General features: G+C 33.1%; 1 protein-coding gene across 2 annotated transcripts; it reads left to right on the top strand.

The window, feature by feature from the left end:
- Nucleotides 1-23881: 23881 nt before the first annotated feature.
- LOC110998564 (runt-related transcription factor 3) lies at nucleotides 23882-45133 on the top strand. 2 transcript variants are annotated; one of them, XM_045634381.1, is made up of 5 exons: nucleotides 23882-24814; nucleotides 34501-34614; nucleotides 40532-40633; nucleotides 41750-41932; nucleotides 43481-45133. In XM_045634381.1, the coding sequence occupies exons 1-5, from the start codon at nucleotides 24397-24399 to the stop codon at nucleotides 44080-44082; spliced, it is 1419 nt and encodes a 472-aa protein (XP_045490337.1). In that variant the 5' UTR covers nucleotides 23882-24396; the 3' UTR covers nucleotides 44083-45133. The 2 variants fall into 2 exon arrangements, with proteins under 2 accessions (XP_045490337.1, XP_022122960.2); XM_022267268.2 differs by having other exon boundaries at nucleotides 40517-40633.
- The last annotated feature ends 26956 nt before the right edge of the window (nucleotides 45134-72089 follow it).

The following is a 72089-nucleotide window of genomic DNA, read 5'->3' as shown; positions in this document are numbered from 1 at the left end:
AAACGAAATTATTTTAAGTGATTTTTTTAAATTATTTAAAAGTCAAGCGAATCTTCTTTGAAAGCTTATCTGATATGTGAAGTTCAACAGACTGGGATATATAACGGAACGTCGTTTAAACTTAAATAAAAAAAACTTTAATAACTTTTTATCTTTTTCAGACTGAAACACAAAACAAACGCCTACGTGCTATGATCATTTGCTCAAACTAACGCAATTTGATACAATAAAACTTTAAACGAATAGAAAGAGATACTATATTTATAGAGTTATTATCTTTTTCAGACTGAAAAACAAAAGAATGTCTACGAGCAAGGATCAGTTATCTGTGCCGATAAAACTTTGTCCCGTTCCCAATATGCGTCTTTGCTTCACGCCATTTGCTCCGACATTATGTTAACGTGCGGGATCGTATTATACATTTTTCAGTAGAACGCAATTTACATGGGATCTTAATTCGAATTTATTACAAACCTTATTCGCAAAATCAATACAAACTCGCTCTTTGTATTAGAACAAATATTTTTTTTGTTTATTCACAAAAATACATAGATACTAAGGTACTAAGCCAGAACAATAATGTCGAATATAAAAATACTGTGAACTCATGCTGCCAACGTGGCCCTTGGTATATATGTAAGCGAATACATATATATATGCAGGCTTACACTTTAAATCAAGTGATTACTATCCTGTTTTAACATTAAGTCTCACCATGTCTCAGCTTGGGGCAATAGTGTTACGGATTTTGAAATAACGTCTTAGATAAAGTATTATTAAAATTTTTCTTTATCTAGTCAGTCTAGTAATATCATTAGACATTTAAAAACTGTTAATAAACGTTAATAAAATAAGAGTAAAAACTGTAATTTATTCTCCAGGATTAAATCTCAAACCAAACCTCGTTTGAGAATAAATCATGGATCATATACAACGATGGCAGCAAAACGGTCAAATTTAAGTTTAAACGTTGCGAAAGAACGCTTTTCATAAAATTTGTATGGTGTTAGATATTACTAGGATTTCCTATACATTCGCCGTTTCTTAAAAATTCAATATCGTCAGTTCACACGTAAAACATATAATTATTTATTAATTACTTAAAAAATTTGTTCATCAATGAAAGAGATGCAAAAATTTCATCTTAAACAATAATAAAAGAAGTTAATCTCATGAAACTTACAAATTACATTGCATCAATATATTTTGACAATTGACATGTCGATACAAAGTTGAGACGGATGGCTAGCAGTGCGTATAATTCAAGTTTATAGCGTCATTAGACAGGAGGCCGGCGGCAAAGTTTTTGTTCAACTGGCTCAATTAACCCGTGAAAAGATAATCGATCGTTTCTTGGGCACAATTTGGCCTGTCGTGTGTTAATTCTTCGAATTGAACAGAAGTTCCGGCTTTTAAATTAAAGCTGTAGGTCTAAACAAATAGTTATTAGTTGCTCACAATTGTGATTTATATGACACAGCAAAACACAACAAAATAATTAATCATGGTCGGTAGTTCGTGGTAGGTACTGCATAATGCGTAACTTTTATTTGTAGATAGATATCTATTGAACATTCTATATCTAGAATCTAAAATTACCTTGACTCAGTGCACTATTATATATAGTATTATGTTTGTTTGCGGTTTGCTTACGTTATCTAATTTAGTACATTTTTTTATTGTTGTCTAGAAGTGATCGCTTGAAAGCGATAAGGCCGCCAACTTTTGCCTCGAACCACCACTTTGTGGAACCAGCTGCCCACTGAAGTATTTCCAATTCGACTTAGGGTCCTCCAAGAAGAAAGAACATCAGATGAGCCTCCTGCCCGTTTGCCCCTAGTTCAATAAACAAAAATTGCCCTCTTATTTAAGATAATGAAAATTGAACATGATTATTTAATCATGTTCAATTTTCATTATCTTAATGCAACGAATTGTAATGTCTCCTACACAAAAACAAATACAACAAAGTTGTATTATCAATTAGAAATACTCTTAAAAGCGGAACTTAGAAAAAAAGAACAAATTTCAATTTGTTATGAAAACCGAGAACGCCTGAAAGTTTTCACCGTACTTCGTGATTCAATCGCGACCATTGCGAATCAAAAGCGACGCACAACGCACAGTTACTGGGAAAAAAAGCCATCAGATTTTCCTGTGGTTACTGAAAAAAAAAGTGGAAAACTATCAGCCGTACATAGAGAGGCCGTGACTTTATAGTCGGGATAACGAAGCCCAAATCGGAAAACGGTTTTCAGCTTTGCGATACGTTTCTATTGTTTGCTATTTCTGATGCATTGATTATTTATGTGTGCCTTTTTTACGTATTAACGAATTAGTTTGAGTTACAGGAACTAATTAAAACCATTAAAGATCATCTTTAAAAATTATGAAGTAATATAACAGATATAAAGTATCTAAATAGTGCCTTCTATTTCTCAAAATCAAACTTTCGAAAGAAATATAATGACCGATGAATTAACGAACACATAGGGTTTGAATAGGCGAATTTAGTTAAGTTAGTGTCTTACAGAATCCCTTAATGACCGACTAAGTTTTGGCATTACTTTTTTGTATACTGTCACTATCTTATTAAATATGTAACAGATGACAGATCGAAACACCTACATTGAAATGCGTGAATTTGCATTCATAATACACAAAGTATTGGACGGAGGTACCAGTCAGCTGCATATCTATTTATAGAATTATTGGAGCAAAATAATCCGTTTTATAAAAATGCGAATTTTCGATACATTCATTGAAGGTTTTAATAAATGTCCGGTAGTCTGGTTCACTGTTGCATAACAGTGATATGCGCGAAATCTGTCATTTTGACGAAGGTCATGACGGTGAACGGACGCGTGCCGGAACACGGTCATTTAAACGTTTTTTGTTGATAAATTAATTTGACATTTATAAAAATTTTGGCACATTCTCACTTAATAACATCAAAGACCAAACATGCAAACACTAGGTACTAACGCAACTGAATACATTCTTCTATACACCGATATGTAAATAATAAATTCATTGCAAGTTTAGACTAGTCATTTATCTAATTATAACTTCTTTTTATATCTCCAGTATTTGTCAGGTGTTTACTATGTTTCCCTCTTGAACAACTAAGTAAAATTTCATATTTGCGATATCAAGCCTTTTATTAAAAAAAACTACTTAAAATGCATATAATATTGTATTCTTTGTTTAAATCCGTAATCCTCAATAATAATTTATTTGAAAGAATATGGTTCAAACTTGTTATGGTGATACAATCAAAAGTTCGCATATTCTGCCACTAATGATGGCGTAAAAGTTTAATTTAATAGATTTTCGTAAATTATTATAAACCTTTATTGCCATACAAAAGGTGTGTTTACAATTCCAGAAAGAAAATATACATACAGAGAAGAGATAAAATTGTTAGTTTCTTAAACAAAGGTCGCGACAAATTGCTCTAATACATTTTTATGAGCCTTAAGGCATGAATCAGATTTTAGTGTCAGTTTCGTAGATCATTTTAAAAATGTCTAAATCGCACGTTATGTGCCTTAACGACTAAACACATTGGGTCAGATAGCATAAGTATATAATCGTTCACTAATACTTCATTTTTTCAAATAATAAAAAAGTAATAATGACCCATACAATGGTACTATAAAACATATCTAAAAACTTCATAATTACCACACCCAACGCAATATCAAGATGAATAAATACGGCTGACCATTTTAAGGCTTTGTAGCATATCAGTTTCCTACATTTCAATGCAACCATTCGCCTGTCAAATCTCAAATCTCGCACAGATGTTTATTCGATGCATTCAAATATTATCGTTACAAATCTAAATCCGTACACCATAGCTAATTATATCCAGCATGTAATGGTATGTCAGAGGTGTATTGTTCAGATATTCCTTTCAATGGCTCGTATTACTAACCCACTTTTGGGGATATATTCACCTAAAAGGACCGAGTTATCACGCTTTTTTGATTCACAATACTTGTAATATTTTTCTTTGTACTCTGTATTAGGGCATATTTAGTTACGCTACAAAATAGAAATAGCATTGAGATGTGGTAATATTAACCGATGTTTGTATCGATAACCAGTAGGATTTTGGGATGTTATCTTAGGATAGTGTAGTCAAGACACTACCCTTCATAGTTTCGTCTTATCATGTCTTGATAGTGAACGCTTTAATACCTACTGGGAACCGTATACTGAACACCAAGAAACAAATGAGGCTTTATAATATTATTACTGTACACGTTTTTATTAATAGCGCTAATCTGTTTCTGTATTACGGAAATGAATTACAATTACTTACTAAAATTGTGTGTTGTAAAACTAATGAAAAGAGTTACAGACAAGTTTAACGCACTTAGTTCCTTTAATATAAGAAATAAATATTCATCAATCAATTAATAAACGGCTTTCTTCCAACTTCGATATTGTTCCCTTTGGAGTAGAGACTCTTCGGCTGTTTGGTTCTGCACAGGGGCTTATTAAAGGTTTTAGTTGGTATCTGGTAGATAGTAATGGCTGCCCGAGATCTGCTTCCATCACTCAACGAATAAGTATCGCAAACCAGCGAGGAAATGCTTCCAGCGATACACTGCCACGGGGACCAAACTTTTAAAATATGTTTTAATTATCTATTAATTAAGTTTCAATTATATATTATTATTATAATAAATAGGTTAAGAATATTGTAAGTACAACACAATTATTTTTTAATAATTTATCAAAATATTTTTATCCATCAAATATTAATTTCACTGTCTGTAAGCTATTGCTTACGTTTTAAATTTTGAACATTATCTAATAGTACAAAAACTCAACCGGGATCACTATTAATGAATGTCGTTAATCAAAAGCCAAGGTATTGAATTGCCCTTATATACATCGCAGACAAAAGTTTTGACGAATCAACCAGGCTATCGATTTAGGCTGCACTCGATACAGTTTGTTTATTTTCGTAAAATCGGACGGATGTAGGTTTTCGGGTTTGCGGTCCCTCTGTACAGTTAGTTGGAGGCCGTCTATGTTAAAATACTACACGACTTTTTTACTTTTTACCTATTTCGTGTATCAACAACTACGCGGTGCGTGCATGCTTGTTGCTCTTGATAGTTACCAATTTTATGTGGAGAGTTTAGGAGCTACAGTTTTTGTACATTTCAATTGGGTGTATGGATTTATACGTTAGTTGAGGAGATAAGTTCAAGTGGATGTATTGGTCAAGTCTATATTTTGTTAGATATATTATCTACCATAACCTAATATTATGGTATGGTGAAGTACCTTCTACCAGTGTCGAGAGTACCTTCAGATTTAGAACCTACATGGATAAAAACATACTATAGATACTGTACTTAGAGAATACAATAAGACTTTAGCGGTTTATTGTGTGATATATACAATGAGGATATTTTTGTGTAGGTATTATGCGTACAGTCGTAGAAACATCGCAAAACCTTTAAATTTGTATAAATATTAAATATTATAATATATATCTCAAACTATTATCATTATCATACCTTAGAACTAAAAATGAAAACCAATTGTCCTATCATACTTTCGAATCTTTCTTCGAACTGATTCGATTTGACTATACAAAAACATTTTTGTTATAGACTCACTCATGAACACACGCTACCAGAAAGCTTGAAGTTCGTTTTAAGAATAAGTTTTAAGCTTCATACATTATTAGTGTAGATAGTGGAAACTCAATATAATTAGCACCTCAACAAACACAGACGGTGGGCGTATGTGGCCCGTGCGTTGATTTAATAGCCGACGTATAAATCTATTCATTTGCAAAAGCTTTGTACAAACACAGCTAATGAACGGCGCTACCTACGGAGGTAATATCGTTATACTCGTGGTGTTCCTCTTTATTACGACTTTTTGCTTTTATTTACCCGGTTTTTGTACGTAAAAAGATTTTTGACTGTAGTATTCGCAAAATAGTCGCTATTATTGAACACAATGTATCGGCTCCAATTCCAATTCAATATATTTAATGATAGTTGAGTTGAGTCAAAGCCCCTGAAAACAACTAACGCATTCTTTCATCTCTTTCTGTGAAAGTGTGTAACACTGTGATGAAAAGAGACAGATATGAATTTAATTAAAACGTTAAAACTAGCATGATTTATATTGACGGTTTTTAGGTCTTGGCCGCAGATTGCATCAGTATTCTTTACAAGATTATTTTTTTCCAGAAGTATAAGAGCCCTCTGTGTAGGTAACAATAATAAGGCTATTATTATTACTTACTTTATTTTTATTGGACCACAAAATTAGGACAAATACATGTCAACATCAACTGACATACGAAAATATAAAAAAGCGGTGCCGTCCCTAGAACATGTGGACATGACCAGACAATGTTTATTAGATACAAAGAAAATCCATTGGTGCACAGCCGTGATTCGAACGCATGACCTCAGGGTTATCGCACGCTAAAGCCTCTAGACCGACACTAGTTTGCTGCTTATTATTTTTATAAAAGAAAATCCTATCTATTTACCTGATCTATTTATTGTACATTTTTTTGTGCCTATTGATTAGGAGTTAGATTAGAAATTGTTTGTACGAACTTTACGTACTTCAGTTGTAAAAGTGATACTTTATTCAATGCAAAAAAAATACATCAAAATATATTTTTTAATAAAAAATGATATAAATATGTATGTACTTGACTGGGTATTTTCACTGGCACGGCTCGACGTTGTAATTCACCGATAAATGCATACAAAAGTTCCGGATTGGACAGGACTTTCTATAGAGAGGGATCTCTATAAATTACATTAATATTTTTTATATTTCACGTACTTATTTATGAAAAATCAATTAAATTTTTCTAATGATATCTTAATCTGGGTATCATACTTATTTTAAAAAAAATAATCTTCTTCTTAAAATTAAAAGTTTTCATGCCATCTCTGTCCATCGAATATCAGGCAGGAAAGGATGCTTCCTTTCAACTACCATTGGATTGACAGGACCTGCTGCAGTTGAAAGCAATTGACGAGAAATATCACGGGATAGGGAGAGGTGTAAGGTTTTAGACACATTTTGGGTTGAAGAGCCGGCAGAGTCAATATACTGTCACTAATCATTTTTTATTTAAATAATTTACAGCATAGGTGGCTTACCTTACCTTAACCTACTTATTTTATTTCAGCCTCAAATATATAAACTACTTACAGTCATCTCTCCTCTACTATGATCAGTCTTCCCAAACTTGTTACAAGTATATTATGAAGTTCTGATACAGAACTGCGTAAACGGTTAAGCAGCGAAATAGGTGACTGGTGGAGAACAGTTCTTAAGCTCAGGCATTAGAGCACGCCTCTAGGATCTGAAATACTTTTCAGGCTCATACAGTGTAAGCAATTTCAGAAGTAGGCCCATGCAGTCTGTTCCCTCAGCACAGCTTTAGCACTAGCAAAGTAGAATGCCGATTGCTTTCTCCGTTGTTCAAGTGATTCATACCCTAATGTGCTTAGCAAAAATGCAGTGTTACAAGAAAAGGTATATTTCGTAATGCGTCTGAATATAAAATAAATATATGAAAGTTTGTTTGCTTAATTGTACAGGTTTAAACCTAATAAGAAAAAATACGATAATTTCCTTGATAATAAATCACAAGTAGCTGCTGAAACTTTTTTATTACTTGGTATGTAGGTCATTCATTCGTAAATATTTGAACATTGTATGCAAAACAAATATCTAAGACTATTGAAAATATTGATTATTTTATGAATACACTAAGAATATTTCAATTATATATTAATATTCAATTTCATTTCGTGTTTGATTTTTGGCTTTAAATGAAATCAAGAACATACTATTTTTTTATATATAAACTATTACTGTCACAAATAATAATAATTGAACAAAAAAATAAATAAAAATATTATTTCAACTCCATCGTTATCTTTGTTCTTACTCTCCCTCCGATCCTCACAGGAGGTAATTATGCATGGGCGCTTTTTAGCGCGTCCGATACCAAATAAAAAATAAAAGAGCCACAACTAATGATCGCTATATTTTTTTACTTAATAAATTTAATAAAATGAAAAACCGAAGAAATGTAAACTTATTTTTTTGCACCTATTATTTGTAACTATTACTTACAAACTGTAAAATGTGTGTTGATATTATTTATATGAATTGAATTTCATGAGTATCTGTATAGTATATGTAGTGTATGTATGAGTAAGCTGCACTATATAACTAAATATATAATCTGAGATACAAAACAACCCTACGGATCCTAAGCAATATCCGTACGGGCTGTTGGTATATTCGCAAGCAGGTTAGTGAGGCTCACTTTTAATGTTACCTGTCATTAGCAATAACACAAATAATTCTCCTAAACCAAGTCTATAATTACGGCAAAATGATTTTAGGTATAACATTTAAAATTACTTTGTAGGTAATATTAAAGATTTAAACATCTTATAGAAAATTGATTATCTTTAAAACTTAAAGCAAATACATTTTAGTTTTTTTATGTTATCATAAAAATATTTTTAAGCAAAGCGCCATCTATTGTATATTACAATAACTACGTCGACCAAAGATAGACAGAAGCTTCCACAATTGATACAAGATTAAAGATGGCGCACGTAGGGTTAAAACGTAATAGTTTTCCTACCTAATTTCAATATTACCTTAAACGATTACATAAACGATTTTAAATTAAAGATAATATATACAAATAAGGTACACACACACACCAAAATCGCAAATAGTAAGTCATCAAGTTTGTATATATATATGTATATTTATGAACTCATAACTGTCTGAAGATAGATATAAATATCTAATCCACGACCGTTAATAATATTTAATTCTTAGATAAAAACACATTGCATAACAGCCCTTACGAATAAATTTGCTATTTATTCACGTGTGGCACGGGCGGAACTATAAATCGGGCAACAAAAAGCTAAACTAAGATGTGGTCAGGCACTGCAGGCCGAAGCGGGTGGGCCGTGGTCGAGGTGTCCGATTCCGTTTCCGGGCCACGTGGATTTATTTGTCTAGCCAATCGTTTTATTTGACTTGTGTATACGAAAATAATGTGGGAGCCTTCCAATATCAAAATTATTGAAAACTAAAAGCGTACACGAATTTCTCAGTAGTATATTACAAAAAACAATAATACAAAATTTATAGTCTAAAATGGAATACTATATATAGAATAGATAATATATACAAAATGTACAAACATTTAGGAAAAAAATAAAACAATTAAAATTATTAAATTAAATTATCTACGTCATCTGTGTTGTGTGAAAGTATGTATGTAACGTTGTGTATGTGGGGTGTGCTCATGATGCAAGTGATTTAGCGCTACGGATATTCTTAGTCAAGGTTTAAAATATAGCGGTCGTTGTATGCCTCGGAAAAAAAAATTGAATTTTTTTCTCGATCAGTAGGAACATATTTCCTAGTAGTCGTGACCATGCCTCCATGCCTCCTGCTGATATAGGACAAATATCATATATATTTCTTTTTTGACGTTCATAAATGTACACCACATTGTATTACCTATATTTTAAAATAATTTTTAATTTTACTAAAAGCCTGTATCGTATTGTTATCGTCAATAATCTAAAGTATCAATTTTAAAATGCTCACACGTGTCTTTATATGTATTAAACTTATTATAAGTCTTATAGGAGATATATTAAGTCATTTTGAATCTTTTTATGTTAATTCTTTTATTAAGCTCAATTATTAAATTAAATTAATTACACATATAAAAAGTACCCTACAGCACAGTCGGGGTTCGAACCTCAGGATGGACATTGGCACGCTTAGCTACCAAACTGTTCTTAATTTATGTAAATTCTCTATAAATTCACCGTGTTTGTACACCGCTGTCACGCAATAATCCATTTGCCGCTAAACAATTTAAACTTCATAAATCCGACAATTTCACAGCGTCATTTGTCGGATGTCGCCCGCGGGGCTAAATCTCCGGACAAAATCATTTCATATTTTCACAAGTCCATCTCTCACGCAACGCTCAATTATTCACTAGGGCCTACCAGTTTCCCGTAAGTAATGACCGGTTAAAATGGCATTACACGTGTAACAATTACAGTTTAGGCGTGTTAGATTAGCAGAATTATTTTATTTTGCTTATTTTAGCTGTGGTATGTTGTTGCCACCGTGGTTTGTAGGATTGATAGTTGTGTCAATAATTTTGTTTTGTAAATAGTCATCGCTATTTTAACGTAGGTTCTGCACGTTTAATGAAAGACGATGTAAACCCAATTTATTTATTATATCTAAATGTTATATAAAATTCATTTGTATTTAATAAAAAAATATTGCTAAGATTTTCTAACTAATTAATGTATGTTTGGCTCTAAATTTTGTTTTATACTTTTGGATGTGTATACATATACGAGTATTTCTCAATCAGTTTATCTCCGCATTACAAATACTAAGGATGTATGTTTTAAAATAACTAAATGCTTCTTTAGATCCAGTACCATTAGCTTGTGATTCGTTGCTTGTGTATTATTATTTTATGATTCCACAATATAGAAGAAATGTCACTAGATTTTTAAACCCAAAAGAGAAATTGAGAGTATATAATTAATAAATAAATAAATACAATTATAAATACACATTTGACTCTTGTTTTATTAAAAAAGAGTTAGCCAAGTATGTAACTCTACATTATTTTTTTATACAAATATTCATGGGCGGTTATAACAGATATTTATTAAGGCATTAACCATTAGATGAGGGTCGCGTGACCATTTCCGGCTAAAGATTTATGTCGCAGCCACGCGTCCTGTTTGTTTTAGCACGTATGCGCGAACAAAAAATCGGTGCCAAGCTGTCTGGACGACAGTTTTTTGTTTGTAATCTGAGCTTACGTAGCGGTGAATGATAAATTATGTCTTGGTTCATCGAGGTGGTATTTTTAAGGAAGTAATTTAAAGGAATTTATAATTACTATAATTATTTCGTTACTTATAACAATTTACTTAATTGAAATGAAAAGAAATTTAAACGTATGATTATTTCCTAGATAACACCATTTATTTTTTCATATAAAAGCAAACGGGCAGTAGATTAAGTGATAGATACCTATGGGCATTTACATTTCAAGGCCTGAAAGAGCGTGCTGACCATTGGTTTTGTCAGCTAAAATATCATTATTTTAGCCCCTGCTTACAATGCTTTCGATTATTTTTTATTATCTGTACATCTTAATATTTAATAAGAATATTAAAACTCCACATTTATGGTAGTATACATAATATTTGGGGTATTTGTTGTGTTTCCCCGAGGGAGAACTAAAAACTTGGCGATAGAAAAGAGTGGCGGAAAGTTTCTTGCCAGTTCTTCTTACCCGCTCTACGCCCTTGACTTGCGAACTGATTGTAAATGTAAATTTACAATTTATTTAATTTATTTTTTGACGTTCATAAGTGTACATGTTTACCTATATGAATAAAGATATTTTTGAGTTTGAGTTTGAGTACGTAATATGTTTTTATTAACAAATTTAATTTGTTGATTCAACGATCTTCACAAACCCCATATGAATATAAACTTTACTACCCAGTAGCAGTATTTGTTTACATCAAACACTAATAAACTTACATCTATGCATATCGTCAGATTATATTTGACGTATGCGTAATGAAATGGAGTGTGTATTTATTAACTTAATTAAGACGCCAGTCGAGCCCTCGGGCCCAGATTTCATCAAGATCATATCTTGAGAGACAATACCGTGTGAGGGGTCCAGGCGCATGTGTGTGTAAACAAATGATCCAACGGATTAGGACCAGCATACGCATATTTTATTTTTGAATTTAGAATTTATGATTTCTTGTTATTATAAAGGAGCACTGATACGCGTTTTATTAGGCAAATTACTATAATTATTAGGTACTATATATTTCATTCGCAAAAATTAAAACTGTTTATTGTTTGAAAATTTATATAATTATGATTTCTATACAAAGAAATACAACTATTTATTTCTTTCGTAGTTTGTTTGTTTGAATGTTTGAATGTTTACAAGTTGATTCCATAATGTTGAAGATTTACTATTAGATGTATGAAATGTTTGTATGTAAGGCGTCTCGCCGCTATTATTTTATTATTATTCTTTTCTATATCGGTTATTGATATTAAGAATAGCATAACAACCCATGCTTTCGGAATTAGACCGGTTTCGTGAGATTTAAAATGTCAGTCGATGTTTACCTTCACCAGACGAGTGCGTTTTACTATGCGTCTCTGATAAATAGACAATTAATGCATACATATTACCAGATTCGAACACATAACCTCTGGGTTTAGAGTCTCCTACCGAATCTATAAACTACAGTATGATCGCAGTATATTAGGGTTGCCTGGAAGAAGTCGCTTGTTAGCAATAAGGCCGCCCGTTGCCTAATAACGTTTGTAATCTGCTTTTTTAATTTTGTTATATGTATGTTTTTAATAAGGTAATAAAGTATAAATAAATAAATATATTCATTACACATATAAAAATATATAATAGCAAATACTACTCTCTTATCGAGCAGTAATTAATCCTCTTTGTTTCTCATCTAAATATGTATGAAATTTCATAATTCTTAGCAATAATGAGACATTATTAGCGACGTGCCTCATATTTAACATCTGAAGAATCGACTGCTCATATGTAAACCTCCGGCAACATTAAGAGCGATTAGCGAAGCGGAACGATTTTGAAGGCATTGACTAACTCATTCACTGAGACACGGGGAACATACATTTCGGTCCGAGATTTTGTAAGTAGGCAAAAATATAAAATATCAAAGATGTGTGTACGAACTAGCGTTCTTATTGAGTATGTTCCATATCTTGGGTTTAATTCTTGACGCAAACTTACTTCTGTGTTTATGCATAAATGAAATAAAACTTAAAAAAATAATACTCAAACTATTTACATATTTTGAGTTCAGTTGAAGGTTCTCGTTCCCAGCATCCTGGGCCAGCCTTCAGCTTTCCACTTGCCAGCTTTTTTGTACTTTCAATCCCTAAAAGCCAGCAAGCCGGGATGTGGAAAAGAACAGTGATAGATAAAAATTTCTTGGAGGCCAAGAGACATTTTAGTGTAGGCGAGACAATGTAGTGAGTGTGACGTAGCGATAACTTCACAGCAATAAAACTGAGGGAATGGAGGTCGACACCCTACTACTCAATAATGAGAAAAAATAATCATAATCGTAACAAGATAATAAAAAAACAATAGCCATAATTAGTATCATATATTTTGATATATTATGTATCTTATGAAATGTTTACAAAATCGCTTATCGCTATTTTTATCCGTATGGGCTCGACATAAGGTTATAAAGCGAGGGGCAACAATACGTTAGAGGGAGCTTCCTTGTTCGCTTATGAATTTCAACGTATTTAAATAAAACATGGCTGTAATTATTACTTTCGTAATAACCAACTCCAAATAAGAATGGAAGAGTCAAGTCTAAGAAGGACTGAAGCATTTGTATTGATATCGGTTATATTGTTTTGTCTGTTACCTAAGTTATTTAATAATAATGTAAATGAATTAATACAACTTGTTAAAAAAATATAAAATCATGAAATTTGTGTTTCCAAAGGGTCCAAACCTTGGTGGAAACGATAATTTCTTAAGTTTAAACAATTTGTTCTATTAGAATCACATGTTCCTAAGCCACTAAGCAGAATTACTGTTATATACACTGGACCACTATGGAAGTATATTTCGAGTAAAAATGTCTAAAATTCTGACAAATTACACTTTTTCGAAGCTTCAAAACATTTGGATATCAAAAGCCTATTTCGCAATCCGCACATTATTCTCCCAGTAATGAAGACAACACTCAACAAACTATAATACGCCATCTAAATGCAACGTCGACAGGCATAAACAATTGAAATAATTATCGGGATAATCCCAGGATCAACCCTTAAGTTCCTACCCTTCCGACAATCTGACAACGTCTTATGCAAATGTTCAGTGAATTACATTTACTTCAAACTAAACTCCGATTTGAACTTTAAATTGTATTAAGAAAATTAATTGTCCGAAATTGCATGAGCAGTGTTGGCCTAGTGGTATAAGCGTGCGACTCTCATCCCTTAGGTCGTAGGTTCAAGACCCGGCCTTGCACCAATGGACTTTCATATGTGCGCTCGACCGATGAAGGAAAATATAGTTAGTAAACCGGCTTGCACAAGACACAAGAGGCTAATCACCTACTTACCTATTACATTGACAAAAAAATATCATAAAACAAATACAGCAATCTGAATCCTAGAACTGCAGAGAAAAAGGTAGTGACGCTGATATTTTTTTAATTGTGCAAAATTATTCGTATTTTTATGTTAATAACTACAGTGCTCTTGTGGAAACAACAAGTTGGATAACACTTAGATACTGAGGATGCTTGTTTGATAACAAGAATACTTCGTGTAATAGAGATACGGAGAATGGTTTATAATAAAATATAAAGCAAAATATTCTACATCCAAAGTCCAATACTCTATTACAAACTGTTGGAAAAAAGTTATGAGGATAATGCAATAATGGAAACGATCATTAACTATAATTATTTTTATAACTTATTTGTGTAGACACACGTGACTTCAAGATTGGGACGAGGAGAAAGATCAAACTATTACTACAAAGTCCCAGACATATTAGGTATAATTAATTAAACCAAAACAACCTCTCACTTTCGAATATAAAAAGTTAAATTAATTGGACATTACTAGCAACATTAATGGCCTAGTAAAATAAACATTACATAACAGCAATACATATAAATTAAATCTAAATAAATACGAAGTCTACCCGGAAACGTACACATTTAAAGCGGTTTGTGCGCGTACAGACACTGGTTCTGATTTCTGTATCCTTCTTTTAGAATATTTTCACAACTTAGAATAATTCTATAGTCCGACTGGAATACAATTCCAGTTAGAAAATGTGTATTAGAATATGAAACTACCGGAATAAATGTTACATACATTTCGTCTTCCCAAATAGTATTTAACGTAATTGAATCGGAAACATTTTTAATTGTAAGGAAATGCAAGATAAACCCGACATCGAAAATAAAGTTAAAAAAATTAACACTTTCATAGTAACTAACATACTTTGTCTATTATAGTCAACCAAAAAGTGCTATATTTATTGAAAATTTATTGAGCTGGTATTAATTTGAATCTAATACTTTGCTTACATGATTTTTTTTTATTATGAAGTTTCGAATGCTCTTCAGCAGTCGTCAATCAAATCAACTCGCTAATAATTCGTATTTAATCCATATCCAGTCCAATATGATTTTAATGATGCTTTTTCTTGTTTATAACGCCTTATATAGTATAATATTGCCTAAGGAGTTTCAATTATGTAACTGTTTGCAGAATATGAATTTTTAATTTAGTTTAGATAGATATCGCAGTATCATGTAAATTTACAATTAATTTAATTTGGTTTGACATTCATAAGTGTACTTGTTTACCTATATGAATAAAGATATTTTGAATTTGAGTTTATCCTAAAATGATAGAAAGTGCCTACTTTCTTTTATTTTTATAGAATAAGAGGCAAACGCGCAGGAGGTTCACCTGATGTTAAGTGATGCCAGAGGGCTCGCGAGTGCGTTGCCGGCCTTCTAAGATTTGGTACACTCTTTTCTTAAAGGACCCTAAGTCGAAGCGAGTTGTGCGTCATTGATTCCTTGTGACAGCCTTCGGGTTATAAAAGAGAAATATTATAATTAAAATAATTATACAAAACGTAATAAATGTACGCGTACATTTATAACGACGTAGGAAGTGGTTACATCAAAAAGAGATCTATCGCGGCGAGGGCGGCCTAAAAAGGGCCGGCCGTTTCGAAATAATACCCCAAATCAAACCTTCTGCCTGGGTGGCCACCGATAACAATTATTGTTTTCACCCGGAATTTGCGAAAGGAAACACCGCCAAATATCTAATTGGAATTTCTAATTAGACATCTGAAGCAGCTAATTAGTTTTCAATGGGGTTCGCGATTATATTGTTATTATGTTTAAGATTCAATGGAAATGTTTTGGCGGATAATGTCACTTTAACTGTTTGTCAAATAAGTAGAGGTTATGACAGTAGGTCAATGCTGTTGTGATCAACAGTCATTTGTCGATAGCAAAAGATAATCAAGGAAACAGACGTAAATTTGTGTCTCATCATGTCAGGAACAGACGTAGAGATGTGTCTGCCTCAATCATATTAGCAATAACTTAGGGTTCTTCAAGAAAAGAGCGTACCAATTCTTAAAAGGCCGGCAACGCACTCGCGAGCCCTCTGGTATTGAGAGTGTCCATGGGCGGCGGTATCACTTAACATCAGGTGAGCCTCCTGCCCGTTTGCTCCCTGTTCTATAAAAAAAATAACTGTAATGGTTCAGAATTGGTTGAAATATAAACCCTATATTAAACACAGGTAATCTGACTTATATTTAGTTAAATAAGTTTGTGTTGTGTGTTTGTTAATAGTTCTTATAGTGCAGTTAATAAAATGTTTGCATTTCGATAATTTTATTAATGGAATGATGACAACAAAATGTTTAACGACATATTTAATTACGAAAAATACGAAAATGGAAAAATCAAAAGCAATTTGTCTTTTACAACACACGCTAAAATGCAATATTAACCCTTTCACATAAATTGCAAACGCGATCTTGTTTGAAGCACACGGGGCATTAAGGAGACAGGAAGGGTCCGTTTGACCGTAGTTCAAAGAAAGGGCTATTCATTAAACAACTAAAGTGTTAGCATAATGGTTTTAACTTAGTTATTCTATTAGAAATTTTAATATGACGGACGATTTTTTAACGAATTGTGTTTTAAGTGGAAATGATGCGGTATAAGAATTAATACAAAGCGTTAGTACAAAGGAGATCATGATAATGCTTTTTTATATTTAATATATGACCTAGTTAATCCTTCAAAACATGCCTGTTAACTACGTTTCGCCTTAATATTATTTTTTTACTTTGTCAACCATTTTAGTAGTGACCAACATATTTTGCTATGCCACCCCATTAAGACAGTTCGCTGTTCCGAAATAAAAACATATAATTATTGCATCTTTTCGCTGTCAAACCTCCTCAGAGTTCAATTTATAAATTTAAAAAAAATACTGTATTTGTTTGAGCCGTCTTCGACTTTAAGGTTTAGTGACATATTTTCGATTCATTTTTATTTATGTAGACATCAGATATAATTCATTCATTGCGTTTCAAGTATTCAAATTTATTTAATTATGAAGTTAAAATGAACAGTGGAGGAACTTATTTATTTTAACGTTTATATATATTTATTTTTTAAGGGACTTATTAGAAGTAATATCTATATTATAGAGAGGTTAAATCTAAACCGCAACTGCTAATTCCTTCCATTTTAATATATAGGGACTAAAACAACATATATCCTAAGTAGGTCGTGTCCCTGAGGAAAGTATTAATAAATCTGAATAATTAATTACTTGTAAGTCTAACTAGATATAACTACGAAAACATGACTTATTTAAGAATTCTTTACAAACGTTTATTAACAATAATCGTTATTAATTTAACTTCAGGAAAGGGTTATTAGAAGAATATTTATCTGAAACATTGTTTGATGCTTTCAGAATTTATATAGAAGTTGGTCAAGTTGAGTTCAGTGCCCTTTCCTTTGAAGCTACGAAGAGGAACTTTTTGCTGCATTGGCCACATTCCACACCAAGTTGGAATTTAACATAAGTATGTATTATACATATTCATGGAACATATTATGTTACCCCTAGATTAGCTTTTACTTTTTATATACATATTTTTTTAATTTATGTAATTATTCTATAATTCTAGGGTACCGTGTAATTTTATGTTATTTTGTTAATTAGTTTTGCACTCCAATAAATATCGAAGGTAGAGTACAACTCTACCCTCTATATTTATTTTTTTATTATTTCATACTAACTGGAAGTAATTGTTCGTACTGATAAGGCAGTTTCCTGGTAACAAAGTAGTAACTACAAAGTAGTAAACAAAATAATTAAACTTAAAATCAAAACAAATTTAAAAAGTTTGGTCCCTGTAGCAGTATATATTTAACGCTGGTAGCATTTCCTCGCTGTATTTAATGTAAAAGTTATTAAAATACATTAAAATTGTGATATTTTTTTAAGCTTCTAAGGCTTTTTCTACAGCTGAGCCTAAGCCGAAGAGTGTTCAGATTTCACTTGAAGATTGATCAACTCTTGACGAGGCTCACATGGTTGTTCTAAATTTAAATATCTAAATGCAACACCAGCTCAATGTCAATAGATGTAAGTCGTTTTAAGATGTTTTTTACCAATAAATTAGAGTCGAATATTTTTGTGTCTTTTATTTCTTTCTCACTTCCTCTCAAAGTGCTTCATGCCCTTTCCGATAGCTTTGGGAAAATCTCACCACTTTGAACCTCTGATCCTACCCGTATTGTCTGTTAACCTAAGGTAACTATCAGTATTCACTATTTATGTGTTAGACTGTACAGTGTCTCATATATCTCATATATCTAGTCTACTGGCTGGCAAGCTTTACAAAGAGAATTGCCTGAAAAATATATTTAGAAGTGTCACGCGTCCATCGCTCCCCCATTACGAGACTTTTAAAATGTAGCAAATTAAAGTTTCTTTTTTCGTTGTAACAATTCTAAACTCGCCAACTTCTGTTTTAGTCCTCACATGTTTGCTGAAGTTTAAAAAGTTTTGATGTGGACTTTAAAGCGATCCTCTTTATTTCCACAACAGGGGTGTATTTTAATTGCACTCCTGTTTTTTTTGCCTTTTATTTGCCCTTCCTCAGTTAACCATTCCATACTGTTTGAAAAATAATTCTGTTTGCTAGAGTGAATATAAACGCAATAATTTATTTACTAAACAACTTATAATATAGAAGACGTATTCACATACATTATGAAATAAAAGTTGCATAAGTGTATAAGTATTATTTATTAAGAAGTTAGAGGTGGTATTAGGCATATTAAACTTACATACTTTAAAAAACTTGTTGCTTGAGAACGTATATAACTAGTCTACCAATCATGCTTGACTTAGTAATACATTATATATACATATAGGAAAGACATTTGATTGTAAGGGAATAACAATCGAAATATTTATTATATTTACACAGAAAACTCTTAAAAGCAATAAAAATAATAATATTAAATGGAATTTACGTTTTAAATGTTTATATACTAACTCAAAAACTAATTTATATTTAATTTACTAAACATATCACTTAACCATTGTTGACTCCATTGAAGAACGCAGCAATGAAGAGACGCCAGAAGAAGAATTCCCGTGAAATGCTTCCATAAATATAAGGTCCAAACTCTGTGCAACAACATTTTAAGTTTCATTAAACACACCTAAAATCATATGCACCGTTACCTAGTAAAGTCAGGGACGCTTCACTAAGGCCCACCAAACGATCCGAACTATTGTATATTATCGTAAGCACTAGGTAGTCCAATTAATCAGTCTGTGCGTGCAGTGGCGGCTTGGTAATTAGATTTAAGAACAAGCAGGCGTCAGGCGGAGAATAGCCGGCATTAATTTGAGCTCTCTAACGAGGGCGACGGGCGACCGACTGGGACCTTGCACTTCGACGGGATCTGTTGAGTCGCGATTGTATTACAATGCTTAAAAAAATTAAATATTAATTAATAAGCTACTCCGTGTGGTCGCGTCAAGCCGAAGTCAAAACATTTTGCTTTGCATTGATTTAGAAAGGTTCTTAATATTTAATTTTATGATTGAATGTTCATTAGATATTTTTAATATACAAAAATAAGAATTATATTTAATAATGTCACAAAATAGTAAAAAAGTACTTGCTTACAAAGTACACATGTCAGAAGTGAAATTTCTTTGTAAATTAATCTTACTAAGGTAAAAGCCCCAATAGATGATCACAATGTATACCTATACACTGTATACTTGCTAATATAATTATAATATAAATAAATAAAAAATCTGCGTTTACTACACAAAACGTTATGCGGCAGAATTCCCATCTAAAGTTCTAATATGTAACTACTAAACGAATACATAAACCAAAAGCGTGTATTTTTTCTCGATCTCGCTTTCTCACTCTCTCTCAATCGGTCTTAATCGCTTTCTCCATTTTCTTCGACAAAAACGCTGCATGCTTCGTGGCGTTTCGTAAAAAATTTACCCCCCTGCGCCTAAAGAAGTTTTACTTCAACCAGGGGCGCTACAACTTTTAAATAATTGTGCCTCAGTGCTGTATCTGTTTCGTGATTATTTGATTTTATAATAATTACGTAAGTTACCTTACGATGTTACAGGAGAACATCTGACTGATTACTTTGGAATGAATACAAAGAAAAATTCTTAAAGTTGCCAATCGCAGACCGTTCAGAAAAGCGAGATACACGTCGCTCTTAGCCGTCCCAATTTTAGTCTAATATGTTCACTCGTCGTTCACTAGTCTTCTAACATGCATCTTTAATGCCTTTTTGAATTTTATCACGAAACAGATAGAGAAATCTGAGGTCCAGACCTAAAATGGTAAGATTGTAGCGCCACTAATTTATTTTTAAATTTTATCTATCAACATTAAAAGCTTTTATTTTCATGTAAATGAAAGTTTTTTTTACTAACCCATATAATAAGTAATAAAGGAGTCTCTACTAACGTTTCTGTTCCGAGGTAGTCCAGCGTAGCATCGGTCTACGCGTCCACTATGCTATGTTTATTGCAATCTGGCGAGTAAATGCTGCTGCTTAGCCATACCCTCTTTGTTATACCCGATTTTAGACCTTAACTATTTATGGCATTTTAATTATACTCGTTTAAACCTAAAGTCCCTCTAATTTTTATGCTATGTATGAAACGACTATGATTTACGTTAAATTGTGATTTATACAAAGTCACTGAATATTGTCAATTATGTATTTATAAAAAAACTCCGCAGTTTTGGTTGTAAATATATGAAACAAGAGTTTTCTTAAAATCTTTTACATTAATATTACAAAGTTATTACAATAGAGACAACAATAAGAATAATTTAAAAAACCGGTTTCCTTTATCGTACATATTAATTATACGTTCTTCGTAGCAGTAAGACTAAACAAGTTTCCTTTTTTAGAAATGGCAACTTGATCAAAAAATATTTTTTTTTCGTGATCATACTTCAGTTATTTTATTAATAATTACTATTTTTACCTATACTATCGATTGTTCTTATTGAACGGGCAGGAGTATCACGTTATGTTGAATGATAGTCCGCCGCCCATGGACATACAAACTGAATAACGCTTAGTTGTGCAACGACGGTGGAATTTCGTTTTCTGCCTTGATGTCCGATGATGAAACTCAGCTGCAGGTATTTATCCGAACAACTCCTCTGAAAACTCTTCATGGTAAATGCTATAGAAGATGCAGAGACCACTCTGAACAACGCAAGTCATCACGCCAGATCATGCCGCTTGGAAAGGGATCTGTCGGTGAAGATTTGAACCGGTCTTCGTTGAATACGGTGATGTCGAAGGAGCTGCTACTGGAGAGCTCCCATCCAGAGGTAAGAGCAATTGTCCATATGAGGCCGAATTTGCATTTTATACTGGTACACGGTGTGAAGTGAAGCTTGCCTTGCTGAGCTTTTTGGAGGCTACAATTAAGTTAATACGGCAGTAACAACAAAATAGTTGATACCGCTCATCTTAACCTCAGACTTACTGATCAATGTAATATTTATTAAAGGGCAGTACGCGACCAGGTGGCTGGCGCTCCATTTTCAGCTCCAACGCACCCCGGTTTCTTCACGATCTTTCCCGTCACCATACGAGCAAGTGAAGTTACATATAAAGCCTGGTAGATCCATTCTGGTGGCGCATATCGATCGCTCCAACGTTGAGAGAACCATCAAGCCACAATAATATCGATATTATTTAAGATTAGCTAAAATTCATTGCATAAATTAAAATCAATAAAGTAATTCCACTCTGCTTATCCTCTGGTCAGAGAAAGGGTTGTTGAACTATCCGAGGGTCACCCTCGCAAACAATGCGCCCTCTGTATGCTCGGACTTAAATAAAAGGTTTGATTTTGTGTTGTAAGGGCCATGTCCAATATTTACCCACTGGACCTATCTGCATACCTTTGAGCGGCTTTGAGGCTGATATTTTCAAAAGGAATAATACGGATCTAAGCTTCTGTATAAGACAGATTTAAAAAATGGAATAGTTTTTCAATTAAAAGTTCTATATTTTTAGACGGAAGTTTTCACCGATATGCCCGTCAAATCATTTATTTTATTTCTCTTGTATTATTTATTTTAACTGTTACGCCAACCTTCTCGTAATATGAGTGATGGGCGGCACTTAATATCAGATGAGACTCCTGCCCATTGGTTAATAAAGAAACAACTTTTATAGATAATGATCAATGCAAAACAACCAGTTATTAAGAAATGCTGATGACTAAAGGCAAAGATTATTTTTTGCAGTAGTAAGAATAATATGAGTGTTATTTACAATAAAGCATTTTATTTTTGTAAGAATGTTATTTTTATTTTAAAATTATATTTTTGAATGCAAAATTATTGTTGAAGTAAAATATTAAAACTACTATTTAGAGCCTACTATGGGTTTCGAATACATGTCTTTCTTTATAGGTATGTCGTGACTTTGTTGTTCATTTAAATATATTTGTGTGAATTGTATATGTATATGTGTGTGAATAAAATTGAAGAAACTTGCCAACCACACTCATCCAATGGGAAAGACCAGCTGTATACTAATGACACTTTCCACTAAGAAGCATTAGCATTTTGGAAGTTTGATCTTTAACCTTTGCAATAACAACAAAAAATGTGACAGTATGCTGTATAAATTTAACTATTTCAAACTTCCGTATTAATTAGAAAATTTAAACGAAATTCTATATTAAAGATGCAAATTTTAATACATACACAAACAGGCCTATAATATAACAATTAATATATTAAGATAAAAAAATAGACTCAAATAGCAAAATTTACTTGAAAATTGCATAGTAAAAGATTAAAATCTAGACTCTAAAGAAGATTGAAGATTGCGAGGGGAGCCGCGGTGACACTTAACTGGCTTTGTTAGTGCTTACTCGATCTACCCCGAGGCACCCTAATAAAAGTTATTAGATAGAGATTATTAAGCTACCCAAGTACTTTAAACAATATTATTATATTAAAATGGCTGCTGAAATGTAACTGTTTTGTGTAAATGAAATTTTGTAATTGCATAATAAATTGTGTTTTTTATTTTTAAGCGTTGTTTTAGTAAACGTTTAAATTTATAAGTTTAATTTGGCGAACTATCTCATATTATTCAATTCACTACGGCAAGTTTATTAATAAACAGTTTAAATTATTTCTTGACTATTTTTAATAAGATTTGTTTTTAAGAACCGAAATTTTTAATTACAGTGCATAGGTGAAGATTAATATTTGAGTCACTTTCACTTATTTGTTTGCCAAATCATATTGGTTCGCTAACGATAGCTACGGCAGCAGCCGCAGCGACCTGTGCTAGTGAGGCGAGTGTCAGGCAGCACAGAGACTGGTGAATGCCGCAACAGAGGCATGCATCCCGCTTGCTCTACCGCGGTGAGCGCATCTCTCGCTCGCGCCGGCGCGAACACGTGTTTATTTGTATGTTTTATCCTTCGGCGGCTTTAAACCCAACCCACCCCGACCGCAAAGTGCGCTCCGCCGCCCGCCGCGCCCGCGTCGCGTCGCCGCCTCTCGCGGCAATACGACTCGCCCGCGAAACTTTGTCCGAAGTCGACGGGCACGGACGTACCGCGTATTAATAGCCACCGCGAGCGGACACCGCAACCGAACCGTTGCGGCCCCACGCGAGTCTCATCCCGACCGCGCTCTACGACGCACGCACCCCATTCTATTCCAACCCTTCCTAAGCCCATCACGTAAATTCGTAACGACAAACAACCAAAAGTGTGTCATCCGAAAGCGAGAGCGACGTGCGTGCGATCGTAAATACGAGGCGAAAAAAAGTGCCGCCGTCATTGAAACTAGTGAAAAGTTTTTTCGCCGCGCGCGGGGGTGCCACCCCTTGCCGGAAAAAATCGGCCCCTCACGTCCCTCGCCCCCCAAACCTTTCATTCACCGGGAAAAAAGTGTGGCAAGGCCGCTCTGTGACGTCACCGCATCTAGTAGCCACGCGTGTTCCCTAGCAACGTGTCATCATCACAGTGCTGTGTAGAATGATGAGTGCCTGTGACTCGCGGTCGTGACCGTGAGGTGTTGCGATGTAGGCGGTGTGCACCGTGTTCTCTATGTGTAGCACGCAGCGGGCGCGGGTGTCGAGGATGCACCTCCCGGGGGTGACCAGCGGAGCCGTGTCACCCGACACCAGCTCCACGCTGCTTCACGAGACCTATACAAAAATGACATCCGACATACTAGCTGAAAGAACTTTGGGTGACTTCCTGTCGGAGCATCCTGGGGAGCTAGTGAGGACGGGAAGCCCGCACTTCGTATGCACTGTACTGCCTCCACACTGGCGCTCTAATAAGACGTTGCCGGTGGCGTTCAAGGTGGTGGCCCTGGGTGACGTTGGTGACGGCACCCTAGTGACGGTGCGGGCCGGGAACGACGAAAACTGCTGTGCCGAGCTACGGAACAGTTCCGCGGTGATGAAGAACCAGGTGGCCAAGTTTAACGACTTAAGATTCGTCGGCCGGAGCGGTCGCGGTGAGTGCTGAAGGTGCAGTTATTGTTATACAAGTCACGTCGTAACATGTTTTATAATTACATATTAAAATAAATTTAATCGGACTCCTTGATAGAAAATTTATGAAATTCCAAAATTTTGCTCTCCCTTACTTAGATTTAAACCTAAGATAACAATAAAAGAGATTAGAAAGTGATGTTGGCACTCTGAATTACACTTAGAACATCTGCAAATCTGCTAGTTGAAGTGAAACGTTTAAACACGAATGAAAATAAAAGTTTCCCCCTCAAGAGTCATTCAGGAAAACCAGAACAAATTACGTCAAATATTGCATTCCGGTGTTTCGCGAAGTAAGGGAAAAGTCGGTGACATTGCAAACTTTTTTCGAGGTACTTAAGTCGGATGAATGTCAAGTAGGGTCGCCCTTTCCTTGAGGAAGTTGTTTACAAACGATTTGAGCCTTTCATACTTTTAATTCTTTGTTGTTTTAACCTCGGAAATGAACTTGGTTGACTCAATTAAGACTGTATTCACGACATTTTAGAGGAATTTCACAAAATTACACACCTTGGTTTTTAAACTAATTAATTTATTATTTATAAAAAATACTTTGTACACTAAATTATTGAAGATACAATTGGAACATAGTGAAAAATCGTTGAGAAGTAACATATTTTTTTAATCTATTTATGGAAGATATAAATTTTGAACTAAAAAACGAAAAATGGGATTCCACTTCCATATTATTTCTTAAATACGTCGTTAACTAAATTGAATTATCAATTAGCCTACGTTTTTCTTCATTTTCTTATATTTGGTACTTTAATAACCATTTAAATGAGGCTTTAAATCACTTTAAATTGTATTAATTTTGTCCAAATATTTAGTGACGAAGTGTTTATATATTGTTGTTATTTAATAGATGAATTTAATTTGATACAATAGGCGATCATAACTTTTTTTATAAAATAAAGTACTTATAATTTACGTTAGGTTAAAAACGATTTAAGAAATCCAATATAAACAAAAACGTCCAAAAATATAGAAAACTAAACATAAACTAACTCTAGTTTAATTATAAATAACCGATGAATGACTTTCTACACTTTTCTCTTTTATTCTGCTTTATCACACAGTATACTTATAATTTTCAAATTGTATACACAATACTTTGAATATAATAATAAATTCATTAAAATATTGAAATTATCGTTGTTATTTTACATTTCGATCTATGCAGCGTTATTAATATGTGTTTAAATAAGCTAACTTACATAGTTGTTAAATAATGCGATTTATAGTGCAAATACGCACTATAAATCTTATTTTTTAATTTCTTGTTCAAATTAAACCACGATATGTCAAAATTTGTACTATAATATTATGTTTTCGAATCTATTGATGTATAAATTCCGCTAAAGAGTCTTTTATGTTCAAAAAAAGACATACATATTCAACCCATACAATTCGATTATTGGTCAAAGAGGTGTTTATGCCATGTAGAAGCTCTATTTACTGGATTACCTTTTTATAACGCATGTATAGTAATTTTTTATAAGTAAGACCGATTGAATTTTAAATCGCATTGCATTTATTGAATTCGGGTCTCAAATTCAAATTCAATCACTATATAAATAATTATTAGTGAATATTAAAAATGCACATTAATACAAACTAACAAAAAAATAATGCTAAGTGTACTCCGTCCATCGTAGAGAAAATTAATACATATTATAAATTTTATAGCGACATTTCAAAGTTTTTATTACTTTATTTGTAACAATACGAAATTAAAATGATGACCACTCTGAAATGATCATTATTTTTGTATTATGAATACACTTTTTAAAATGACCAAAATTCTCTCGGACTAACCTCAGTGCGTATATGAAGCAGTCAGGACATAGAGGTGACACAACAAATCTTTGTAAAGTTGTAATATAGCTTTTTCCCGCAACTATCCATAGAATTATCATATAAAAGAAATGGTAAATTGTATTCTCATTAAAAACCATTGATTTATATAATTATAGGTGTACCTCTCTCTTGGCCATATTGTGTAAGTAAAACACCAAGAAATCGTTTCTATCTACCCTCTATCTTTTAACTTTTATACATATATGATAATATTTATATAAAGGAATGATACAACAATATAATAACTAAATTATTTTTTCATCGTACCCGTAGTAAGTATTGTAATAAGTACGTGTAAGTTTATTGTAATAAGTTACCTGCCGTTAAAATTAAGTTAATTTGGAAAATTGGAGTACTGTTATTTTAACGCTTTCTTACGCATACATCCCAATTCTGCCCGTTTGTCTACATATTTTATAATTTGTACTTTAATTCTACATAAAATCTCAAGAATAACCTATAGGTGTAAAATACTCAAGAATACAGACAGACAGCGCTTTTTTTAATTTATTCATTCGTTTTAAAATAATTCTAAGGAACAAGATAATTACAGGATTGTATTATATGTAACTTTTTTGCCCAATTAGTGCATGTCGGGATGACGAAATATGTCTTTGGAAAAATAATATAAGTATTCTGTATTAGTACCGTCATCTTTTGTTTTTTAGCATGCCGTCGAATTTTCGGCTCTATGGAATGCCGGTTTCCTCGCGACATTTTCCTTCAACGTACGAGCGAGTGTTAAATCCGCACATTTGCAAGTCTATTGGTGCACAAAATATATCGAACCTACTCATGGCGAACTCTGATCATTACTTATACTGTACTTACTGTACACAGTATACACATATAATTAATGTGATGTAGTCTCTAGATTAGATTTGGTATTTGGTACTTATGGCATACATTATATTATTTAACTATAAAATTAATAAAATATTTTTGAGTATAACAAAACCAATTTACGTAATAAAATTATGTGTTAAGTGAATGTCGACTATTGGAAGCGAGAGAAAACGATATACACTGCGTTAAATTTACTCAATCCATTTAATTCAATTTCGTATAAAGACTATTAATATTTCCATTGGGTTTACTTACTTTTTTAATAAATTTTAATGTAACAAAAGAAAAGTAGTATCAGCCTATGTGCGCCTCTTAAGTTTGAGGTCATCCGTTCGTATCACGGGTCACCAATAAATGTTGCTAGGTAGCATTTAACAATCGCTAACATCGTGTTGGCATGAATTAAACTAAAATCGGTGTGTGTAAGGGATAGAAGGATCACTATCCTGCCTGTATAGGATAGATACTTGGGGCTACAGCCCCAGCCCAGTGCTACAACGCTACTAGATTATTTTGTAATTGCAGTGCACCCTGCACTCGGTAGCTAAACCTATAAGATATATGTATGTTCTAGGTAACCAGTTTTAGACATAACATCCTTGCATTATCATTTAAATGTTTGCTATTGCCAAAAGGTTGTAAGAATAAAAAAAAAATAATAAAGATGAGCGGAACATTAGAAAATTTAATAAAACTGATGGAAAATATTATTTTCATATAACTGTTTGGAATAACTGTTGGCTATTATTAATTTTAAATATCGTTTAACACAGATCAAAGAGCATGACAATAACAATCACTATGCGTTTGAATAATAATTATATTTATGAAAGTAATTCGAATTCACAGTTAAGACAGGACAACGTTCAGTTAATTATTAATATAAAACTGATTTGTCAGATTTAATTTTTATTAACATATCAATCAATCTGAGGAATAGGACCGTAAACTCTTCGGCTAATTGAAAAACAATGACAACTAACAATATAATAGAAAAACATTTTTAATACAACACTAACCCTTGTTTCAATGTCAAATACTCAAAAACGAGTTAAGGCATAATGTAAAAACAAATGACGTTACAACCTACTTTAATTACGTTTCAGATTTCTATATACAGAATTTTTGTATCAATAATTGTTATTATTTATAGCTATTGTTCTACGACGAACCAAAAAAGCCTCAAAATTCTGATTGTATATAGATATTTCGTGATCATTTTTTTTCTTAACCAACACGTCGTCAACAAACAAATTCGCGTAAGATTTAGAGCCGAGACTTAGATAGAAATTTCTTACGCGCATAAGATAGGAAATCCATTGAAGCACTGCTTCAATTCGGCCTAATTTGAACACTTATTCAAATTAGGATATGAAGAAGCTGGTAGTGACCAGTGGTTCAAATTAAGCCAGGTTGGTTTTTTGTTTGTAAGACGTTTGATAACTTAGTTAACATATCGAATGCTTAAACCAAAAATGCAGAAACCAAAACTTTTTATGCAGAATTTCGACAAATTAAATATGGATGCTTGAATATATGATATGCATGAATGTAAGATTCATATTCATACATATTTTCAAACATCCATATTTAATATTATTTTATTTAAAGCAAACCATTTTTCGGATCCGAGTGGTCGGTATACAGCACATTGAGTGCCGAATACTTGGATCCGAGTGCTAGGGATGGCAATGGTTTAAAAAAATTAATGGGACGTTCGCACGGATCCGAGTGGCTCCGCTTTTCTTTTTACTTAGGGAAATGCATTGCGCATACCCTTCCGCGGCGCGACTGCTTGGATTGTGCATACCCGCTATACTCGGATCCGAGAAAAGAGCACTTAATGTGTTAAAAGAAATAACTTAATCACAAATGAGTTATTATTAAATTTAATTAATAATTAAATAAACACTATATACATGCAGGTAACATTAGCTCTTACAAATGTATGAAAACTCTAAGAACGAGGATTTCTACGTTAAAGATGCCCATACGTTTTATACCTGTTACAAAAACAGAATTCGATGCATTTAATTAAACACGAGCATACTTCACAGTCGAAAGCTTATAAAAACCTTCTAGAAACCGCATCGGGAACTTCAGTGTTTTAATCCAGCGATATTTCAGTCGTGCAAATGAAAAGTTGTTTAAGAAGAAGACGGCACGCCCCCTGCCGGGAGCCAATGGAAAATCGTGGAAAAGCAACGTCTTCCGCCTGGGCGGGGCTTCCTGCGGTCACAAAGCCATTTGAATAAAAATTTTCCTTTGAAGAATTCTTTATACGAATACGTACATATGCTTTGATAGCTGCGCATTTTAGTACCACAGATGCCGTGCCAAACTATACAATATATGAGCTACGGTAACAAAAAATTTACGCGAATCTTAATATTGTGGGTGGTTTAACATAGTAAAAGGAGTAATTTTAGAAAAAATGCAGCGGAAAAGTAATAAATAATTTATGAGATACTATTTGTGATTCTTTCGTCAGAGTTTCTTAGTAATTACCAGAATTTTCTTCTCCAACATTCTGTACAACAAAGTATTAATGTTAACAAACAATTTGTTAAGTTATTCTCTAACGGACAAGTTATGATTACGTTAGAATCGTTATAACGATTTACGCAAATTTCGTGTAGGCGTACGCACGCGGTAAGGGCCTTGTCAACCATAACGTGGCCACACGGGCCTGGTTAACCGGCCGGCGAGCCGGGTTAGCCGGGTTAGCCGCGGAAAACTACCATTTCATTTACGGTCGTCTCGGTTTTGGGGTAGTTGCTAACTAAGCGCGGCCCGCAACTTACGTAACTCCAAGTCAACTCTTGTGACGCGTGGTGGCTAAACGCAATCATTGTGATCAGTAATCAATTTAAACGTACGATTTCCGTTAGTATATTATTTACATTATATAAACAAATTGAAATATGAAGATTGTTCTCGTCGTCGGTGTGAAATTATGTGTGTAAAATTATATGTAAAAATAGGTAATAAATCTCATAGGCTATTAGTATACTAGATTGTATTTTAATTAATTATAGATTACTGGGATTGATTTGCTCCAGTTCAAACAATTTGTATTAAAAACTTGTCGATTGAAAAGAGTGGCGGAAAGTTTCTTGCCAGTTCTTCTTATCCGCTCTACGCCTTTGACTTGCGAACTGGTTGTAAATATAAATTTACAATTAATTAAATTTGTTTTTCTTGACGTTCATAAGTGTACACGTTTACCTATATAAATAAAGATATTGTGATTTGATTTGATTTGATTAGAATGATTACTTTCGATTGTAGGTAGATATACAGAGAGATCATTTACCGAGCCTACATCAAACTAAAACCCTATAGCTGTAGTTTTGAATCAGGCTTTTTCATATGAAAGTAAAGGATTTAATGTAAAACGTAATGAAACGTATCGTTATAACGTTTTTATGAAAATTGTACAACAGTTGCTTATCAGATCATTCGGATTCCTGGGCATTAGTAGTCCTTATTTTTAAATAGTCCAATATAATAAACGTACTATTTTTCAAATAAAGTGCATAATGAATCAAACCACTACATTTCAGGACGAACATTTTGAAGTTATTTGCAGAGATACAGATTTTTTTACTGTCTTCAAATAACCATTTGCCCTATCTAACGAATAATCTAAGAATAAGACCAGAAATAAGTTGAAAGATGTTTTATTTTGTTTTCTACAGGGACCTTATTAAAATTATTACTCAAAGAGTTTAAAAATCTTTATTGGTTCTAATAATGGTTAATCTATATTTGTCTTTTTTCTAAAACTATACTTCTTATATTGAAAATTACATTTTATTTTATAATATATATAACTAGATATTACGATTTATTAGAACCACCATAATCCCATGTACATTTAGGTAATAATCCTAATGCCATAGGATTATTAGACGTAACTATACGTACGATGTCTATTTGCCGGCAAACAGCGAACACCTCTGCTTACATCAGCATATTAATTCAGTCAATTAGCGATCGAGGTAAGGCATTAGCACGTCATTACGTCCGACATCGCCTAATCGCGATCTGACATCGCAAGGTGTCTTTGACAGCTGTCAAATCGAGAACACGAAGCTGCGAAGTAAGAGTCAGTCGATAGGGTAAATCTAGTTTATATCATGTAAAAGGGAATAGAACACTATTAAAAGTATTTATATTAAATAATATTTGTAATTGTAGACAGTCCTGTATGAATTTAATTTCACCTGTCAATTATATAAATAATATAGCCTTTAATACTATAAAAAAGACATATGAAAATGTATGTTAGTTTAGATATTGTTATTTCCATTACTTTAGGTTCAGGTCTCCTCCTGAACTTTCCATTTGGATCTGTTCTTCTATATATCTTTACTTCCTCCATCCATTCCTCCCCAGAAACATGTCCTCAGCCCATCGCTTTTGTGGTCTTTTTTTGTTTTTTATCCTTGGAGATCTTGTTGTTTTGCCTGAACATTTCCATTTCAGTTGTGAGACGTGGTTACCTACGTCGCGCTTACGCGTCGGTGACTCTTCTCCCTGATGTGATCATTTCGTATTTTGTAAATCTTTTTGATTATCTATAATCTTTACGGTTTTAATTCTTACTTATCTATTTGGATTTTCCGGTATCATCCAAAACGAGAAATTTCAATTGCCCTTAGTGATTCCCGCCAGTTACTGGCATTAAGTTCGGTTAGTTTAGTTGCACATCAGAATAGTTCGTCGAATTTATTTTAAAATTAACTTAAGATTTGTATTAACCGCACTCATGGTGCCTGATGTACATCTAAACTAAAAATCATCTAGGTATCATAAAAATCTAATTTAATTATTTTCTATGATTTCCGTCAACTATTTTATGTAGGTACTTGTATAGTCAACCAGCTACTGCAATGCATTATTAAACACTTATTATCCTAACGAAAGTCCAACGTAAACGTTTTGGAGAATAGTGTTGCACTATTATTTGAAAAGCTAAACATACATTTTAATACCTTAAAAATAGGGAAATACAGCGACAAAAGAAACATTAACTAACATTAATAACCATTTCATAAATCACAAAAATTTACGTCATAGCGTGTCATAAGAAGGGTGTAGAGTTGAATGAGGAAATTGTGAGCTCGTAAAGCTATATCGTGTACCAACTACATTAAGTAGAGGTTATTTATTTAGGCGCGGCTGGGGCCGACCGCGCCTGGTACGGCGTGTCCATCACTCATATGTCTGGCTTGATCACTTGGACTGGTTAGGCTTATCAAAAACATAAACGCTTTGAGCTTCATTTGGAGAGTCTAATTGTCCCTATTCATCACTTATATAGCTAGTAACTATTGATATATATATAAATTACCTGGAGCTGAATTTTACAGTTTGTATTTAATTCTAAAGTGAAAGGGTAAACGATTTTTGTTTAACTGGAATTCCTTTATATTTTCTTACATAATAGCAAACAAATATAACGAAAGCAATATAGTTGGTATGGAAGGTGTAAACAACATATGTTATCTAATTAATTATTTTTATTATGGTAGATATTCCTATTGAGGAATGTCTACACCCGTCAGTCCTCCTACAACTTATCTGCTCATAGTCAGAAGACTGATTGCACGATGCGCTCTTGGAAAAAAAAAAAAATTATTTGGGAATTTCTTTTAAATGTAATTCCATTAGAAACGCTTGATTATCTTTCATTATACCGAGTAAATAAAAGTAATCGAGTATTAATACTTATATTATGTTGAAGCACTTATTAAAGTTCTAAAAGTTAGTACGAAAAAGTCAAACATATCTCCGGGGTACCGTTAATAAACTTGACGTGGCCGCAACAAGCGTCAAGCGAGCATGTAAACGTCCATTTTTAACGAGCGGCACACGCCGGCCGCAGAAAGTAGCCTACACATGAAATCACGTATGAATGAGGCCTTTTTTTCAGTTTTTTCGCGTGTAGCCGGCGGTGTGCCGCTTCAGGCTCCATTAAAGCTTACATGTCACCCCCTGCCACCCCTCGGCTCGGAAAAATCACAAAATCGGTATTGGCTGCATCCCGCAGCGAAGCGCTCCACAATACAGCTTTGACGGACGGTCATTTAATATTAACTGTGGTTTTTCCGCAGATGGAAATGTTTTTTTTATTGGCAACGTTATGCAGTGATGAAGTGGTTTGGCCGTTGTTTGTGACGTGATGTTTGTGCCCTTCATATTCGAATGAGATTTCATTTTGAGTGCTTACATGAAATTGGCTATCCAATTTCAATGGTTACAAAATAAAACTGTTGAGAGTTACCAGTCTGAAAAACCAGTTAGTTTTTGATAGACAATTTGTGGATCGATGTAGCAGTTAAAATTTCATTCGGCACGCAAAATTGAAAACAAACCGGCAATAAATTTTTGAACTTTCCGAACAAGTGATCAAAATCGAACTACAAAAAGTTGGCTTTGGGCGAAAAGAGAACGACCGCAGATTGAATTTATCGCTTTCACTCACGTCCAAAACAGTTTATGTAGGCAAATAAATTTAAATCCTTTTAATGAGTATTTTGTAATTATTCTGTACTGATTTAAAGTGCCTTTGTTTTAATATTAAACTCAGTATTCCATTATATTTTCAGATTAATAATGAGTTACATAAAATGAAATAATGAAGAGAAAAATGAAACGTTTGCTACATGCGAGTATATAAACTGATTCTCAAAGAAGAGATTAATAAGAACATCATTTCTAACACAAAAATATAAATAGCTTTTGAATACGTTGTAGTCGCTCTAGTAATGAACAAGTTTGACAAATCATTCTTTAACTATTCTAGAATAGTCTATACTTAAACCTTATTGTTAAGCCAGAAGTGCCTCTAAGTTTTCCGTACAAAATTCTATTCTTAGATTACCGAGCTTATAGTATGAATTACCGTAAAGTAATCCCAATTTTATTGTTTTAGGTAAATCGTTCACGTTAACGATAACGGTATCAACGTCACCACCCCAAGTAACGACGTACAACAAGGCGATCAAGGTAACAGTGGACGGACCTCGGGAGCCTCGCTCTAAAACCAGTTAGTACATTCTTTTAACATTGCATATTTGCAGATGCTTGGCGGAGCCATGCGACTTTTTCGTTTCAAAAAGTCCCTTCGTTAGTTGTGTGCTGCGATAATTGCGGCCTACTCGATTGTGAGGAAGTTGCATGGATCTGGTTAGCTCTGCGCCTTCTAATGTTCTTATGTCATTATCACACGTATATATCCTTTTTATTTCATATTTTCATAAGTATTTGATAGTCCATTTTTGAGTGTAATTTGAGAGTAAAAACAAACAAATAAATATCGTAACTACGAAGGTAAGCTCGTAATTTTTTTAGAAATTCAGTATGTTGCGAACAATTCCTTCAATTTTTTTTTGATAATAAATCAATATGCAAGATTAATTATGATAATTTCATTCATGGAAAAAAATATAAGCAATATAGTTTTATTTCCAAAATAATTAATGAAACATAACTGCTTGTAGACTAACTAACGATACGCTTCTTATTCCTTTGTACATTTTTACAAGTATTAACTTCACAAATTAAAACATTAGTCGATATCCGGTCGACAGATACAAATGTAAAACCCTCTCCAAATCACACCTAATGCTCGATCAATCCTCATCACGGAAAGAAATTAAAATAATTGCATGTGGAGGCATCAGAAGGGTTGCTATACCTAGATACATGTATATCTCTTTGAAACGTCCGCTCTCATTTATGTAGCATTTATGAGTTCTGTTTCACGTAAATTGATGGTAATATGAGTTATTAATAACGGCTTCATATTTCATAAGGATTATTCAAAGGATGGTTTACATTTAATTTAATATAGATTTTTTTGGTTACAAATTAAATTACGTATAATAAGAATTCAATATGTGTTATTTTAAATTTTACCAAAGTCGAGTTAATCTTGAAATAATCATTTCATTATTGAAAACAAAGCAAAGTGTTTCAATAGCCACTCAGCGTTAGTAGTGAAGTGTAGTTAGAAATTGTTAGAAAAATGAGGGTACACTAGCTTAAGCTGTCTTGCATAGTACTACGCTACAACGAACTTTCAAACTCTAGCATTTTAATCATGGCCCGCACAAAACATTAAACAGGTTGAACTATGTTCAATGAAAAATGCGGAGGATACGTAGACGAATGTGAGGGTACAAAGGAGGCTGCTGTAATGAATCGGTTGTTTAATTAATTAGTCAAGAAAGGGCTCGGAGCGTACCACCCCCCACCCGTGTATGCATGCCTTGCATATTGATTTATTATGCCGCCAGCCTCAACAGACCCGATAAATTATTTAATTCTAAGTTCCGACGCATGTAGAGTTGTACGGGTTTATTAATGACTTGAACGATTGTGCGTTCTAAATTTAATGAGTTTAAAGTAAATATGCGTGTTTATCAATTTAAAAAGACGAAGTAATAGAATATTAATTGTACTTAAAATGTGAATAAGACGTTTGTATTACATTGAACGTTTGGTGTTTTTATTATTAGCCATGATTATTTTAAATTATTTTAATGAGCATCAATACAAAACTGTTTCTGGTGAACATGATCAATCAATTTTTTTTATAATATATTGTAATTAACCATAACATATAATAAGTATAGTATAGTATATTTTTAAAAGGATTTCCTTTAGTTAAGGTTCTGTAGATACTGGCCCTCGCATAGTTCCCCCTTCAAATAGCTAGACTATTTTTTTGTCCGAAGAAGCTGCCAGTTCTTCGGTCTCCTGTGATATCGACTAACCTTTTTCCTACTTCCTTAAAAAGATTTATGGCGTCTAGCCTTGGTCCTAGGCTAGGACACCACGGACCAAGGGTCGAATGGGACAAAATCATATTCGGAGCCTATGATATTATATATGCTTTAAGTTTTTATTTTAATCGTAATCAAAACTGATTTATTCATATTAGTATATGTGTACACTTATGAACGTCAATATTTTATTTTTTTTATTTAATTCAGATCTAATTTTACATTTACCACCAGTTGCCAAATCAGTCATATACCGGCGAGAAGAACTGACAAGAAACTCTCAGCCAGTCACTTTGATCACTAAGTTTATGATGCAATTAAAGAACTGCCATTCTTATTTTAACGGATCAAAAATTATAACAAACGCTTAGTATAAGAAGGCAAAATAGAACCAATTTTATTGAGAACAAGAGGCAATGATAATCGTTCATTACGTTGAACAACAGAATACGTTTATATAAGATTTTGATCCACCTTAAAACACTGATAACCTTAGCCAAGTAAAATACAACACAACAATACGACAGCGACATCATTGTTCTATTTTTGTCCCCTGGTGGGTGGTTTGGTTTACAACTTCACAGCAGTAGCCGCCTACAATTTAATAATCGGAGACTATAAACTATGTTTTTCCTCGGCTATTTCGGATGCGCACGCCCAGACCACCCGTGCTACTGTGCACTATTGTTTACTTCACACGTAAACATGTTCAAGTTATGATCCTCTGTATCCTTTAAGTATCGACTGTATTTTCATGACAGGGTAATGAATTTTTAAATATTCTCACTAACAGATAATTTTATAAAACTTTTTATAGATAAGGTTGTTAGGTTACATAGTTTAACTTACTTTGAATTAAGATATTAGTCCTATTACCACTATAGGTCAAAGGTAATAATAATAATTTACTGCAAGAATATGGTACAATAATGTGTAATGTTAAATTGTTAGTTCTCATATTCTGCCACACACACTGGCGCGCAAATTTGTCTTTAAAAGAATTTTACAATTTCAAAGTCATAGTCATACCTTAGTATAAGATAAACACTATTATCCTAATGGCTTGATCATATCATATATATTATATACTACATTAGGTGAGACTCCTGCCCGTTTGCCCCCTGTTCTAAAAAAAAAAATATCATCAGATCTGAATGGTCACAGGTCATAGCTGTGTCGTCAAATACAGAAATTTGATCTTGGCGATTTAAAGCCGAGACCAAAAGGTTATTACCAGTTCTTCTCGTCCGTTCTACGCTAGATTGGAGAACTGGCAGTTATTAAGAAACATTTTTTTCTACTGACGTTCATAAGTGTAAGTGTTACATAAATAAATGCTTTTTGAATGATGATTTATGTTGTTATAGGGCTGAACGAATCACATTGATGATATAAGCCAATACCGATGATGTCTAGTTCTCATTCTGTACACAATAATGAATGCGATAATGAAGATTGTTATGAAAAGAGTCTTCACAGTCGATACTTAAATCAGGCACCGCAAGAGTCTGTTACGTACGCACTAAATAGACTTTCCTTGTATGAAACAAACGGTAGGAATGAACATTGATTCTTGTACAGTCTCTCTAAAATATTTAACTATCAAACACAACTTATGAAAAAAAACTACATTAATTCCAATTCGATAGATAATCATTTAAACTACGAAACAATATATTACAATCGATAATAAGAAGTCATGTCGAAAGCGTAAGTGAAATTTCACTTTACTATATTGACGTTATATTATTTACTACTTATTATATTGACGTGACGTAAATGAAGACTACGGTTGATACCATATGTTTATAATCAAATTAATCTTTACCAGAATTGAATATTAAATAAATAAACAACGCTACAACCTTCCCAGGTCTGGGCCTCAGATTTCTGTATTCGTTTCATGATCGTATGTCAATCTGGCAAAAAGGTGATCAACGGCGTGTGGCAGACACAGGAGGCTGTACAAATCCTTTGTCTGACACACGCCGTGAGTTTTTTGGGTTAAGGCAAGTTGGTTTCCTCACTATGTTTTCCTTCAAGGATCAACATTAATGAAAGTTCATTGACGCACAGACGGTCGAACCTACGATCTCAGGGATGATAGTTTCATTCTGAAGCTAACACTGCTGTTAGTGTTAAGTATTATTAAAACTAAATTGTTGTGCTTAAATTGTAGGTATATTATGCGTTTTTTGTTTATAATGTAGGTCCAATGAGTGGCGTTCACGAAACTGACGAAACGAATTTTTTTTTATAGAACAGGGGGCAAACGCTATTAAGTAATACCGCTAATGTTAATATAATGTTAGAATCAAGCGATAATATTATTCAAAATTTATATTTCAATTTTTTTTTACAAATTAAATTAATTTCCTTATGTTCACAGAGAGTTTATTATCATATTTTTGCTAAAGGTCAATATAATGAGGGTATAGTTCCAAAGGATTAAAATAGTAAGCCATGGCTAACTAGTTGAAATACTTGGAATAATAAATCTAACTAGACCGGACGCCACCCCAGTGTAATCCTTTAATCAGGTCCACAGTCCTGCACCCTATTTTTCCCTCCCATGTAACATACCCCCTTTCCCCCACACCCCCTCGAACCCTCGAACGGTGCAAATGACAGTTTCTAATTCCAACTTGCCATGAAAGTGTGTAATTGTTGCGCCGTTGATTTATACACGTTAACTGTGTGTGTGTGTATAGGTTTTACAAACGTTTGTGTCAATTTGATATTGATGATGCGTCGAGTTGCTTTTTGAAGTAATTATTGTTTGAAAATGTTATTACTGGTATGTCAGGGTATTATGATAATTAAAATACTACAAAAGCTTAAAGGAACTGGAGTCAGAATTAATTTAATTTTAATTTCTTTAACATAATACACAACTAACACTTGGCATAATAAAGTAAAGTCTGGGAAGATTTTATGTACGTATTATATTCCTACAACAATAAGTATTTTTTAATAATAATAGTCTTTTGCATTGATATTATAAAGCTCCAAAGCGTACTTAACAAAATAGCGTAGGTATTGTTTCGAATACTAACACAGCACAGACCTGATATTAATTAACTGAAGGTGTAGGCATGATCGTTATCTGTAATAAACACGTGTAATACAAATTCCTACAGCTAGATTGAGTTATATTATAAAGGGCGGACAATATGGGCTTGTAGCTTGAATAATTGGCACGACTGAACACGTCAGTGTCACACCTGTACGGCCCCTCTCAGAGACGACTGGAATTGATTTCAGTTCTAAAATGAACGGTTTCATTTAGTTATTTTTAGTGTGACTTTGGCAGCAGGTAGGCTAAGAAGACTGAAGCCTAGGGCGGCGGATTTGGGGCGGAAAAATTTAGTGTTTTCTGATGTTTTACAGATTGCAACAAATTTTTCCGATGACTTTGCTGTGTGTATAATTTGGTGCTGAAAAATCAAATCAAAAAATTATTTTAGGTGTTATTTCAAAGTCACACAAAATTACAATAAACAAATTCACGTCACAAAAATAACAAAACGGTGCTGTCCCTAGAAACAATAACCGGGGAATGAAACACATAATTAAGAAATATCGTCAAATCAAAAGTCGGCTGCGTAATTAAAGCTTTTATTCTACCCGCTTGTAAGATACTTAACTCTAAGAGGAAATCGGAATGCCTAAACCATTCATGTGCCTATAAATCCAACTGAATCCACGAGCCAATAAGGGTTATACTTGTTATTGTGTACGAGCAAAAATATTCATACAGTACTGTGAATTAATTGGCAATCCGCACTTGGCGCCTCGATAAAGCGCATCCGAATTACGTTGCCATCCAATCGGGCACTAATCAAGAGACTATCGTAGGCTTCACACAAAAGACGCACGCACGCACTATAGACTATAATCTATGAATCAAATTTGATACATAATTCAACCATGTAATAAATCATGTTTGTCTTTTAATTATAATGAAGTGGAAAGCATTATATGTAATAAGTATATATAGCGGATTTCATAAAACTTATAGTGAAATTTATATGATTAGAAAATTTATTTCGCATGAATTACTGTATTTTAATCTGTGTACTTATAATGTAACCAACATTATAAGTAATATTAAAACATTGAATAGATATATCTTAGAGCAGCATAATCGTACTGATATAGTGTTGTCTCTCCTAGGGCAACAGCAGCAGTTCCACTTCGCGTTTGGTCAGCGGCCGTTTCCGTTTCCACCTGATCCACTAGGCGGCTTTCGGATGCCTCCTATCACGACTTGTCAAAGTAAGTATATGTGAAAAGTCGGGAAAGTCACGGAGAAAACATATCGACACCCGATAAAGATTTGCCGGAAACCCAACACATCTAGCTCCAACGCAATAAATAAGTATGACACCTGGTACACCTATTAGTATATTAATAAAACGTCCAGAACAAATTATCTAATACATAATGTAACAAAATTTTAACTCGGTGATGTTATTAGGTTAGAAACTTAAATTTATGTTTCATAAATTATTATGTATTATGAAACAGAAATTTAAGAATTTAAGATCTAGAAAGGTACCGTATAATACATGTATAACTTCAAACGCAATGTTTCACAAGCTTTCTCTTTACGTTCCATCAATAGCTCAATAGACCACTTGATAGTTCTAAAATGTCAACGATTTCACCAGGAAACGCAAACTACGTTCGCAAAAGCGTGGATTAAATCAGGCCAAAAAAATCGAATTGAAAACGGGCTCAATCGAACAAGCATGCTTCGTGCCCGCTAAAATCCACGTTTGGCCCAAAACAACTCGTGTGCCACAAAAAAAAGTCGCAAATCGGCGCGCATCGTATAAAAACCGACTCGGCCGATCGCCGGCCAAAAACGGAACCGTGATACCGAAAAATAAAAGCCCATAATGCTGTGGAAAAAATAAAGTGAACGGATCGTGTGGGATGCGTGTCCACTCGATATCTGGATAAGTGGTTCTCGTATCACGAATGTTTGCGAATTCCACGTTTCGAGTATTATATTAGCTGTGTTAAATAGTTTTGTGGGAATGTAGTTTGCATTGTGTATAATTAAAGAGCCAGTCGTTTCCAATGATTATGCATACAACTTATACATGCTTGTATACTTATGTACATTGTAATCTTTAACGTTTAAATAGGTGAATGTGTTTTTGTCAGAGGCATATTTTGCAATTTATTATAAAAAAACAGACTTTAGATATATTTCCTCATTTACAATTTTAGTTTTGCCGGCGTATATAATACAGCTGACTTAAAAAAATCCTAAAGTTCATTTCTTTAAAATTAATATAATATAAATATTACATAGATCGACTGGACAGGACTTATTAGGAAAAGTGTTGTCGGAAAACTTGTTAAGCAAAAGTTCTTTTGCAGATATGAGTCAATTTGGATTAAGTTCAAGCAATTCACACTGGGGCTATGGCGGTGCAGGTGCGTACCCTGCGTACTTACCATCATGTGCGGCGCCTACTGCCACCCAGTTTAATCCACCAGCTCTTGGCTTTGCCGGGACTGTTCCAGAACAAACATCCACACAGGACTTCACAAATAATACAGGTACGCGAATATCGTATAATTAAATGTAAAAAAATATACGTCGTGAAATATAAGGGTTTTTAATTTTTGAAGGTCATGTTAGTGTCACCGCACAATTTCCTCCCCTTCCCCGTCATGGGAACTTTCGCCTTTACTTGATCAGTCAAGCGAGTAGTGCATCGGGTTCAGACAGATAAAGTTTTTCTTAGTCGAAACTATTATCATCCTGAAGAAAAGGGATAGCCCTTGCTATATGATAGCGTGACGTGCAATCTATAATCTAAAATGTATGGTATCTAGATAAATTCAACGAAATTAATATACTTACCTTTCCCTCGCAATATATTTATGATAATATTATGTATGTAGACTAAGAAAAGCTGTGTAAAAAAGCTTATTTTAAAGTTAACGATTATCATTGTTTTTTGCGATATTTGTTTTAAAATAAGTGTTGTTTGACGTTATCATTTTTATGATGATATGCTATTTTAAACCGAAAGTTTTTTATACCGGCTTTTTTTCTTGAGATAAGTAGGTTTGTCTATTGATTTAATTTTTTTCATAAACGTTAACTCGTTATAATACCTATTTTACGGATATGGATAACACAACACATGTCACTACTTATGCTCTTTGCGTCAACTGTAAAGTTCAAATCGACGTCTTTATTAACTTAAAAATATGACGTCGCAAATGTTTTTCTTTAAAGTACTTGCAGAGCTTATTAATAATTATTTTAGAATCTAGGTTTTAAATGTTCGTCAAAGTTTTACCAATACACACCTTTATGTATTGAAAAGTTTACTGCGGAAGTAATGATCATTGATAGGCTATAACTTGAGACCAATATGGTGAAATTAAATACAAATTTATGACTAACATCCTTTTTGTCAAGGAGCAATGTGCCGTGTCTTACCATAAATATTATTCTTTTAACATACAGAAAATTTAAACTTAGTTGATTTTCGTGGGATGTTGATTAGTAATGTTTTGAGGACGTTCTAATGAATTAAATTAATTTGTACTTTTAAGATATAAAATTAAAAACATTTTCATTTGGTTTTGAATGGCAATACTAATTAATAGTAAAAAAAAGTATTTTTAAAATTGTATTAAAAAAATTCATAAAGTGTCCTCAACCTAAAAGGATACACAAATATGTAACGCCATTTGTAATATTGTCCGTTTGACATCAACCCTTAACGTCAGTCGGCCATTTTACGAGCGCTCATTATAATTTACAGTCGCGACGCGTCCAATTCACTATTAATTTATCACCGATGTGTGAATTTTTTTAATAAATTTAAATTAAAACAAAGTATACTAACGTTTGACTACACCGAATGTCATAGGAATACAGATTTATGTAGCATTGTAATTAGACGTAATTTCACTACTAGTACAAATTGACTGGCTGCCCACACAGGGAATCCTAGTGTGGGGGCCAGTGCACTCTACTTTATCGAAACTTTATTGTATGTTGTGTCTAATAAAGAAAGAATAAAGAGAGAATTCCTGGAGCAAATTATTATCCATATTCTTGTGTGTAACTTTTGTTTTTTATTACAGTTTTGCCAGATACGACGGGAGTGGACCTGGACCAGCAGCTATCCGGTCTAGTGAGTTCGTCTCCCTCGCACCACGGCAGCCTCCTACCACGTTACAATAACAACACAGACTACGGCCTTTCTACGGGGCCACGGTCATTAAGCGACAATAGTTCTCAACCCGAATCACCGATACAAGACGACCTGCTAACTTCGAACACGACAAACATAGGGCATAACACGAATAGTTCAAACTTTTCCCTAATGGGCTCACAAAACTCCACCTACGGAAGTAGTAACTGTAACAATTCGCTCTACCCTGTCCTCCCGGCTAGCCTCCTATACAGCCAGTTGTATACCGCCGCGAATCAAACGCACAATTTTCACCCATTACACTCGAACACAATACATTCAACTCAGAGCCACAATGAATTGCAGACTATGATGGATCAGATATCGTCGACGACGAATAATCATAGACATAATGGGCAAGGCGATTTATTGTTGGGCGGAGGCAACTCATGTGCTGCGGCTGCGGCGAGGGGTGAAGATGGGAGAGTCAACAATCTTGGACAAAGGGGCAATCCCCAACCGGATAGTAATACTGTTTGGAGACCCTATTAAGTCATCTTTAAAGGAGCCGTAACATCTTATAGCGAGGTACTAAAAACTTTATTAATGATGGTACAACTCATATTTTGTGAGGTTTTATTATTCTCACTACATTGTTACGCAAAAGAAGATTTCGGAATTAAATCAATCAAAATCCTGTTGCTATACGACGTTATACGGCCCGAATTTAGATAATTTCAAACGTAATGTGTAAATAAAAATGTCAACGAAATAGGTAAATGTATTTGAAAATCGTCGCTCCCGTCCTATATTATACGATTGAATCCGAAAAACTATCAATAATTTCTATGGATTATTTCGTAGCGATTATCTATATTCAAATATATTAATGTAAATATTGTGAATATTTTGTTGTAAATGCGACTTGTAAAGTGCAATAGTTGTGCAGTTAAAGTTGAGTAGGTGTATAAAGTAATAAGACATTTGTTCATTAGATGTCAAGTCTGTCCAATGTAGACTCATAGGTCCTCGAAGTAGGTACAGCCGTGTCCCCTTTAGCTTGACTCTTTTCTTTGCATTTATTATTAAAACCACAAAGGTATGTGCAATATTTATCGTATATTAATTTAGTTTTTCTTTAATTATTACATATCCTATTCGCGGATTAATTATATTTTAATAATTGTAATTTTTGTGATTTAATTTTGAATGTCATCTCTGTTACTACTAAAGAGAATAAGTATTGTTTATATCTAGTGCTAATGAAGAGTCGTGTTTAAAAACGTGGTCTGAGCTCAAAACTGTTTCAAACTGTTTTTTTTTTATATGTGCTGATAGATTGTGAGTTGAGAAACGTTTTTAAATACATTTTGCAATTTTAATCATTTTAGAATATTAAAATTAATTAAACATTAAAAATGGTTGTGAAACCTGAGCAAAAGCGTTTCTGGCGTTGAAAGTTTGTGCAATACATTATTGATTCATAGTTTTATGTCTGTTTGGATATTTGTTGCTTAGCAAAAATAATTTAAGGTCGCTTCTTTTATTGTTACTTTCGACAGCAGATAGCTAGGTTTATACCTATAATAAATCTCAAATAACATAACCGTGTTTTAATTGAATTCAAGTGTGTCAGCCTCAAGTCGTGCCCTGCTGATGTTTTCATACGAGTGGAATTGGATACCTTAATTATTTTCCTATGCCTTCCCTTTACAATGTTATATATTTCGGCTAAAGTTATTATTATTTATCTATGAAGACAGAATATCTATGAACGAAAAATTTAGAATAAAATGCTTTTGTGTCCAAAACCACCTTAATATTTTCCCACATGTGTCCTACACGTCATACATTTTTCGCATTGGGTAAGTATAGGTTTTGATAATATCGAAAATAGCAACAAAATTGTATTTAGCTGTTAAACAAGGGTTACAACCGCACCATTACGCTCCATCAACCGAATACTCCTTCAAAATATCATGTTAATTATGAATATTGATATGCATTGTGCTTCGATAAATAGCCGCGCCCATGTATACCGCAGCTTGGATACATATCGGATAATGAGCTCATTACTGCATCGCGCCCATCGAGCGGAACATTTGCATATCACCTGTCCTCTATATTATATAATAACCAATATCGCAAAAGCTCAGAGCTTTTTTGGAAAAAACAGGGCCTTACTAAAATATATTCAAATAATATAACTATATTTATGATGTAAACAATTACAAAATGACTTGAAAACCAATCAACATATTTACAATATATTACAATTGCTGTCATATCTTAATACGTTAACTATATCAATACACACATAGTCTATATAATAGGTACAATGATTCCTGAGGAAGATTTAGGTTCTTTATACTTACTCCGCTGGCGCAGCGACCCAAAGTAAACCTCCGAAACTAGAGACCATCACCACTACCATTGCCGATGGCCTTTTTTCTAGAAAGCGACGTGGAGATAACCCATTATCGTGCTACGTAAGTTGGCCGTAATATATGTATATTAACTACAGCATTCTTATCAAAATACCATTTTCAATTTACGCTAAAATTTAATCATGCTTTGGCATTTTTATACAATTTCGTTAGTTTCCTTAGATTCTAGGTCATGACCTAAACGTACATTTTTAACATTACATCAGGATCTATGCGTTGGATTATCTTATATGTCCATATATATCTTAGTACTAGGAGTCTTAAATGTGAAAAAAAAAAATTGGTTGGTAATTATCTCTATGGTAGGCGGACTCAATTTCCGCAACTAGACTCAAATTTGGTCCGTTTTGCGTAAAGCCCTGGCTACTTTAGCCAGCCTAGCTCCTTCCAGAAGCACAAAAGTCTTCTGGGCACTTCACAGGCTTCGAGGAGCGATGGTAAAAATCAATATTGCACTGCCCAATTTTATTGAAAAAGTAACCATTACCAGGAATAGAAGTGAGAAACAATTCACATAATTATTATGAACTGTAGAATCGACTCTCGGTTTCCTCCTCTAGATTCCCTGGTAGTTACGACCTCCAATTGTTAAAAAAAGATCATCCTACCTCTAAGACTGTAATGAATAGGCAAACATGAACTGCGATGATTTCTCTTTATGGGCACGTAGGCTTACCAAAAAAAAAAAACAAAAAAAATTATAACATGCCTTCTTTATTAGTTTGATTGAATTTTTGTAATGTTTTTATTTATGGATACGGGTAATTTTTATTTTTATTACTGGTTTAAACAATTATTCTAGAATTTTTGGTGGAATTGATATTCTGTTGGACAGTGGCACTCAAAATCCTGAAATAAATTTCCAACCCTCATTAATTTGCGCCAATGCGATACGATGGATATGCAGTGTTACCATGTTATTGAGCTAATTTTGGACTACGTAGGCTGAATTTAAAACTGTCTACATTATATTTTCGTAATTCAAGTCATTATAGAATTTTACGCTCGTCATATCAGGATATATCAATCTGAATTTAAAAAAAATAAATGAATAGTTCATGTTATGTCTGTTTGTAATTTTTTTTATATTTATTAATAATAAATAATAGAAATCCACGTTTTAAAATTACATGATATATACAATAATAGTTACACACATTATTAACTATTTTTTAGGTATATACTACTTAAATTGCTGAGGTGTGTGTGTACAATGTGTGGGGTGTGTGAGTGTGTGCGTTTTTATGTGGCCTTTAAATACAAAACTTCTGTGCGGATATTTGTAATTAACTCCTCCTAATCGGCTGGATCGATTTTTATGATGATTTATAATTTTATGACTTTTGTGTATTTAAAACGTGTGTAGGTATATGGCGGGTCTATCAGGTCCTCTAGTCACTTATAAGAAACATAGTACCTGCTCTGTGCCTGAATAAGACACTTCAGATTAGTAAAGAATTTATCAAAATTATTATATGTACATTGATATTGTTAATAAAACTATCATGATAAACCAAAAAAATGGTTACCCGAGTGTGTCACCTGAGCAATTCCACTATAATTCCTATAATATAGGCACAACCAACAGTAAGGGAAAAATCGATCGCAGACCGATTTGCTCGGCTGTAATGAGATTTCACATTGCCAAGTAATTAATGAGAATTAGTGGATATGATGAATCCCCAGATGGGGAACGTGCATTGAAATACAATTAAAAATTTGACAGATTACAGCTGTCGTAAAATGTATCGACAACAAAGATTTTGATATATCCCAGGTCATCAAAGAAACGTTCTTTTTTGTTCATAACTAGGCCTCTGTCGATCTTTTTCCAATTTGGAAAAATATTTATAAACATTTTATAATTGTTAGTATCAACAGTATAAGACGTTACATGGTACGTCTGGTGCCAATAATTTCACTAGAAAAAACAAACTATTCAAAGTTTGAATTAACATTCTTGGAAAACGTGCAACCTTTTTTATATCCGAGGCAGAAATACATTCCCTGCTCCTGAAAGTTGCAGGGTATGTATGACAGACTGGGTAATCTAAAACCAATAAAATCACCTCAAGTAGGAACTACAAGGCCGCGTAAGAAAGGCTTCGGGGTCTACGTCGCATTTTACTGGGACCTGCAATTTTGCCTGCAGACCTATTCAAGGAAGTGATAAGTTGTCGTCCATATACGAAAGATACAGGTTTTTTTTTTAATAGAACAAGGGGCAAACGGGCAGGAGGCTCACCTGATGTTAAGTGATACCGCCGCCCATGGGCACTCTCAATGCCAGAGGGCTCGCGAGTGCGTTGCCGGCCTTTTAAGAATTGGGACGATCTTTTCTTGAAGGACCCTAAGTCGAATTGGTTCGTAAATACTTCAGTCGGCAGCTGGTTACACAAAGTGGCGGTGCGCGGCAAAAACTGCCTAGAAAAACGCGCAGTTGTGGTGTTTAAGTATATTGTACACTAATAAATAGACACAGAAATTCATTGAGAAAATATTTATACAACTTGATGTACACAGTTCATGTGTTCTTTGGAACAGGGTGTTCTCCTTATAGCGTAGACCCTAATGGTACAAAATCATTTCAGATTTTTAAGTTAATCTTTCAGTGTCTTAGCAGATTTCTAACGCGATAATCTTATTAGCCAATTAGATGATCAGTTTTATAGTCTAAGTCACGTGGGTGTAATGCTGGTTTTCTTACAATGTTGTCTTTGGCGGTCGTAGAAAAGCTCATTGGTGCAAAGCTGGGGACTGAATCTATAACCTCAGAATTAAGAATCGCTGAATCCAACAGTGGTCTCATATCAACAAAACTGAGCCAATTCATTAAAATAAAGGATACTATTAATCAGCAAGTAGCAGGTGAAAATGAAGAATTTGTAAGAGAGGGCACTGATTAAAATGATTTGGTCCCAATTGTTAGCTGGACAGATGAATTATAATTTGCGTCTTGTTTCAATAGTGAAATAATGCTAACCAATTTTAAATTGATATCCATTTTATCAGTAGACTGTTTGCAATTAATTACAACAATCAATAATTTCGCGCTCCGCCGAGCGAAAACAACACAAACTGTATGGAGCAGATAACGGTCGTATATAGCTTATTATGTACTCTGGTTATTATATACCCACTAGTGCCTGTGAAATGTCTCTAACAAAATCGGATTACTCCATAAAAATGTCTGATCTTACTCTGCTTAACTTAGATTAATTGATAAACAAAGTCTAGGCTAGATTAACAAACAGTTATGACTCAAACTTTATGACTAATTCAGCATTATGACCAGTGAAGTACTGGTCGACATAGATATACAATGTTGACGGTCAAATACATGTGAAGAAAATATATAGAACATTAAAAGTACTAACAGTAAAATAATTAAAAACACAGAGCAACTTTAGTAAGTATATTATTATGTCAGTGCTTTACCGCGCCTTGGAAATGTGAAACGTTTAGTTTTCTTGTTAATTTATAATTATATTGGTTATTACAAAAATTTGTAATGCTTGCAGCGTACAGATGTTTTAAAATAAAATACATGGTCATTTGAATGAGTGACGAACACATTATTGCTAGTTCTTCTCGTTGGGTCTACTTGATTTAACCAGTAATAGGTATTTTAGAAGCATTATATTTGTACTGACGTTCAATAGAGACGTTGCGAGAATAATCATATATATAAATATTGATTATATTAAGGATTAATTGGTAAGAAATACACAATCATTATTTATTTTCTACTTAATCGATTTAAGTCTTATAAAACATCTAAAGGTGATATAATCTGTATCATGGACAAAGTTGACCACAAAACTGACAACCGGACCATAACATTATGATAAAATCACTTTGGTTGTCTTTTTGTCAAAACAAACCTACAATTTGTGGTTTTAACACTTTAGTACAAAATAGCTAAACGTATTTCGTGTCGAGTTATATTAATTTCAAATTTTGATAGCAAGGTTTATATCATGTCAATGTTCTGTCTAAAGGTCAATTAGAATTATATTGTTTTTATATATTAACCGAAAAAGCAGTGTTTGTCTAGTGGCTACAGCGTGCGACTGTCATTACTTAGATCATGGGTTCGAGTCCCGACTGTGCATTAATGGACTTTTTGTATGTCCGCATCTCGGTTGTATGATGAAAGAAAACATCGCAAGGAAACCGGCATGTCTGAAAAACTCGACAACAAGTGTTAGATAGAATTTCCTGAAACCTAAAACCGAAGACCTAGAATCTAAAAAAAGAAGAACTATAAATACAATTCTTAGTACTGAGTACTTACTATTAAAATAAGATTTTATTTTATCGCAGCGCACTCCGTGCATTCCCATAAAAAAAGATTTGTATTTAGCAAAAATACATAGCATTATTTTGTTATCTTAATGTTAATAAATACATGAATAAAATGATTTTCACTCTCTCTCTATAATTTAACTATTCAGATTATTGTGCCTTCTATGTAAGAACTTAGAAAATGTTATAGTTAAACCGATTTCATGTTTCACATTAAATGCCTATTACACGGAGATTTGTTCATATTGTTTATCTTAAAACTGTACTTCACAAATATAATATATATGTTTAAATATAACTTATGCCTTACAAAAACAAACATTAAAAGCACAATGAAACGCAAATGACGTCGCGGCTTATCATCGTCATTTTCATAATGCAGCGAGCGTGCAATTCAGCTGATCATCTATAATGCAGCGCCGGGCTGCGTATTAATTACATATATCGTTTAATTATTGATTTTTAGTGTTTTTGGCGTTCGCTACGAAAGATTTATGACACATCTGTGTACTGGTAAGACTTTAACGATGTGTCATGGATTTTAATATTTAATATAGGCTTCATGTTATTGATAAAATTTAATCAGAGAGCGCGAAATTGGTCAATTCGATGTCTGGAACAGTCAATAATTCAATTTCTTTGTGTTTTTTTGACGTTCATAAGTGTAGGTACATTATGTTACTTATCGGAATAAATGAATTTTGACTGAATATATGTCGGTATTTGTCGCTAGCACTGAATTGTATGTATTTCATAACAATGCCTTAAGCTAATTTTATAAGTTTTCATTTTGGTCGCAGTGAGACTGTTATTACAGTGTCTCCTTAGACTCACTTATAAAATCATTAATTAAATCAATATAAATAACACACAATGCCATCACAAAACTACAAGAAACAAAAAAGCAATCGTAATTAAAGCACGTCGCAAAATGAACGTTTCGTGCATTAAAACACCGATTTAATATGAAAATCTGGAACTAGACGTCGAACTATCGGGGCCGTAATTTAAAACCGCACCCCCCCAAAATTAAGTGCGAGTAGCTCGCTACGTGACACCGGCAAATGAGGTATGCTCGCCTTAATAGTGAGCCTTTGGCCTACACACTACCAATAAACTAAGCAATCTATTCACCTGTCACTTCGATGCTATTTGTTAAAAGAATTGCATTTGGTTAAATAAACTCAGCGTTCGCCGCGGGTATTTCTATTGACTGTATTAATAGTTAAGACTCTGAAGTATGATATATCCGTCGCGTCTTTACGAAGTTTTAATTGTTTGACGGAAACTGGACAACGATATCAGATGTAAATCAGAGATAAATTGTAAGTATAACTCTGTGCGGTAAAGCACTCCTTTCCAGAAGATTTTTGTACTTACATAAATTACACAGGTTTGCGAAATTAATTTTTTTTCTAATGTTTTTTCTAAAAACTGTTACTTTGTAAATTTCTTACAAATATTCTAAAATAACATCAGGCAGTATTCGTTTATATCAAATGAAGAATATTCAGATGATACCACATCATGGACAACATTTAATACAGTCTTTGTTAATTCTTATATATATCTTTGGTATTGTGGATGGTTCGTCACAGACGATATGATCAACGACCAAGTCTAGAAAATCCACACCGTACAATAAATTTGTTAAAAGCAAGGGAATTTAATCAATTAAATGTATTTGTTCAACGTAAGTGTATAAAAAATATGACGTGATAAAATTAATATTTGCTACATATAGGCGTTTGATCTGCATTTATTAAAAACTTGTCATTTAAGTGATACGTGGCAAAGTGAGTTTGAAACAGATATAAGTATAATTAAATTTCGTTAAGGAAACTTATATTATTTTAATTTCTCTAATTCAAATGTCTTTTCCTATCAGATTGTCAGTTCTGAGTCCTAATTGGGGATGTAAAGACGACTCGAAGCCATTATTGTCTTGACAATTCCTTGCATATTCGTAATTAGGGACCTTTCATACCAACCCTCTTAATTACACGTGTCTGCTTTGTACTTTGTTTTGTGTGAAATGCCAATTATTGTAATAACTCTTTCGCTTCGTTACTTTCAAATTAGTCAACAATGAAAGCTTAATAAGAACGTTGAAATAATATACATGTAAATGAAATAAGTTTAAAAACAGCGGTTTAGATATGAACGCATTTAATTAAAATTTTTTAGAAGTCAGTGAGGGCTACTGAGACAAAATAATACTCTTTTAAGTATACGATTAATTTAGAATGCTCTTGAAAAAAAAGTCGTTGAAAGACTCATAGAGAATTGTAGTGTTACAATAAACATATAATATGAATATATACCAAATTTTATATTAGGTACCTATGAAATTGGGAACATTTTTTATTTTTATTTAAGCTAATCAAAACAGAAACTATCAATACAATTTTGCCAATTTGATGGCTTTTTTGTTTATTCCTTTACTGTTGAAGTCTGTCGGGAGGCGCTGAACTCAGTGAAAGTGTTTTCACTGAGTTCCTGCCTGCCAGTGCCTGCCAGTGCCTGTCGGATGTTGAATTATTTTCCTATTTAATAAGTTCAACAGCAGTAATTTTGTTTGTAGTAGGTAAATTAAAAAAAAGTAGAAATCTGTTGGAGCAGTCCAGTGAGTACGATGGGTCATAGAGAGCTTCCCTTGTAACTCTTGTAGCTATACGATGGTATGTCGTGATGTCGCGCGTTGTCGTGGAGAAGCAATGGGGAAGAGCGATGGACTAGTATTGGTTTCTGAATTGCGAGCTCTTCTATCATGGCATGCATTTCTTGGCAATAGACATCTTCCGACACTGTTGGGCCTTTCGGTAAGAAACTGTCCATCACGTACAAGTTCGGTACCAGAAGGTAACTTCATCTCATTCATTCACTACAACTTCATCTTCCTGTATGTAATCTTTTTTAGCGCACGTGCTGAAAACAGATCCATCCCTGAATATTTTGATCATTTGAACATTTTGTGGGTTTAGTGGGTGGGAACAGTTTAAGTTGCTATAAAACATATTTAAATACTCTTCCATTAAATATTATATTAGTTATTTTTTGTTTTGGCCTAGTGGTCTCAACAAGCGTCTCTCAGCCCTGAGGTTTTAGGTTCGGTTCCCGGCTGTGTACCTAGCCATTCAACAAACGTTCTTATGGTAAAAGAAAATCTAGTGAAGAACGCATGACTTAGCCACAAAAAGCTGACAGCGTGTGTTAGGCACAAAAGACACCTTCACTAAGATCACCTACTTGCCTATTAGAAAAATGATCCGGAAACAGATACAGAAACTGAGACCCAGATCTAAAATTTATCTTCTTATTTAACAAATCAAATATTTTTTTTATAAATTTATAAAGAATTTGATTAAATTTATTTTGATAGCAAGCTGTAAAATCTAATAAATCAGGTTAAGAATCATAATTCAACAAATATTTACAAAACATGAAATATCCATAAAAATCCAATTTATTATTTCACAAAAAAGGCCTTTAAGGGTTGTTAATTAAGCGTTGTAAGCCCAGTGTTGCACTATGAATGGAAATATTTTAATTACCAGTTGCCCCCGACGTAAATTTCCCACGACTGCGATAAAGAATAAACATCACCATTGTCTTAAACCCTCGCTAAGAATTATTTGTTCTCAGGGCTGTCACAAAATAATTTACTCTTTCACTATACTAATGAAAAGGGTAATATACGAGACAAACACACACGACACGTTCGTCTCATCGAAGCACCAGAGCTCGAGGCATGATTTGAGGTAGTCAGCACTCGCCACTCAATGTGTCCAATAGTCATGTCAACTGTCAAATCCTGCAAATGATGTAAGGGGAAGGCAAACACGCAATTTTCCTTTAATGATGCATGTATACTAATCTTATATTCAATTTTAAACGGGAAGCAAACAGGCTCACCTGATGTTAATGGATATGATGCCTGATATCAAAGGGCTCGCAAGTGCGGTGCCGGCTTTAAAGTACTTTGTACGCTATATGAACTTAAATAGAATATGAAGAGTTTGTTTCTTTGAAGGCGCTATTATGATTAAAATATGTTTAAAATTTAAAAATCAAAATAAAAATAACAACAATTGTGGTCAATCGGAAGGTTCCACTGGGAAGATACAAGTCTTAACAACATCACGCTACCGAATTAAAGTTGGTAAAACCGTGGACCAGGGACCAATACAAATTCATACCATATTTTCAAAACTAACAATAAAAGAATACCCTTTTCTCCTGAAAATTTTAAATTAATGAAGTACATAATTTAAATCCTACTTTAGCTACTCCAACTTTACGTTGACAATAAATTCTCAAAATTTAGCAGCAAAATACAGGAAATTCACCTAGGTTAAAATAATTGTCAATAATCAAATCGAAACCGAATACTCAAAAATATAACTTATTTTGGAGCAAGTCTTTACAACAGCCTGTCTTCTGTAAGATACGGGATGATACGGGAAATAGAAGCTGCAATTTTTTTTGGTGGATAGACTTTGAGGTAGTGACAGCGTACGACGCGACAATGACGTCATATTTTTCTTCTTACGTCTTTAATATTGGTTTTCTAATGTTATCGACATGTTTATATATATATTTCCAATAGGAATAAACTGTCCTTTTCCATATTCAAAACAGTGTTGTTTGCCGAACCTTTCATGCTTTAAAATTAGACATTCTAAATTTCCAAGTTTCTGAAAAATACAGTTACATATGCGTAAATATGGAGTAGGTATAGAAATTGCATTGCAGAGTATTTGGATAAATACAGATTTCATACTTTTACATATTTTGGCACCCCTAACCAAGAACGTCTTAAGTCTTGCCGTGGTCCCAAGGAGACCATTACGCGGTCACCGCCTCATTACCGCCCTCCTTGATTTCAACCCTTACACTTATTCTACCCTACATCTATATAAAACTTTATAAAGCAAAAGTATGTTTATTTGTACAATAAACCAAATATATTTTTACAGCTTAAGACCGGTATGGACTTAAGATTGATATATATATATATATATATGATTTGTTAATAATAATAATTCTGTACTGCTCAAGAAAGCGGTCCATAGGGAAATTTGCAGTAAGCATATATAAAAAAATAGCAAGCAAATTATTTGTATAAAATAGTAATATATAAATGAAATGAATCACAAAATATGTTAAATAAGGCTAAGTTCCTTCCATATATTGACCAGTATCTACTTACTTAAAAAGGTAGGCGAATGAAAAACTTCATATTAAGCTCACAGAATGCTTGCGGGGGCAGTTGGTTTATAATATTAATAAACTTTAAATAAAGCAAAGACGGATATATTTTTGAGCCTTTTTCATTGAACATAAAGACTTGGTGTTCGATTTTTGAATCTCAGTATCTACCAGTTTCCTTTTCTATAAACAAAATCTATGGATTGCCCTTGGAAACTATCGTAGTTAGAGTCTATCCCGAATGAGAACGTGGGATTTCAGTTCGCACCAATTTTGAATTACCTTTTTATGTTTAACAACAGTATTCGTCTTGATACCTTATATTATTTTTTTCATTTAGGTACATATATATAAATGATAAGTTGTTGTTCAATGTGATTCAATGTAAAATCACTTCTACATATTAAAACAATCGAATGTAACTTTTTCTAAGCCACAAAAACTGCTAACGCCATCTTTGGATCTGATCCCTAAGCAAAAGGTACACTGGCGCCCCCTTACACACACTGAAACAGTTTTTACGCCATACAATTTGTTATACTTTCAATTGCGGAAAAGATGCCCACGTTCATGGTGAGTATAGAAAGCTGTTTTTCCTCACAACGGTACTGAATAATGATCTTTGTTACAAGGTTGTAAAGTTTGAAATACCGTATTGGAATGATGTCTTATAATGTTCTAAATATGTATACAATCCGGTTTAGGGTAGCAAGTCTAAAGGAATAAGGTTGTAAGTACCGAGTTTAGATATATTTAGACAGACCTTTTGGAACTGGAGAAGGCTTCGTTGAAAATACGGAAATAACAGATGTAAGATCTTTGAACATTAATCTAAAATAGCTTTTAATATTATATACAAATGGTTGCTTTTCCTGAAGCAAATTTATAAGTTTCTTTAGTGTGCGTTATACGGGTGTGAAGGAAACTTTCTTAGTCATTTCTTAAGAACGCGAAGAAAGCGAAAAGGGGCTGAAGGAGTTTTGTTAAAAATAGTCGAAGTGGTTCGTTGTTATATCACAAGAGGGCGTATTTAATATTTTTCTTGTGAATTTGTCATACTTACGTTTATTTAGTATATATCGGCAATAAATATATAATCAATATAACCAGCTGAGTAAAAAAAAATTACTTGAAACATACATATTTACTAATATGTCGATCCCATCTATAAAGTAGTAGACAAAATAAAAATACTTAAAACAAGATTTTGTTATTTCAGTTCTTCATGCTGCGTTCGTAAAATTTGTGAACGATCTAATTAAATAGGCGTAGTTATATAAATTGCGGGAGGTTTTAACCACAACCAATAGTGTAATTTCATTTAGCGTCCACCAAACAAACCGATGACAAATCCTTCGAATAGCAACCCCATTATTATCTTAACGAATAGCGTATCGTGGTTAACCACAAAATTACCAATCCGCCAATCGGACCTCATGTTTTCCGCTATATATTTTTCTGTGGGGTGGAAAATCTTAGAAACCACAGAACTAACCGCAAAGGTCAGGTGATCGGCCAATCAGCGGTCGTAAATATAACCGCAAGCCACGCCCTCAAAACCACAAACCAACCACAACACGAGACGATCATTTCTACGCATCGATTTAAGTCGGTGACGTTCTTTTTTTGAAAAACGACTTGTGGTTGGCTTGTACCTTGCCGCTACAGTATACTTAGGTATTCTACCCAGCCGGGGATCGTTGTACGAGGTTAGCGATCGTTATGCATAAGCGTGGTATCACAAAAATACAATTTAGGTTTAAGCTGGTCATCGTCCTTCACAAAGATGAAATATTGATTCACCGCGTCGTTGAGAAGGTTACGCACACATATAGACCACGTTCAGACGCACAGACACAGCCGCAACCGCATTATATTCATAATGAATACATCTATCCCACTCGTCGGTCGTCTTTGACTTTGTATAAATATATTTCGTCTCTTTCCAACAGCACTTGAGCGGACGATTCCCCCTCGAGGGAGAAGGATGGGTGAGAGTTAGGAGTTTGTCTTCGAGAGGTCGCCAATTTCTATTTCATTAAGTGGCGCGGCTGGAACCGCAGTGGATCGATGAAAGTGGCCACCTGCAAAAAGTTAAGCTACTGTTAGCCTAGACCTAAACATAGCATAGTTCAGCTACTTATAACAGCTTCGGAGAAATTTCATATTCGGTTTAAATACCTTATAAGACGTAAGGTTTCTTTAAATTTGTCCTTTACGTCGGTAAAAAGACCTAGAATTAGATAACTGTCAATAAAACTGGACACAATCCTTACACCATAGTTCTGTTTGTCACCATCAGGGTATGTTTAATGCGTTCGCTACGCTTTCGATTCCAAGAGATATGTAATATAATATAGCAAAGTACAACTTGCGTGATAAGGAGCCTCAATTATATAATTAACAAAGGTTGTGACTGTTCCACCTTCAAAGGCTTCTACAACTTACTACAGTGCACCCCTGGATGTCATTAGTATTATGAATATAATGTTTTCTTTTGTTATCAGTTTTTTATCGGTGTGTGAAACAGTGAAGAGTTTATATGTATTGTAATCAGACATATGTATTAAGATTACAATCTAATATTCCAATGTTAAAGTATCTTACAAGCGTCTGTCTTTAGAACTCTTGATAGCAAAGCGCCCCAACAATGAATTTTTAATGTGCACTCAAATCACAATAAGTCTGTGAATACTATTGTATTAACTGTGGGTAATACCATAATGAAGCAATTTTATATCTTATATACTTTATTTTTAATTAAGATACAAACTATTCCTTTATTCAACAGTAGTAAATTGCATAGGCATCTAAGATGCAGATTTAATTATTCAAAAAATCCGTCAGAGATAATTAATAAACGATTTATTATTAATTGACAACTATTCACTACGACTTGTCATATTCACTTTTTGAAAAACTTTTATATTTAAATGAATATTATTTACAATGTATTTTATATTATGCATATTGTAAACTAATAATTTATTATTATAATAATGTTGAAACGTTTACTATTTTAAGGTGCGTTAACAAATTAATATTAATGTTTTTTATTAATAATTGACTACACTAAAAAACTGTATAAACAAAATGGTTCATATAGCAGAACCCGCCGGCAGCATACACATAAACTGTGCGAAAAAAGTACCACTAGAAAAACCACGAAAATAGTTCCAACCCCTATATTTTTATCCTTTATTGTTTTATACAATATGTTAACATAAACACTCAGCGCTTACTAGGATATATACTATTTCTTTACATGTAGTAGATACATTAAATGCAGCCGTCCCTCTTGAATAATGAATGTGCAGGTCACCTGGGACTACTTCAAACGTATGTAAATCGCATTCTCCTGACCGAATGTACGGATTGTCTTGTATTATGTTACAATACACATAAGTGGATAAAAGGAATAGTGAATGAGGTATTTCTATTAATAGTTATATATGTAAATATGTAAAGGAAAAGTGTGACTCATACATAAAACATACAAAAAAAGAAAATGCATTACATTTTCTCCAACCTATTCTTGTGATTTATCGTAATACTTGGGAACACTATAGTAGATAGGTTTTTTACTTTATACATATTTAGTTATTTACAAGTTAAAATTATGTACTCATAACCGACTAGCTTGAATGGTGAATGTCACGAAAGTGGATACAGCGATAGTCTTGTCAGAACCGCAACAGTAGTATCTACATACATGCGTGTAAATATAAATAATAATAATCATTTTTTTTAATTTTCAAGGCAAGCCTTTCTAGCGAGGGCGAGTGCTTAGACCACTATAAACAACTTAGCTGTTCTTATTATTACGACATTATGATTTCTCCGTTATTTTATTATAAACCTGGAAACTTTGCATTTTGGTTATTATAAAATAAGATTTAAGATTATATATTGTAAAACTATGTGTGAGCCATAGTTCCTATCAGTAAGAAAAACTTGATTTTTTATATGTTTCAGTGATATCAATACAAGTTATATGCTAACAGAAATATTTTTCTCCAAAAATTCAACCGTCTAATTCTAAGCATAAAATAATAGTTTAAAAGTCATACATAAACAGGGTTACTCAATTGTATTGCATATTTAATGTGTACACTTTGAAATGTATAGATACATGTATAAGAAGAGTTATTAAAAAAAATCCATAAGTCGTATGATTCTAAACAATTGTATTATTTATAATTTATAATATATGAGTAAATTTCAGATTAATTTAGATCTATGTATGTACCTTTCACAAAGTAATAATCTATAGTTTAAATATAAGTATAATAAATATAAATTATGACGGTTTTATAGCAAAAACTTGTTCCTTTCTCCTTATTTAACCGAATTTTTCTCCTTAAGAACCATATTCCAATCAAATCACAATCTTCAGAACAGTAAAATATATCAAAGTGCATATGGTAAATCTTAAAAAGCTCGTGAATACTGTTATAGAAATGACATATCCATATTTAACTTCTGTATACTATAAAACAATTAATTTCTAAACAACAAAAATTTTCATAAGTCATTAATGTATAATTAAAAATAAGCCTTTCCGGTGTTAACAGAACGCCGTAAATTCCAAAAAGCCCAAACCAGCAAGTCCTTATATTAATTAGCGAGAAAATTTTGGGGGATATTATTTGCGTAATAAAGCCTTATTTAGTGCTCCTCAAATGAAATATGAGCAATTGAGGAGAGTGAGTGTTTAGCACGGGTATTTGTTATAGAGGGATCTTTGATTATTGTTTCTCTTTAGAGGGCTTCGTTTAAGGGATATGCATGGAAGATGCATTCGTCTCGTATCCCATATGATTCGCAACCCTAAAATCGTACATAATAATAATTAAAGTACTTAATTAAACTTTCCCAAAACATAATGAAACACTTGTTATAGTTAATTTTTATACCAAATTTCTATATAAAGATTTTTAAACTCACAGTATTTACCAATACACGTAATTAAACGTTCTAATGAGTAAAAAAACGTGATATATAATGATACAAAAATAAAACTATTAATAAATTAAACAGATTACAGATTTGTATGGCATGCGTAGACCTTTCTAGTTAGCTGGTAAATGTTCAATCAAATCGAATTCTATTCAGACACAAAAAGTCGACACATTATTTAAATACAATGGTTGTTCGTTAGGTCGGCGGCAGGCCTCAGGAGTTCGATGCAAGATTTAATTAAATTGCTCCCCCCACCCCCCATAGCGACCCGCGTCGTCGGCAATTTCCTAGCCTGATTTATTATAGACGCCGCGAGGTAAAGGATTCTGGCCAGTTCTTTTCAGTTCCTTCAGTCTATGGTATATTAGTGGTACCTTGAAAAAATAATATTAATAGAAAACCGCCTGAATAATGGTCGGTTCCACAAATTAGGCTATTTTTTACAGTGTTCCGGTCTTCTTATTATCAACTTGTTTTTTTTTTCAATATATTTAAACTCATCCAAAACGACGTATAAGTAAGCATTTTTTTAATTAAAAAATATATAAAATAAAAATTCAGTAGGACGCAATTTACGCACACATATAGATATACATTTCAATATCGCTACATATTTTATTTACGCATCAACTATAATAAATTTTTTTGTTTTGTGTCAAATTCATCAAGATCGCTTGGTATTAATATATTTTTCAAATGCTATATAAAAACTGTGAATAAATAGATAAAAATGTCATTAAAATATATTACACCGGGCGCAAGCTAAAGATTAATATTAAACGCGTTTAATTAATGCGCGTAGATACCATTTCAACAATTTGAGAGATCCAATCAAAATGGTCACTCTTAAAGATCTATAAAAATACGATTTCAGTTTAAACATCTTACCCCTTTAAGCATAGAGGAAAAAAACCTGTGCTGTTAAAGTGGAAATCCTTGTACGGGTTACTTTTTGTGAACTATATTAAGATGGGATAAGTTCGTCCCTCGTGGCCGGTCTAGGGCGACTATGATTTATGTTCGCTCCTGAAATACTCATAAATTATTCTTTTTGCAATTCGCCATGTGACTATTGAATACGATGATAGTATCAATATTACTGTGTGTATGTGCTAAACATAAACATACCCAGTGGCGCTACAACCTTTTAAGCCTGTGTAGATTTCTGTATCTTTCTCTTGATAGTTGAAATACCTTCTGTTTCTTCGCCGTCGACTTTTTGTGTCATGCCAGTTACGTTCACCGTTCAAGGGATTGTTTAATATGCACAAAGGCATTTTTCCATTAGTGCACAGCTAGGATTGGAACCTATAACCTCAGGGATGAATGTTTCACGCTGAATCCAGTTGTTCCAGTTTTAAATCCTGCTTAACATAGATGTAGAGGTATATAGGTAGAAGAAAATTATATACAATATTTACTTTTAATCCTATAGTATACTGTTAATTCTCTTTGTCTATACATATTACTATGACTTTGAACATATACCTATATCATGTTAGCAAACAGCAAACATACAAAATAAACCCATATATTTTAATATAGTGTTGTTACATATTCATTATTGTTACTATAGAAATCAAATTCGTTTAATAGTTATTTCGCCTAGTTGAGACTATGTATTATGTCATTTTAATTATTAGCAAAAATAAATTCATTATTTCTTAAAAATACTTGAAGAAAAACGCTCTATAGAAAGATTAAAAATAACGACACTTCTCAGAAGTGTAAACGTTTCATTAATTTTTATAATTTTTTCTTCTGTAAAATATTAGTTTTGCTCATAATAAAAGTTATAAAAAACAATTATTTAGTAAAGCGTTTGCCGCATTGACTTAGTAGTAACATTATCATACCTAAAATTATTTATTAACATTTCGTAACTTCTATGTATGTATAGTAAATCAAGCGCTCATCAGACATCCAATTTAAATGAACGCGAAGTAAGAGTTGTTTACTAAGAAAATACATTGAAGACTTTTCTAATCCCGGCCCTTCAAAGCCGATTTTCACTCAAAAGACGTAAACTTCTCTTATTAGACAACAAACTCGGGGAAGCTACTTTTCATATCCTACTAATTAATCAGTGAAGAATCAAACAACAAAGTATTAAATTACTTGATGCTATTATAGCTTTAATTAATACGCTGCTTGAAGTATTTTGGCTAAGTGCTTAGATTTAGTATCCTAATAAAGTATCCTATGATATTGAGTTTTTTATAGTTGGATGAATACTAGGGAACGGCCCTTATACATTTTTATATATTTTTTTTATATTTCTACAATAAACTTGTAACTTGTAACTTAAACATAGCTTGTTACGACTGTTTGTTTTTAGCGTGCGATTTTCATCCCTAAGTATTTGAATGAATGAAAGAAATCAAGTAATTTAAAAACTTTTTCATACGTTGATCGAATATTTTATTAAAAACATAATTTTAATAATATGAAGTAAATGTACTACTAAGTTGAAATACAATTTCTGAAATAAAAAAGCAATACTTTGTCCAGTGGACAAGCGATGTTTATCTGTTTATGAGTAACAATAAATAAATGTTGAATTATTGTCTCGAAGGACCGGGGTCGTCTCGTCTAAGCGATAAATCTTTGAGTTGGACAAAGAAATGATAAATACTAGAGGGAGTAACATGATATACTGTGTGGTCACTACACTGTTTGTCATAAGTTCATTAAGTAGAAAATTCTAATGGGATTACGTCCCATGAAGTTTTACCCTCATACATATATTTTCAAATTAAAATCCTATTCTTTTTCATAGTAATTTCCAGCACCGGTAATCATTTCAACATAGTCGCTAAATCGAACTAAAATGAATAATAAACGAGATATCCTTATTATCTTTTCCAATTCTAAATAATCTTTAAGATTTCGAATATTTTCCAATTGTCTGCGCATTTATACTCCAAGTCCATACAAGTCCACAAACATGTAGATAACTTAAAAATGACGAAAATTCTTAAGTTTGTTTCTTATTTACATAAAGAGGTCACGTAGAGTGTAGACTAAGTCTCATATATATTCCCTATGAATGTTCTATTAGCCACCCGATTGCTATTAAAGGATTATGTCGGCACAAAGCGGCGGCATTTTGTTCCTTGCCCCTCGTCCATCCCTTCCCTCCTCCCCCCAGACCCTTCCGTCTGACCCTCAAGACTTTTGTATTTGCATAGCTTGAAAGCTTAGGTTTTTACAGTACATTCTTAAAGGATAATGGAGGGATTTAGACAGCCTTAGCACTTTTTGCACTTCCGTTTTAAGTACGTCTCTATCCGACGGTTGAATTTACGCTTAAAATATATGTATATAGAAGTTCTCAATCAAATTATCCCTTTATCTAGGTACTACGAAGAACTAGCATATAACTAGCAGTCTTCAGCATGAATTAATGAAATCTCATAGTATTTATTTTCATCATACATATTATAATAATTAAAAATTGATAAATAGATAACCAGAAAAAATATATAAGTTTGGTAATACGTTAATTATATTTGTCCTTATATGATTTTTATAGATATAATCAGTATAATTCGTGGTTCAATTCACTATATTCACTTTTTAAAACTTTTAATATATATCTCTATTTCACATAGCATATAGAGGAATAATATTACAAACTAATGGACCCGACAGAGGTTGTCTTATACACACGTCTTTAATACAAAAAAAACCCACAAATTATAAATCTAAACCGTCTCTGAATCCACTCAATCACAAAAAAATCATCAGAATCGGTCGAGCCGTTTAGGAGTTTATAAACTTCGCTTTATGAATTTACCAAACAAAATATTTCAATCGCCACACGTAAAACGAATACCTGACTTTGGAAGAAATACCTTGACTTGTATAATATATTGGTTATACAATGTAACGTCAAATTCCTAATGGCTGTCGGTAGCTGCATGTCTTAAATAGCCGGCCATCCATCACGTCAGCGGCACGCTCGGAACTCGTCTCTATGTCAACAATTCATCGATTCAATATATAATGTATAATACCTCAATCGCTGTTCAGTTGCCCTGAGAAGGTACTCGGCATTCATTTATCTCAATTCCGTTTTATGTTTGCGTTGTTTGTAATCCTATGACACTTCAAAAAAATCTTTATTTTATGCCTAACGATCTAGAGTCCATCGCTATTTAGGACTTCCACTTTTAATTCAAAACTGGACAGACTTTTGCCCACAATCTCTTGTGATGTTAGGAGGCCTTTTGGGGGCACGCCTGCCCAGGAGATGCCTTAATAGCGGCCGGTAAATGTTATATTTTTTTAGAAAGCTAGCAGTTGCACTCAGCAACAGCAGTTGCATAAAGACTTTGACTTACGGAAGTCCATCTAAATCTAGGTTCTGAACCTTTCGTATATATAGCTCATATAGCCCATAGCATTTCGTATATATAGCCCATAGCTCTTGACATGTTAATTATAAAAATATATAAGTATATGAAATTTCATACTATAAAGGCGCATTGGTTGTAAAAGTCCTTTTTAAATAATTATTTCGAAACTTAATTTGTACAAGACACATATAAAGTTTGATACATAATTTGAATTTAGAACGTATAATTAGCAAGTGTATTGACAGGGTGTGTTGTATAAGGGTAAGTTCGACAGTCAATACACGCGGGGGAGCGTTGAATGTGACGCGAACACCGTGACATATTTGCCTAACACCTGTCTGCCGGAGATTGCCGATTGGGGTGCTCATGCCTGTACAATTTATGTACAGTGTCTATATTGCATAAAAAAGGAGTAATACAAATTTTAATCCTTATAAAGCAAATCTCTCTCTGGCCACGACTAATGAAAAGCCTTCAAAACAAAGTTTTAGTTGAATTGTAGTTCTTTTACTTATTATATTATAGCAAAGAGAAAAAAAAATAAGAGATCGTTTTAATTTAAGTCTCATAGCTACTAATTTTGAAGCCGGCGATTGGCATTATATGATTCTTTGACTACCAATATGAGACAACAATTGTTTCGTAGAGAATCGAACTCAAACTATTGTTACTTTAACATAATATATATTAACTAATAATAAGCCACTTTTTACCAATTATCGCATTATTATAAAATCTATTCTGGGATACTTATTATGAAAAAATCTTTATTATGAAATTATGTGGTGCTCAATACTGATTATGATTTTATTGCGAAAGCAAACGTGTCGTTATAAGTAGTTCAATTAAGAAACTTAGCATATGTTAGAACTGATTTGAAATTGGTACCACAAATTCGATATTCAAATGGGAAGTAGGGATATAGAATGTAACAAGAGGCAAGTTTGAAATTCTGTCTTCTGTTGCAGACGTCCAAGTCCGTCGCTTCACGTGTCAACCCCGTGATCACGCCAATAACGGACCAAACAACTATCTTATTCCCTGATCTAGAAATATAAACCTTATCTCAAACACATAAGAACCGATAGGCTGTAATTAAGTTGGTACTTGCCGAAAAACGTGTCGCTTTTCACAAAATGGTCAAGGGATTTCGGCAATTATGAGGTTACATACGAAATTGATCTTAGAAGCGTATTTAAACCGTATACAAGGTTTTTCGTTAATTATAGATGATAATAACATAAGATTTAAATACATTTAATACCTAATAACTAACCTTAAAAATTTAATAATTAAAATATATTATTAAAAGGAGTCCCTTTAGGTAAGGTTCCGATGATACTGGCAGCGTTCCCCCTTTGAATAGCTAGACTAATTCTTTGTCCGAGGTAGCTGAATATAAGATATATATTCTTATCTCAATAGCTCTAGAGCTAGGCGTCTTTTTCCGGTAATCTAAAAGAATCTCTTCAACTACTAATAAGCCGAGAATCACGAATATTTTTTTCAATATATCGAGTAGGTTAATTGTCCTTGAAAAGGTTGCACTTTCTTTTAAAATATTTTTTTAAGAACATTATTCTTATTTTTACTTTTTATACAAGAACTTATTTATTTATTTATTTTCCATTAAACTTTAACATTAACTTGTGTATTGCACGTCCCCATCGCATTGTTTCTTAAGTCCTTGGGGCTTAAAATGCGTATCTTAAGGCTTACGATACTTCTATTAATACAATATCTTATCATCGATTATCAGATGTATACATAGTTATCTGTTTTACGTTAAAGTACTTAAACTAATCACAAAAACAATTCACACAACACTAAGCGTTAGTCGCTTCCCTCTGGTTATAACAAAACTTAGCCCTCTTCGTAACTAGTGATTTGGGAATCTTGTATTGAATTATGGATATGCTAACATAAATTTGCTCTATAAAAAAACTATAGGTACGTGTCAACGTTATATTATTCTTAACCTCACATTTCTCCTTGTTCCTTTTTTGTTTGATTAAGACCTCCAGATTAAAAAGCCATGTCCGTTAACCACTAAGCCACAGAGGTTTCTATCACTCTAATATAAATTTATGTAATCACTATCGTTTACACAAGGGATTTCAAAAGAAATGATTGTCAAATGGCCAAAATTGTACAGTAATATTATTTTGAATTGTTACTGTGGAATATCCATTTAGTTTCGCATGTTACTTATTGAATTAACCGCTTGTCTGGACAAAGAAGAACAAAGATGAAAGACAAAAATTAATATCCGTCAATACAATATGCACTGACGCAAAATATGATTCTATTATCACAAATATGTATACGTGTTAAATCAAAAACCCAATTTATGTACGGTTAGCACATAAATAGGGTTTTTGAATTGGCCAAGAACTGTTTTTTATAATTTTAAAGATGTAAGCGTTCCTATATATTCTAGATTTCTGACAAAAATAAAATAAATAAACTCTACATATAATTAACTTTATTATTATTATTATACATCGGAGCACACTTTAAGTTGGTGCAGTTGGGTTAGTAAATCGAACAGTATAATGCATTACATAACTCTAGATTTTTTTTTATATAATTGTGTTTATATGGGCTTTCTTTTATCATTTCGTCGGTAAATGCGTTTACCCTGAGGCACGTCTGCCTCGCGGTGACGGAGCGCGCCATAAAAAAACTAAAAACCCCGCGGCGACACAACGTAGCCCTATCAGTATTCCTCCACGCATTAAATCGTGGCACCTATGGCAATGATGTGAAATGGACCTAGGCTCAGCAAGGGCCATACTGACTTGTAAAGCTGGGGGAGGTAGGGTACAGACCAGGAACGCGTGAGCATCCCTTCTTTTGGACGTATGTTCGCCCCTGTACCAGTGTGTGTATACCCAGGATTACATAATACACGGTAGAACGGCGATATATGAGCCTTATTTATGGCTTTAATATAATTGTTGTAAATAAATTAGAATGATTTTGAGTCTTAGCTATCTATTCATTTCCAGAAGCGATATGTATAATATTGCCTGGTGAAGTATTAATGGTTCTTAGCTAACTTATACAAAAAAATACACAAAAACCAGGATTTATCATATGAAAAAAAAACGGACCAGAGACTCATTTGATGTGAAGTGATACTGCTGCCCATAGACACTTTGGGCAATACTACATTATACAATAATATTACGTGCAAGTACGTTGCCGAAAATACTGTTGAAAATTAAAAAAAAATGTCGTAGTTAAAACTTTTTAAGTGTAAAAGGTCGTTTTATAACCATTCTTATATTTAAGCAAGCATTTAGGTTTAGAAGTAAAGTTTACCGGTTTAATATTTATAATAGTTAAGTTTCCTATAAGCAATTCAAAACACGGCGAACTTTGAACTCCTGCCTATGTTCCCATGGGGACCATGTCATTTGTAAACAGGAGCGGACTCAAAAATGCAAGGAACTGAATACTGACCCGAATGAAATTTCAAAATATTATAATCGTGAATATTAATAGAGAAATATATAATATTAAATATGAAAGGTTAAATACTTTTAAGTTTTTACTATATAATATAAGCAAGACATAGATTAATTTAAACAAAAATTATACAATTTAATTAATTCCATTAAACACATAATTGCTTCTATTTATTCCTAAAATAAATTTGTATAACTATAAAATAAAAACATTTTCCAAAATAAGCGTACCAATTCTTAAAAGGCCGGCTACGCACTGGCCTTCTGACTCGCAAGCGTTTCTGTTGTTATAAAACAATATCTTGCCGTTGCGTGAATTACAATAGCAATAGCTATATAATCTTACAAAAGGAAATACTGATATTATCTGTACCAAAGATTTCGATTATAACTCAAAATAGATGTTTCCTGACAAGTACAGCACGTAAGGGTCCACATCTAAAGTGGCTGAGAAAGGGCTAGGGGCGAATAGGATATTTATATTCCCAATATATCCGATGTTACCAACTTGTCAAGTTACAACTTACTTGAAGGGTGTTAGAATATTAAGTGCTATCTTGATCTCAGAGCATTGGATAATCTGTAGGTAATTCAAACATTTTCTGGTGGTTTCAATTATATCTTTAACACTATTCTATTTTCAAATACATTAAAAACTAAACTATTACCACAATATTGAAGAATATTTTTGTGAGCCTCCTACCCGTTTGCCCCCTGTTCTATAAAAAAAAAGAAGAGGTAGCAATTTGAATTTATATCTGGACATAATATGCTTACTGTAAGGGCGATGGTGAAAAACTCATTAAAAACAAACTTTTTTGAAAATAGATAAAATATGACGCAGTAAGTGAAATGGACTGTTATGCTATGTCCGATTCTTGACCATTCAATGAGCCGAAAAACGTAAAGCGTAGGGTGCGGACATAGAGATATCAATAAATTCAAACACTTCCTTCATTGAAAATGTTTTGTACTTAGGATATAAGCATTGTCTTGTAATGACATTAAATATCTGAATTATTTATTATCTACTTTTTTGATAAGATTTTTTACTTGATTACAAAAAACTGACAAAATTTCAAGAATTCCTCTATCATTTGTTGATAGTATTTGTATTTATAAAGTTGATAAAGATGTTAAAAATATATTGATATTATTAATATTGTGATAGAAGTGGACTTTTTCAGTTTTAAAAAAAAGTTTTAGTATTGAAAACTATCTCATGTGCACACGAAAAATGAATGGTAATTGAATTCTAAATCAAAAAATGATAATTATTAATCTACAATTAGAGATATTTTGATAGATTCTGTACTATTGCATTTGTATATAAATTATAGAATATTTCATGAAGATGATAAGGACAAAATTAAATAGCCATGAGATGTTTATGAATAAGACTAACATGATAACAATCAAGGCACAATAAATCACGATCAATCTTTGACAAAATAACCAAGTCACCGGGAGCTGGTTATATCAACAATGCTTTTAATTTCTTTGCTGACGGTTCAGGGTTGATAGACGGTGATCGAGGTCTCTCTAGGGTATTCTATAGTCACATATTACGAGAAAGTTGAAAATGTAGATTTTTTTCTTATATATTTGCAATACACAAAGGCAATTGTGTCTTTGAGTTTGTGCATTTAAGTGAAACATACAAGTTTAAAATATTAATTATTAACCTTGGCTGACTTATTTTCCTATATCCCCTAGGAGGGACAAAGGGCACAATGCTTCAGCATCGCGTTTCTTTTGAGCCACGCACTTAATTAAAGGAAACTGAAGAAATAATCCAAGGAAGTTGTTGGATAGCTTTTAAGCGATGTTATCTGCAAATTCATCCATTTGGACCATCTTCATAAACAATAATTTTGTTTTTACGATGTCATACGCTAAGTCCTCCAATAGTTAATGTTATATTTTAATCACCTAATACATGAGAGACTACTAAAGCTTTGTAACCCTTTGAATTATTTCCGTTTCTCAAATATTCGTAACCGGCCACTCAAGTAGCCGAGATCCAATGTTTGACCAGGACCCTCTATTTATTCGGTACCTCTCATTACAAAGTAACAAGCTAACAAAGCCACGACTCATTTGGTTAATACTACGCAAATAGATTTTCAAGAGATCCTTTTTACTATGAATTTCGAATATTTTATGTAAGGACTAATTATTATGTATTTATAAAAGATTTGACATTGATTATAGATTCTTTGAAATTGTTCAAATGCCTTACAAAAAATTCGCTGGGAAACATAACGCTGAACTTCTAGGTTACATTGACCAATAACAGTTAGTTGTATATATTTATTTAAATTACCTTTCTATCTATAGCAAAACTGAAAAATCACCAAGGAGGTAAAGGAGGCAATTACAGTATGTAGATGATACCATTTTTAAAATTGCTTTATTTATAATGCAACCGTTACACCAAATTGGTACCAATCTATATTTTGATTGTATGACACAGCGCGTCTGTGACAATAAAATTTCACGCTACATAAAGCAAAAACACACCGCCGAACATTACTAGTTACCCCCGACCACACTGAAAAGACCCGCGGATTCATTTCTAATACCCTTATAAGTATTCAGTCACACGTACGGGCAAGTGTCAAACTAATCTGGTGAATAAAACACAGTTTGTTAGGCGGAAATCGGCAAAGTTCCACACATTTAAGATAACAGTGAAAACTATCAAAAGTGTCGTTTTAGGTTTGATGCTCTGTGGAACTATGTTGTTGTATTATTATTAATAAAGGGAAATGTGATTGGCCTTATAAAACGTAGAGTACATACCATATTCTTTATAAAAAATATCAAAGTTAGTGTTTTTTTTTCTTTCTTGATAGTCTACATAACATTCGCTACGTATGCTACTACAAAGTCTGCATCAAAAAAGTGCAATTGGTTTTTTTTACTTTGTTTAACCGCGTTAATCTAAGAAACTAGCTAAAATGGTTTTTATTTATTTATTTATCGAGATTTTTCTTGATTTACGTCCGATTGAAAAGAGATTTTATTCAATTTATTTATATAGATATCTACTCTCCGCGATGCTTGTGATGCGACATATTATATTCACATGATTTGGATACTTATCCAGTATTCTCTTGTTACGAAAAATAGCGAGAGATAAATAGATATAACTTAATTGAAAAGACATACAATAAGGCACAGCTAGACTCTAATAACATTCTTAATATTGTCTTACTATATTATATAATATATTCCAATATTCAACATAGCGCTGGACATTCTCATTAGACAAGCCAATCACCGTTAGAATTTGTGTCGTCTCCGTTGACCGCTAGGAGCATTACATAACTAGCTAAATACATTCCTAGGTACACAGTGGTTATATAAGTTAGTCAATTGTTATTTACTGTTTAGTGACTGGAATATGTCTAATTGGTAGTCTGATTGATACTATTTATCTTATGAATGCAAAGATTTGCAGGTGTGTGGTTTATATGTCTGTAATATAAGTTTTTAAGATACTAAAAACTATTAGATGGTGGATACAGAGTTTTTAATTAATAATCGTTAAGTTAATTAAGTTTTATTTTTGGTATTTATTATGTGGTTGCTTGTTTAATTTTTTCTCTTGCTAGCTTGGTTATGTTCTTAATTTAATTAATGAATGTGTGTAAAATTTGTGATGTCATATTTTCTTATATAATTTTATGCAGACACGTTTATGTACTTATTTCAAGAATTAAAATAATCTCCAGTTGCGCTATATTCTTCTGCGTAACTTAGATTTCTGTATCTGTTTTTCCTTTTCTTTT

This window comes from Pieris rapae, chromosome 2 (genome assembly GCF_905147795.1).
Source record: "Pieris rapae chromosome 2, ilPieRapa1.1, whole genome shotgun sequence".
NCBI lineage: Eukaryota > Metazoa > Arthropoda > Insecta > Lepidoptera > Pieridae > Pieris > Pieris rapae.
Note: the sequence above shows the minus strand (reverse complement) of the source record. Positions and strands in the feature narration are given on the sequence as shown.

Excerpts from the sequence above, each read along its gene's own strand:
- LOC110998564 (XM_022267268.2), top strand. The coding sequence starts at position 24,397 with ATGTGTAGCACGCAGCGGGCGCGGGTGTCGAGGATGCACCTCCCGGGG. Across the intron at positions 34,615-40,516 it reads GGAGCCTCGCTCTAAAACCA|TGTTGTCTCTCCTAGGGCAA; the intron begins GTTAGTACATTC and ends GTACTGATATAG. Across the intron at positions 41,933-43,480 it reads GGACTTCACAAATAATACAG|TTTTGCCAGATACGACGGGA; the intron begins GTACGCGAATAT and ends TTTTTATTACAG.